Below are 72,089 nucleotides of genomic sequence, written 5' to 3' on the forward strand. Positions count from 1 at the left end.
GATGGAGTTAAAAACTCAGTAGTTCAAAGGAATCACACGTGAAATTTTTCATGTTATTTTCACATGAACTTAACAAAAATATGAAAGTATTTTTCATGATTTTAATGAAATTTAAGAATAAAGATATTATTTGAATAATCTTATTTTAAAAATTTACGTATACTTAACGTGTACCAAACTCCGGTGATTTATGCATGAACTATTATCGTATATAAGATTCACGTGGAACCAACCAGTTCAAGATCGCTTGGTGTAAAAATCAGACGAGATTTATAATGTTTATTCATGTGAGTGAAATTTCCAGGTGCAGGACGAAAAAAATTATATCAGCAAAATGCATATTGCATTACTAGGAAATTTACGAAACCAGACAGCGGAAATGAAAATAAAATAAACACCATTCAGATCCGGACACATGCTTTTTTTTCCTATATCTCTAAATAGTAATACCTTTTAACGTTACATTCTGCATTCAACAACGTCACACGTTTTCGGTCCATTTCTAAGGGTATCAATTAACTTTGAAGCCATTTATCTCAAAAACAAGGATGGTGACCTATGAGTTTCTATACGTGTATGGATTCAGTATGCAATTCTGGATATTATGTTAGTTTTTTTTTTTTCTCTGTATATTAGAACATAGCCATTCATTGGAAAATCTAAAAAGGAAAGCCGAAAAAATGGTATTTCCCCTATATACCTAGGTTAAATTGACGTTTTCTTATGAAAATAAAAATGGGGACCCCATTTTTTATTACATATTCCGATGTAACTCAATAAAAAGAACACGTGTGCCAAAAAGTTTGGAAATCGGGAGATATGCCATTCGGTATCGTGTTACCTTAACAAAGATGGATATTGAGCTTAATTTGAGCAAATGATTTTCAAAGCTTTACTACATATATGAGCAAAATAATGGCAGCATCAAAAGAGCAGGATTTCAAAGTCAGAAAATTGTATAATGGTTAAACCCTGTATTAAACAAGCTATGCTTGCTTTATAATAAGTAAATGTTCGGGGAAACATGAAATTAGGAGTCAACCTCATCATGCTAACCTGGAAAATTATTCAAAATACTGATGATTTACTCTCATTAATGTATATACCTCTCTTTCTTCATCAATTTTTTTTCTTCTAAAAAATCCCTTAATTCTAGTTAATTAATAAATCTTTAAATAAATAACTTGTAAATACTAAAAACACATAAAGGATTCTATATGCATATAAAAATATCAGACAATAACAAAAGACACAAAACACAACAAATGTAATTTGATATCTAATTCTAAGGAGAAAAAACAATCTTCAACAATAAAAGTGTTACTCTATAACTCTGTACATATCTAATTAATCCTTTAATATTAGTCTCTCATAATTCTTAATAGAATGGCAATTGTATATGTTTTAGTATCTTAGCTAATGATATTTTACTGTTAGTTTTAATATACAATATGTTTTATAAATGTTATCCAATATTTCATGTTATACATGTTATATAAAGTGGTGAGATTTTAATAAAATATTGAATCATATCTAGAACATTGGCTAAAGAAAACAAGGTATTGTTAGAGCCATTTGCTGGCCCCTGAACTTACAAAAGCAGTAAAACTTTTTACTCTTTTTACTCTTTTTATTTAATTTAATGATCTTATTTTGATAAACCACACATCAATTTTGCCTCTGATGTACTTTCTTATCATGAATTTTAAAACCAGTCAGTTCAGAACATTGCACACAGCAACATGGTTACTTAGATGAGGGGGATAGGAGGGGTCCTGATCCCAAAATCCCAGGCTTAAAAACACTAAATCCCCAGGTCCCAAAATTAAATAAAGTAAATCCTTGCATCCCTAAATCCGAAAAAAAAAATCCCCCTGTTAGATGACAAAAAATACAAACCAAATGCTGATACTGAGTATATGAATCATAAATTGTTCATTTAGATTTTATTTTAGATTTTGGATGCATATTTTTTTGTGATAAATCAAACTTGAGAATTTGAGTCATATCAGTAAACATGGTCTTGACTTGTGCAGAAAATTCAAATATTGTAGATCTTGATTAAAAAAATTTGTAAGGGTTCCGCGGAACCCAGTGTCTCGCCTACTTTTGCTGTAAATCGCAGGCTCAACAAAAATGAGGAAAAATATTCCTCGTGATTCTATCTTATGATTGTAAGAAGCTTCTGTCCAAGTTTGGTAAAAATCTAGGATAGTTAATTAATGAATCTAATAAATGTTTTAAAAACTTTAACTGCAGACTGTATGTAATGTTCACAGGAAGAAAATCTAAGTCCATTTTTAAGTCAAATACAGAAAAAATGGAGTTATCTTTTTACAAAATTTACTTCTGGATACTATCTTATGATCATAAACAAGATCCCTTCCAAGTTTGGTTGAAACCAAGGATAGTTTAAGAAAAATATTTAAAGTCTAAAAACTTTAACCACAAAGTGAATGTAATGTTTCCCCGCAGAAAAAACTAAGTCCATTTATAAGTAAAATACTGAAAAAGTGGAATTTTATTTTTACAAAATTTACTTCTGGATACTATTTTATGATCATAAATAATCTTCTGTCCAAGTTTGGTACAAACCCAGGATAGATTAAGAAAGTTATTGAAATTTTAAAAACTTTAACCACAGAGTGAATGTAATGTTTCCCTGCAGAAAAACTAAGTCTATTTAAAAGTATAATACGGAAAAAATGAATTTGTTTTTTTACAAAATTTACTTCTGGATACTTTTTTATGATCATAAATAAGCTTCTCTCCAAGTTTGGTACAAACCCAGGATAGATTAAGAAAGTTATTAAAATTTTAAAAACTTTAACCACAGAGTGAATGTAATGTTTCCCTGCAGAAAAACTAAGTCTATTTAAAAGTATAATACGGAAAAAATGAATTTGTTTTTTTACAAAATTTACTTCTGGATACTATTTTATGATCATAAATAATCTTCTGTCCAAGTTTGGTACAAACCCAGGATAGATTAAGAAAGTTATTAAAATTTTACAAAACTTTAACCACAGAGTGAATGTAATGTTTCCCTGCAGAAAAACTCAGTCTATTTAAAAGTATAATACGGAAAAAATGAATTTGTTTTTTTACAAAATTTACTTCTGGATACTATCTTATGATCATAAACAAGCTTCTGTCAAAGTTTGGTTGAAACCAAGGATAGTTTAAGAAAGATATTAAAAGTCTAAAAACTTTAACCACAGAGTGAATGTAATGTTTCCCAGCAGAAAAAAATAAGTCCATTTAAAAGTAAAATACGGAAAAAGTGAAATTTTATTTTTACAAAATTTACTTCTGGATACTATCTTATGATCAAAAACAAGCTTTTGTCCAAGTTTGGTAGACACCCAGTGTAGTTTAAGAAAGTTATTAAAATTTCAAAAACTTTAACCACAGAGTGAATATTTGTTGACGCCGCCGACGCCGCCAGAATGTAGTCTCGCTTAGTCTCGCTTTTTCGACTAAAGTCGAAGGCTCGACAATGATAGTAAAGTACATCCATTAATAAGGATCATTGAAACCATTTTTGTGAACATACATGCACATGATACAAATAAGGAAGGAAGAAAGTGGAATGGCTTATATAAAACAATTTAGCTACAGAAATACTTGTTTACGAGGAAGAAGACTTTTTTTTTTACAAAAAACTTGTTTTATAAACTATCTGATACTAATAAGCAATGTAGTTTCATGTAGATCTATACAATTATTTTAAACATATAACTGCTCGTTTCTAAACCATTTCCATACTTTCTGTAGTTTCTCCTCGGTTAATTCCTTTGTAGATTACTCCATCAAAATCTACAAAATAAAAAATAAACTCAAATCATTTTATGATCTAGTCTATTGGGTGTGAATATATTTCAATGAACATCAACAATATCAATTCCGAATATATGTCTTAAAAAATCAACTGTAAAACTATGCTTGCCAACTTGCCATGTAAATTCTTGTCTCTTAGACAACCAAAAGATGTAGTATAAACATCATTGTCCATAGACAGGTTTTTGTTCTCTCTAAGATATGAATGTCCAAACCTAATAACATTGATTTTAGTTTCAATTTGAGGTCAGTATTGCTTAAATGATACATAATCTAAAATGTGCAATTTTGTTCCAATCTTACACAAAAAAGTAATCCTCCAACAATGAGTCAAATTTGCCCCAAAGTGGGTCATCAGGTGCAAAAAAATACTGAATTTCACGATTTTTGCCAATTTTTGACTTCGAATGGACCCAAAACCGGAAGTAGTTGTTTCCTATGCGTATTTCAATAATAATGATCAGTAGTTATATGGCCGTGGGTTTGCACTATTTTTGCCAGTTATATGCCTCTGAACTTCCTGGGTAAGACACAGATGTGAAGCCCACTCCTCCAGAAAACTGAGATTTAGCCAATTTCAATTTTCCAAGTCAGTATTTGAGCTCAAAATGCTATTTATACATGAAAAACGTGAATATGGATAGCCTCAGGTTGACGAAACATGCATAACTTTTAAAACAAGCATCATAAAGTGGACTTTTAAAAGTATGGAACTCCAAATAACAGTTATTAGATTCCCCCCCCTCATATGACAGTCACCGCATGGAAAGGGTTAAAATAACAAAATAATAACTTTTTTAAAATTGATGATGTTGACCCTAGGCCTGATAGCACTTAAAACATTTTTTGTCTCTAGATGAAAGGAATGTCCCTATTTCAAGAGTACACAATACAAACATAGGCTATAAACTAGAAACAGACCAACAAGTAGTTATGCAAACTATGAGGGAGGTTAGAAAAATTTTGATTAATCATAGTACATTTTTATTGTACTATGATGGATCTATCTGTTAAGGACAGTAGGTCGTCCGAGACCACAATTGTGGTCTCTTGATTTTCATTGTTCATGAATATAGTCCCTAGTGTTGACAGTGGGTTACTTGCCATTAATTTTTATACCCCTTCCAAATTTATTTCTCCATGTTTAATGCCTCAAATTGCAATTAGGGGGTGAAATTAGACTGTAAAACAATTTGGGTCCCAAATTTTAAAGGAAAGTAGTGATTTGGTCCTGCTGAAAAAGGTTAAAAATTAGCACTTCAGAAGCTGTCAAAAGATTTCAAGACGCCCTAAACAAACATAAAATTGTCCATATTTTGAGTAAGAGCCGATGAAGTTTCTTTAATTTTGATATAATTTGTCCCAAAAGTAGTACAACACACTGAAAAAATTTCATTGAGAAAGCGCACGCAGGTGGAATCTTTTAAATTTTCATTTATTTTCTTAAAGAAATGCACTACAAAATAATTGTGGTCTCTGACCTAAAAAATAATAATTTGGACAGACAAACAAAAGCAACAATAAGTTTCCCTAACTTTGTTTTAGACAGTATCACAACGAGTTCACAATCAAATCTGTTTAAAAAATAACAACTTTTCTTGTATTGTGCAGCATCTATTGAAACAAGTCATGCAAGTCTTGCAAATACAATACCAGGTTGACTCTAAAAATTTAGCCTACATACCTGTTTCATCTTGTTTTCCTTTTTGTCCTTTAGACTTTTCTATAAGGTAAAAAGAAAGTTATAAATATTTCCTATTTGATACATAAACAAGCTAATACAAAATTACTTTAACCATTTTTCCCCTGAACTTGATGATGGTTGCTATTTACTTACTCTCAATACAGAAACTAAAGGCTCTAAGAAGCTACAGTTGGTAACCTTGGTTTATGTGCATATTAGACAAAGGAAACTCTACATCATTATATACAAGAACAGACATAATGACAAAATTTTCTGACTTGATGATTTTATATTGCTGGTCATTTATATTATTAGTCTCTTTATTTCTCTCTACATATATCTTCTTTTGTTTTTTTCTCAAAACAGATAAATGGATAAAACAACCATTCTGTGAGTATTGCATGGCAATATATAGTGCCCTCTGGTTACAAATTCATTTTATTGGAACAAAATTCTAACTTGATCTATAACTTGTTATGGTGTAAACTATATAACAAATATAAAGTCAATATCTTCAAGCATATGACCAAACAAAGTGGTGAAAACTGATTATCTAAATGAATTTTCTAATAACAAGGACCATAACTCGCACAAAATCATCAGACCAGAACAAAATTTGAACTTGATCTGTACCTTTTGATGATAAAACTATAAACCAAATATCAAATCAATATCTCCAAGCATGAAGTAAAAGTGTGGAAAACTGATTATATTTTTTGGCCTGAGGCCGCTATGGTAACAGTAAAAAAATTAAATAACCCAAAGGTGCAACTAGAAACAACCTCAGAGTTCGAACCCTGAGCAGTTGGAGCAAGTATGTACATAACATTCAAGCTTGATACAGTTCTTAATTTGAATATTTGACACTGGATAGATTTCTGACACATAATGAATATGTAAGTTTTCTCGTTTCACATTTGAATTGTGTTACATTGTCATATTGGGGCCTTTTATCATGTTTATAGCTGATTATGTGGTATGGGCTTTGCTCATTATTGAAGGCTGTATGGTGATCTATATCTATAGATGCTTATGTCTGTGTCATTTTGGTCTCTTGTGGACAGTTGTCTCATTGGCTATCATACACCCTCTTCTTTTTTATAAGAACTTAAAATGTTTTGGAATTTGACATTTACTTATGGTCCAATATCCAAAATTTAAATACATGGTTAGATTCAGTATACCAAAGAACCTATATCATGTATTAAAGTTCAAATTTTGATAAAAAAAAACATAACGTTTAATTATGTATCATTTTGGCATAAATAGGGAATAATTTGATAAAGGGACCCAAAATCCAAAATCTTAATACACAATTTGTTTCAGCAAATCAATGAATCCAAGATAAATGGGGAATGTGCCCATGGGACACAGATGATAGATATCCCTGCTAGCATATCAAATAATTTATAATGTTATAAAGGTATATATCTGAAGAATAGTAAAAGGGATGCTACCTATATTTGTACTTGATTTGAGTTAGTGGTAATAAGTACTCTGTATTATTGTTTTAACATTTGGTTCAGGCAATCTAAAGTTAGAGAAAAGAAACAAAAATTCAACAATTTTTCCATTTGTAAAATAGTAAAGTCATACCACCAAAATTCAAACTTGATCTGTATTTTGTGGTAATTTGCATTGTGTAACAGTTTCATAACATTTGGTTGAGTCAAAAACAGAAACAATTTGTATTGGGCAACACTCTAAAATGGTTAAAGTGATGCTACCAAAATTCAAAACTTGATCTGTGTTTTGTGGTAATAAGTATTGTGAATAAGTTTTATAATATTTAATTTTGATTGAGGCAAAATTAAGATAGAGAACAGAACCAACTTTGGGACTACATACAGATGGACAACTATAAAATACTTCTACACTAAGGCAGGGGCTTAAAAATGTAAATATGTGTACAAATTCAGCATATCAAAGAATCAAAACAATTCAGTTTTTGTTAACAAGAATGTACATGATGTAATGAGTAGCCTTTGTTACTAACCATCCATATCAATTGATGGTCCTAAATATAAAGCTTTCCTATGACTTTCTAATAAACTTAACATGATCCAAGAAAATTTGTGGTCAAGATCAGATAAATCAAACTGCAAATACTTGTAAACCTTACAATCATTCCATACACCAAATATGCATTACAAACAAGTTCACCTTGCAATCATTTCATGCTTATTATAAATATTGCATGATAGAAACATTTGTTGTATCAGGTGACTTTTAATGTGAAATTAAATAAAGTGATAATTTATACACATTTATACATTAATGTGACATTTTACAACCATAATACAATTTCAAATTATAATTGCAGACATGTCAATGCTCTCTTGTTAACTGTACACATTAGACTCCCTATTGGCAGACATACTTGGGGAGATCTTCCACAACTGATTACCAAAACACTGGCCTGTTGCACATCATAGTGTGGTTGAAGCTAGTCAGATTTACAACAAAATAAGTTTTTGTGGGGTCTGCAAACTACCAAGACCTTATCACAGTGGATTTAAGGGTCATTGACAAAGATTGACTTTATATGCTAATTTATACTAAATTACCTCTGCAGATACCACGCTTATACAGTATTGCAATTATAACTCCTACAATGACTACTGCTGCCGTTACACCTACTCCCAAACCAACAATAAGGCCTGTCTGTGAATCTGACTCTTTACCTAAGGCTATAAAATATAAATAATAGTCAAAATATATCTGAGAAGTTATAAACATGATTGCATTTAACAATTTAATAACATTAAGACTGTTAACATACTTTATGGCCACATATAATTGCAAAGAGGCAAAATAGTGACCTACTGGAATAGTTTTGTTTTTTTTAATTTGACGTCGGTATATATTTTCTCAATAAATCAAACTGTAGATGAATAAAATCACAATTATGCATAAAGTTTGTATTACACCTACATAAATTTGTGATAAACAATCATTGGCCATATTTGATCTGTATTATGTGGTAATAAGCATTGTATATAAGTCAGCTAATAAAAGCTCATAACATTTGGTTGAGGCATAACATTGCATGAATGTTTAACTAATAATTCTTGCTTATTTTCAAATTTTGCTGTAGTTATTATATCATCTAGAAAAGTTTAATAAAATTCTGAAAACAATTTCCCCCATTTTCATCCATTTTTTTATAATTAGCAAAACCCAAATAACTCAGAAACATAAAATGTGAATAAATAAAAATAGGGATTTCATCAACAGATATGAACAATTAATCCACCAGAGTTACATGAATATAATCAAAGAGCTGATAGCTCTGAAGTGGAAGAAGGTGAATAAAAGGTAACTTGAATTACCATAAAAGCAGCCCCACTTACCCAGGCTGCTTTGTTCCATTATCGTTAAAACGTATTTTTTTTCTTCAAACAAGAAAAGGTCATAAGTACATGGATTTCCCATCTGTACAATAATTTTCTATGTTCAGTGGACTATTAAAAAAATAAAATTTATAAATTATTTTAGCAATCTAGACCTCCTTTCAAGGATACCTTTTATTAATTTAGTTGCACATATTGTATGATGACTCATCAGTAGTAAACAAATTTATGATATAAACTTCAATTTAATCCTTGAAAGGAGGTCTAGATTGCTAAAATAATTTATAAATTTTAATTTTTTTATTTGTCCAAAATCATTTAAATTCATTTAATCAACATCCTTTTATGATTATTTGATTAAAATATTAATCATTTATAGTCTTTTTACAATTTACATTTTTAAAAGCAAAATAACTGAAAACAGGATAAAACAAAGGGAAGTAACAAAAAAGTATTTCAATATTCCCAATACACATCGTTTTGATAAAACAACAGCAGTAAGCCGGAGGTAAACATCGTTGATTACCAGTATGTTTGACACCCAAGCTGTCAAGTGAAGCCATATAATTATACAGCTTCTTTGATGTTCATGTAAAATTTAACACAGGTGTCAATTACACCCGTACAGTAGTAAGAAATGATCAAATATGGCGTCTGAAAATTTTCATTCATAAAATATTTCATACACGGGAGTTTTTTTCTCCTAAACTGGAGGACGGGAGGAGACCCCTGAAAACGGGAGTTTGTACTCCCGTCGGGAGGTTCACATGTATTTTACGAAGGGCATCTAATTCACATGACAAAGGAAAACCATGAATAAAGACAACACTTTATATATCCTTTTTATTTATATAAAAACAAAATCTTCTTGTCTGCAGGATTGCAAATTCGTAACTTCAAGGGCGAACTTGTAAACAGGGCGAGTTGTCCCGATACCAAATTCACGCATGCGTAATACAAATATCTACAGTTAAAACATCCTGTTACAAGTAAACAAATAACGTTCATGTGGATGGGATGAAATCTAATAATTTACATAAATAAAAGGGTCATATTTACGATAGTGATTGTTTTACAATCATAATTTACAAATTAAATGATTCAGATGCCTAATCATGTGTAAAAATCGGTGTCAGGAATCTTAAGTTGTTTTGAAATTGTAATACACGAAATGAATGCGGCATACGGAGACTCAATGCCAAGGGTCGGCCCCTTAAGTCTTCAGAAGACTTGACGTCTTCTTCCACTAAAAAAGAAGATATGGTATGATTGCCAATGAGCCAACTATCCACTAAAGACCAAAATGACATTTACATGAACACTCAAGGCATTTTTTGAGTTATTGTCTGAAAACTGAAAAAAAAAATCTTTTTAAATAAATTAAAAACTCAGAAAACATTAATTTAAACTTATTAAATTTAAATAAAAAGAGCTCATATCTATTGATATAAACAATTCATCAAAGTTTTTGCAAATTGATGAAAGTGTTTTTGAGTTATGGTATGCTATGGATATACAACCAATACATGGGCATATTAAAATGACTAGACAGCCTGTCACAGGGGTTCCAGAGTTGTGCTGACAAAATAATATATACAAAACTTTCAACTTTTATAGATTTAAAGGACAGCTAAACACATGATAGAAAGACTATAATGTTTATCTCTACAAATCCAAAAGCTGTCCTTTCAAATACTGTATTCCAAAAACTATTTTTATCAAATTCTACTTACGGAAGGTCTCAGCTTGCCTATCTTGTTCAAAAGTTATGTTTAGAACTTTGTTCCCTACATAGCAATGTATTGTGCCATTGCATCCATCACAATTCTTCACCACAAGACCTACTGTCACAGCATAGTAATACCCATACCACTGCTTATGTGAATATGTTACTTCTCCCTGATGGTTTTTATAAAATAAAGATCATTATTAATATAGCATGGTGTAAGTAACATGTATATATCAATACATACATTTCTGTATATTTTTCTTTGTATATAACTTCATGAAAACTACTCTGTGTGTTAAAACTCCAGATGATGAAAGCAAACAATGGTCTAGTCAACATAAATTAAACTAACTGTAATACAAATATTTTGTATGAAAATGATATACAACTATTTTCTAGTTTGTTTGAATATAGTCAAGCTTATTCAATGAGTTTTGGCTTAAAACAGTGTATAGGTATGTCAGGCATATGAAGCTGTAAGATGTCAGAAGTTATCCGAATATGTTGTTAAACAAAACATCTGGAGGTTCTGAAGAGACCATGTCACAAACTAATTCTATCAGCAGCTTCAACAGTGGACACACTCCAACATTGTAGGCTAGAATAGAATTTATGGCAAAAATCTCCTTAAGTTGATATTGCATTGCTGATCAGTCTAGCTTTAATTTCCTTTATAGTTTTCTAGACAATAGACATGGGATAGGACCTTTTTCAGGACTCCAGGATGGGGTGTTTTAGGGCTCAGGATTTAGGGATTGACCCTTTATGGATCCAGGAATTCTTTTTTTGAATTTCCTGACCTCTGGATTTCGTATTCTTACGCCCGGGATTTAGGAATTTTGTTTGTTAAGCCCGGGATTTCGGGATCAGGACCCAACCTATCCCCACTCATAATAGGCATGATAGAACAGCAGAGGTTGAACCCTGAAGAATATAAATTCAGAAAATATTGCATGCATTTATTAATGCATTTTTTGAAGAATAGACATAACTGTGATATTAATTATTGCAATTTCAGGAAAAGCTTTATACAGATAAATATGTCAGATATCAAAATGTGTGTTCTTAATTTTGCAATACTCACCTAATTGAACCTTGTAAAACAAAACTTTCAATTTAAAAAGTAGTTCATATAAAATACTTACATCTAAACTGGTGGTACAGTTAGGCAATGGGTTTACTTTCTTGAACTCAATAGTCTCATTTAAGCATTCAGATTTTTTGGATTGCATTACGGTTAATGACTCAAGCTTTGGTATAACTGAAAAAAAGGGAATGAAAAAAAGAATAAAGGATTCAGAAAATATCAGAAAATAAATGGGAATATGTCCTTAGAACACAGAAGGTCTCCTGCTTGAATATCATTAAAAAAAAGTTATGAAGGGATATAACTGAAGAATGGTAAAAGCTCTTTAAAGGACGCTATCAAAATTTTTACTTGATCTAAATTTTGGTATTAATAAGTATTATGAATGAGTTTCATAACGTTTGGTTGAGACAAACTTAAGTTAGAAACAAAAAAATTGAGCAATTTTCTATTAGTAAAGAGGCATAACTCTAGAACAATAAAAGTGATGTCGCCAAAATTCAACTTTAAGAAAATATTTACATGTTTATAACAATTTTATATATATTTATATATCTGAATTAGAAAAAATCCATTTTAAACAATGACTCAACTATAACATGTATAAACAATGCATTAAACCTCTAACAATAGAGCTTAATTAGATATTTAACTTCCTTAACCTCCTATTTGGCAAGGTGAGCTTCAAAAAGTATGTTGTGATAGTTTCTTTTATTTTAAGTTTTTTTTCATTTGAATTAGATTTACCTTCATATCCATATTCAGAGAGCCTCTTTGTTGATTCTTGTATAAAACCGACATGACATGTGTAGGTAGAGTTAATTAACTCCCATGTAGCATTTTTTATAACAAGATTGTAATTCTCATTTGTGTCTATGAGACTAAAATAGTTTTGTTCAATAGTCTTTCCGAACGTCAAAAGCTCATTTTTTGGTCCTCCAATCCACTTTGTTCCTCCATCATTTGCTTTTTTACATTGCAGTACAATCCTTTCCTCTAGGGCTACTTTAGTTATCGGTCTAACATCTAACCCTGAAATACAAATTGTTTTACTGATGGTTCAACTGTCAGAATTATATATTGAATGGTACATAACACTACAGGGAGATAACTCTGTTAAAATCAGCTGAACATTTTAATCCCGTTCTATTGTTAGAAAAATATTAAGCTTCTCAATTATGAAAGTTGGTGTTAGTCAAACTGCTTTAATATATATCCGAAGAAATTTTTCTGATGAAGTGTGAGGTTTTTTGAAATTTTTATATTTTTGTCAAATGGTCAAAGCAATTATTTTGTCAAAATCTTAAATGATCCTGAACAAGTCTGAATGTGTCAGATGTTCTTTTTACAAAACCATTTTCAGATAAAAGGCAAAACTTGAATTTGACCATGTGCAAAATGTTTGTTGGCCTCTTTGATACATTTTTGTTAACTTAAAATACCCAAATGATATTTTGGCTAAGTTTTATTAAATTTGGCCCACTAGTTTTTGGCGAAAATGTTTATTAGAGTAAATGGATGACAATTAAAGACAAGTCAAAAGCGGACAAAAGAGAACCAGAGTAATGCTCACTTGGAACTTTGAACTATATAGAAAATACTATTGTCTATTCTAATGCAACATGGTTTGTTATGTTCAATTTCATTGGATAACATCACCAATTTTCATCAATTCACAATTGATGCTATGAAAATGTTAACTCAAGCACAGATGACCTTAAGCTTATGACAGGTTTTAAATGTATGATTTTGAACATTGTTTTCTGTCAGTTTCAATAGAATGGAGATACCAATATTGTATTTTCACCTCTACTGTTTCAAGTGGGTCTCATTGGGGTCTAAGCAAGACGCAGTATTGCCGATTTTTTTGTAAGCTTTACACATGAAAGTCATATTATTGTGCCATGAAAACTGGAAATGAAGTCTAGTGGGACAGGGGAAATTAAAAAAAATGAGAATTTCTTATGTACAGAGTGTAAGCGGTATACAGAAATCTGACAAAACAGTAAGCCAGATCAGGGATCAGAACCCCCCAATTAGACACCCTTTCACCTGGTGATTTTATGGTCGCAAATATCCATTTACTGGCTCCGCTAACATGTCGCCAGTAAACTTGATTTGTGGCCATCAAATCACAAATTGATGCAGTCAGAAGCTAAAAAATACAATGCAGTTTTTTAATTGTAAGTAGTTCCACTCAAACTAAAGTATGTTAAACAGAAAACTTAACATTAAAAATTGACAATTCATTCAGTCACTGGACCATGACATAGGGCACAGGGCCTCAAAATAGTTGTCAAACTTATCTGAAATGATAGTTTTGCAACTTCATACAGCTATCTTAAGTAGTTCTTATCAAACTAAATAAACAAAAACTAAACAATCATTGACACCCAAAATGATGAGGGTGTTATTGCTGAAAAAAATACATACTTCTCGCCAGGTGAGACAAAAAATGCAGGATAAAAACAATATCAATCAGACAATTACCTTAAAAATAGAATTATTTGTACCTACTACCAAACAGGAGAAATAAGGCATAAAATAGACAGCTGCATTTTTTCTCTTTATTTTTAAAACAATTTATGAATATTGTATTAAGTATATACACCTGTTTGCAGCATTAATATGTGTTTCAATACATACCTGTAGCAGTTGCACTTAATGATCCAGCACAAAAAATCAGCAATATCAGTACTAGTATACCAGTACCTAATAAAAACAAAACAAAAACAAGGAATTTCTATTACCATTCTTATGATTTTTTTCAATATTTCTGTTATATTTAATTGCATGATAAACTTTTGTTGTTGCATACCACAGCCGGTTGTTGTTCTTGTTTGAGTTTCACATTTTGTCGTATCTGGATCCTTTTTGCTGACTATTTTAATCATGGTGGGTTTTGCTAATTTTAAAAGGCAGTGATAAGGGCCCACACTTATCAATCTTAATGGTGGAAGTGGGCTAATATTTCTTTTTTATATGAACAAATAAGTATTAAGGAGACAAATTAAAAATAATTAAAAAAAATCAATAACATACATGTAAAATGTTTGCAAAATCATTGAATAATTTGGGAAACTTTGTTTTCCCCCTTATTTTCATTGCATACAACTTTTAACTCTTCATTTTGAATATACTCTTTTCAAATAAAGGATAACAGAATATTTTAAATAGATGGAGAATGTGTCTATTGGACATGTACACAGATGATGCCCCTGCTTGCATATAACATTATAAATGGACATAACTCAAGAATTGTAAAAGAAATGCTACTCAAATTTGTACTTGATCAGAGTTTTGTTGTAATATAAGCATTTAGATGAGGCAAGCTTAATAAAAAAATAGAAATTTTACATTTATAAAGGGACACAACTCTAGAACTGTAAAAGTGACACCTCCCAATTTCAATCTTGATCTGCATTATGTGATAATAAGCATTGTGTATAAGTTTCATAATATTTGGTTGAGGCAAACTAAAGTCAGAGAATGGGAACAATTTTTTGGATGAACGGACATACAGAAGAATATACGAACAAGGGTAAAACTTATCTAACCTAATGCAATCTATCGTACAGTAAAACATTAATACTTACGCCATCCAGTTTTGTTAAATGATTGTGTAGGATTCTTCTTAGTTTCTTGGGTAGATGGTGTCTCAGCTCTTTTTTCATCCTGACACAAACTTTTATTAATGTGTCTACCTAGAAAAATCAATTAAATTTGTATACAAATGAAAATAGGAGAGCCTTTAGTGAGCTTGTATACCTGCAGCCTAGGTTTCATAATATCAAATGCATATCTTTGTTAAGCAAGTACGACCTTGAACTTACTTACACAGTTATCTTATTGTATTTCATCTTAATTTTGTTACCTTATCTTATATCATGAACCTGAGATAATAACCTATTCCAGTATGTAGCTTATCCCTACTACACATTACATATATTAATAAAATGCTCCATAGGGTGCAGCTTGATAAAGACCACAGAGGTCAAACACTGAACAGTATAAACATTTGAAAATTGAAATTTACCTGTTATTGTCCAATATCCAAAATCTAAATACACATGCAACATGGTAAAATTCAGCATACTAAAGAACCCCTAGATTTCAATTTTTGATGAAATCAAACAAAGTTTATTTTTTTATCCTTTAATTGTTGAATTAGTTTTTTGAGGAAGACCATGACAAATGCCAAGTGATGGCATATGCTCACATGGTCCTTTGAGCCAGGTGAGCTAAAACAATTGATAAGCACTGATTTTCAAACTCCTGTAAGGTTGCACTTTGTAAATACAGCTGTTTCTCAAGCCATGCCTCTTTTGGGGAGATTAAGAATATTTATAGATTATTTTTTTTTTTACATATATACTGGTTCCCAGTTATGATCTCTGTGTTCCATCTCATAGAGACATAACTTGGGAATGTTACCAGTAAATATACATGTGCATATTGTTTATATTGAAATCTGTGGTAACCTTTTATTCAAGGCAGGGGTAGTTAAGAATCAAAGAGCTGATAGCTCTGTGGTGGAAGAAGGTGAATAAAAGGTAACTTGAACTACCATAAAAGCAGCCCCACTAACCCAGCCTGCTTTGTTCCATTATCATTATGACATTTTTTTCTTCTTCAAACAAGAATGTGTCATAAGTACATGGATTTCCCATCCGATGAATCATTTTTTATGTTCAGTGGACTGTGAAAATTATGTAAAATGTTTAATTTGGCAGTAAAATTAGAAAGATCATATCATAAGGAACACATGCATTCTAAGTTTCAAGTTGATTGGATTTCTACTTCATCAAAAACTACCTCGACCATAAACACCTTAAGCAGGACGGACAGACAGACCAGAAAACATAATGCCCATAAATGGGGCATAAAAATAGTAACAGTTGTTACATACCCACCAACTTTTGAAAGTTTCCATGGGGATTTTTAGTGCGCAACAACAATTTTAAAGGTTACAATTTTTAGCGAAGTATTTTGCACGATCTGGATTGTCTAGAAAAAGTGTCATATTTGTATGATGAACTTACATGCCTTTTTCTTAAGTCTGTTTGCATAATTCTAGTTATTGAATCGGTAGAAAAGATGAACATGTAGCTAGCAGACCAGGGTTTATTTTCTTGTGTAAGAATATTAGATGCTTGTTAAAATTTCAAATTTTGAATTATGTACAAAGATGGACCTTTCACAGGTTAGAAACAACACTCCAAATGAGGGGTAACCCTCATTGGAAGAACATTACAACCCACTGTAAAAAATCAGCACCTTTATATTCATATTATTTGATGAAACTTTTCCTCCAAAACTATGCATCTATCAAGTATTAAATGGTCAAAACAGGTCAAAAGAATGTTCTTCTTTATTAATTTGACCCCTCATTTAGAAAAGTTGTTCCAAATATAATGAATTTTCCCTTTTTAAAGTTAAATTGTTTTAATTTTTTTTTCAACAGTAAAATAAATTGTTTTAGAGACAGTCCCTCATTTAAGGGACACCAGTCATCATTGAAGAGGGGGGGTTCCCAACCTGTTTCTTGGTCTTTGTGAAAAAAGAATAGTACATTGTCCTTTAATTGTCCTTTAAATGATTTAACTGAATACAAAAATGATGTGTTACAACAAGTATTATGTCAATAAATTAGTGAAAAACATACTATTTATTATCTTTCTGGTAGTCCTGCATCATTGAATTTTGTCAATCAGCCATGCTTTTATCCTAAAAGCTGTGTAAGACTGATTGCAGATGAAAATTCATTTTACAACTAGATGAAAACAACACAAGTTCAAAATCTAGCATGTTAAAATAATCTTCAGAGAAAACATTTTTGATTGGCTTATTAATTGATCATGATATTGGCTGAACACGATTGTCTTAACTTTGGAACAAAAAAAGGAACAGATGATTTTCACTAAATCATGTTTTAGAGTTTTTTAACGTTACCCTTAATATTAATATTTTTTAAATAAATGCAAGGACATATTATAAAACGTCCTTGATAAGAGTAAAGAGAATGAACACAGGGCGAACGTACTATACGGGCGAAAGAACTCAGGACGAACAGACCAAGAGCAAACATGTAAACAGGGAGAGTTGTCCCGATACCAATTTCAAGCATGTGTACTACAAATATAAAAACATCTGGTTACAAGTAAACAAATAACGTTCATGTAGATGAGATGAAATCTAAAAATTAAAATAAATAAAAAGGGTACATATTTACGATAGTGATTGTTTTTCAATCTTAATTTACAAATTAAACGATTCAGATGCTTAATTATGTGTGAAAATCAGTGTCAGAAGTTGTTATGAAATTGTAATACACAGAAACGAATGCGGCATACAGAGGCTCAATGATTTTAAGTCAGCTGCACCATAGGCCTTCAGAAGACTTAAAGTCTTCTTCCACCTAAAATAGTAATAGTTTAACTGTGAGAAGTTCAGGGCACATAAATGTTGAAAATATGCCACACCGCCCTATATTTTGACGCTTGAAAAAAATTGTAGCGCATATGAACTTTCAATTCTAGGATAATATTTTATTCAAAATAGTTAAAGTGGTACAGTTTTAGCCAAAAAAGGAGTTCCTACAGGAAATTGAATTGCTAATATAAACCTATGATATAAGTTCAATAAAATTATGGCCAGAATTCTACACATGAGAAGGCTAACATAATGCAGTTTTCCATATAACTGATGTTATAAAGGGACATAACTCTTTTAAAAGCAATTGATCACACTGATTTTAGAATTTGTATAAGACAAAGTTGGTATAAACCAATGATATAAGTTTCATAAAAGTCTGGCAAGAATTGTACACTTGAGAGCACTACTAAGACTGAATGGACAGATGGATGCACAGACACATTGAAGGATAGACAATTTCTATGATTTCTAATTCAATATAAGAGACTTAAATATTGAAAATCGGCTCCATATGTTAATATGTTTGGAAAAAGGCTGTATTAGATGCTTTTTTTGCAGAATGACAAGGTTAAAATTAGGAGGGACCTAAAAAATAAGACAGTGGATAGCAGTGGTCAAGTGATACAATAGCAAATAAGTAACTTAAACTTTTTTTAGTCTATTTTACCTTTCCGGAAAGTCAATCCTAATAGATCTGAGAAAGATTTCAAAAGGTTGGAACTCCATTCATGGAAACCATTAGATTTTTCCTTAAGCTGATCACAAAATCCTTTCAAATTGTAAAGAATTTGAGTAGGAATTGTTTGCCAAACTGTGGACCATTCTGTAAAAGAAATTTGTTGTTGTTGTCATCTTTACATAAATCTCCATTGTCTTTGAAAGAAAAAGTAGCAATGTTTCTGTATGGTTAAGCATTTAATAATTGTGAAAGTACTTCAATTTGTGTGTATCAATTTTCTTGGTTTGAGCAACATTTACATTCTCATTGGTTTTTAAATTCATGGATTTTGGTTTTCAAAAAAAAAATTGAAATCATTTAAGGCCACACTTAAAAATATTTTGGTTTGCCCAAACCCTACCCAAAGGTTGAGACAATGGGTAGGTAGGTAGGCATTTTCTTTTTTTTTATTCAAAAAAAGAAATTGATGTATCAGATGTTTATAAGTCTTCATGCCTATTTGATGAAAAAAAAACTTCTTTAAATCAAGACAATAAAAGAATTTGAGTAGGCAGCTTTTTTCTGGGAAGGAAGCGTTTGGGCAAACAAACCTATTATTAATTATGGCCTAAATCATTAGAAAGGAAGGTTACAAATTGTCTTAATTGAAGAAAATTGCAAAGTAAACATTGACCTGTGTAAATCATAGTGATCACACTAATTAACCTGAGATAGAGTGATCAAAAGACAATCAAAGGTTTAATAAGGCCATAAACATTTCACCTAAAGAAAACAGTAACATAAACAAATGCTATAAAATTACTTTGATTGTAAAATTAATTCTTATAAAAAGTAAGCCCAGCAAGAAAATAAGATTTTATTATTATTTCTCATATGTAAGAGATTCATGAGGACATTAAATGAACACTTTAACATAGCATATCTATACTGAAAATCTGACTATCATCGTTTACAAATATTTTTTTATGATAAAATCAAAATTTGTACAGTTAAGAATTTTAAAAAATAAATGGATATAATCTACTATAATTATTATAGTATTCTCAGACTTGGCGATATTCAATATATTCTCTAGATCACATCAGTAGTCAAACCTTCATGGGGATATTTCTATTTCTTCATTTGGACAACAGTTGTTTTATTTTGTTAGACACTTAAAATCATTTTTATTAAAATTGTGGATAAAGAAAACCACAAAAACCACGAAAATTGGTTCCCCACAAATGAAAGTACCTTCATTGTAAACATACTAGTGAAGACAAAAAAGGTTACCACTTGTGTTTTAATAAAATATGAAAAGGATAACACATCATTCTAGCACAGTTATTTAGCTCCAATTTCACAGATAATTACAGAGGATATTATATAATAGAAAGTAACAATAGGTGATGGAGAATAAAAAGCATATTTAGACTCACAATTGAAATGAAAATTTGCTATGTCATAATAACATCCCAATTGTCCAAAGTAAAAAATTATACAAATAATTTTTGCAAAGATAAAACTTAAATATCACAATTTACAACAATTTTTAAGGTTCTTGTTTCAATTAAAACATCTGTCTGCTTATTCAAACCAGGTGCTCCCCAGGACCTAGCTTTAAACGAACACAGAAGTCAAATCCTGAAATAACATTCAAGCTTGATACAGATCTAATTTTTGAAATAATATGAGTTTCTGACACAAAACAAATGTCAAGATCTTTCAAATCTATTCCGCAATATTGTGATCCCAACCTTCTACTTATGATATTAAACATTATGGTACAATTTCAGAACAATTAAAATACTAATACACAACTTTTTGTCCTAAAACTAGAGAAATGCTGTTTTGGACCCTTGGGTCCCTAATTCCTAAACCTTTGGGACCATAACCCTCAAAATCAATCCCAACCTTCCTTTTGTTGTTATAAATGTTGTGTTAAAATTTTATTGACCTCTTTTTACCTATTCAAAAGTTATTATCTAGAAAACAATCAGTCTTCGGATGACGCTGACGACGACAATGGATTAGTAAAACAATGTGATACCAATATAGGACCAAATTTTTTTAAATTTTTGCAGACGTATAAGAATTATTTACATTTTTGATTTTTTTGAAAAACTAAGGCTTTTCTACCTCAGGCATAGATTATCTTAGCTGTATTTGGCAAAACTAGGAATTTTGGTCCTCACTGCTCTTTAACTTCGTACTTTATTTGGCCTTTTAACTTTTTTGGATTCTAGCGTCACTGAGGAGCCTTTTGTAGACGAAACTGGCGTCTGGCGTATATACTAAATTTAGCCCTGGTATCTATGATGAGTTTATTTACATCTTTTACTACTCATATAGACCAAATTCAGTTTTTTTTAAGGAATGAGATATGCTGGGTGACAACACTAAAGAAATTTAGCATAGTGATATCAGAGACACAGGAAAATGCACCAATGTGAAAGTCATATCTATAGACTGGGTCGATCTAAGCATTTGGTCTGTCCCAATAGAAGCATAATTTCAGAAAGACCAAATGAATAGTACTCATATCAAGGTTCAACATATATTCACATGAACTGCTACTTTTAATATTCTCATCTCGTACAAACCTTTTGTAAACATGGATCCTTTGATATTGGTAGATTTATCTGGAGATTCTTTCCCATCTTTTTGTTTTTCAACATAATCTTTTGGGTTGTCCTCACAAATAATAGATGGATTGTACTTGTGAGGAAATAAAGTAGACCTCACAGGTAAATTGATTTCTGAAATTAAAATCAGATATAATAAATTTTGGAACAGGTGAGGTAAAAAGGTAAAACATGAAAAGCAATTAATTTGGATGCAATATAACAAATTCATAAAGTGATATCTTCATTCGGGTTACTGGGCGTATTGCATTTCCGCTAATTTTTCAAAGTCCTAATACTACGTTTCCGCAAATTTAAAGGTTACGTTTCCGCAATTTGTATTTATTACTTTTCCGCAAATTTACCTGGTAAATTATAAAGATTTGAATGTACATATATGATATTTTTTAATTTTTTTTTAATAAAGAAAATGTTCTGATCTCAGTATAGCTAAAATTTACTAGATATAACTAGTTGACTCGAGTAAGGGTGAGTTAAACTTCATTGAGAGATCTTTGGTTTGGCTTAGTTGCCAACTATCATGATTGAAGAATGCTTTGTTGAATTAGTTGCCGATGCTCCATCTGACGATAAATGCATGAGGTCTGCCGATTATATGCTGGAATTTTATATAGATGGCAATTGAGATTTCCACCCATAGGCACTTGTCTCAGAAAAAAAATTCCTATATACCTTATGTTATAATAAGGTATATAGGATTTTTTTTCTGAGACAAGTGCCTGTGTTTCCACCAACCATTTAGGCATCACCTCCTGACCCCGAGGAAAAGAGAACAACGAATGGTGTCGAGTCTTTTCGTGCCTATCTGAACGAGCAGTTTTACGCTAGCCATCCTACCATATTTGTCATTGTCGATGTTTTATTGAAACTGAAGACAACACCTTACATAAAGATGAGAACTCTAACTGTAAAAACACCCGTTAGGAAATATGAAAAGGAGAAGATGGACTTTCTTCCTGAACAAAATACAAATCTTGTAAACGGTGAATGTGCTACTATGGACTTAAGCTTTGTACGTGGTGTTGGCTACAAATATTCTGCCAGAACTGACTTACTTGTATGAACTCAAATAAAGATATTTTTTAAACATACGTTAATGATGTATTTTACATACAATATATGCTGACCTTTAACTTAATACATATTCACTTTTTTATTATAGCTTTGCTTTCGAACAATAGGTATTCCTGAATTATTTGCGGAAAAGTAATAATTTATTTTTTCCGGAATAGTGACTTTTTTTCCGGAAAAGTAAGATATTTATTTGCGGAAACGTAAACTTTTTTTTCCGGAAACGTCATCTTTTTTTCGCGGAAAAGTAATGCCAATTTGCGGAAACGTAAAACGCCGCTTCATTCAAAGGAGCATATTCTAATCCATACACAGATATGTTTTACTTTCAAATTTATACATTCTACTACTTCTGTTATGGTTAACAACATTGACTACTCTTGATGATCTTGCCCAGTCAGTTAATACACTCAAATAAGACTGTTATAATTACCTTGCTCGTAGCAGTCTTCCTCTGCATCATATTCACTTCTTTTCAGATTCTCCTGCAATTTACCATATACATTTATTGAAAAGGCAGTTTTATATTTTTTTACACTACCACATACATGTATCTAGAAAACAACTTGCAATCAAAAGCACAAAACAAATAAGTGCCTTATCGTCTACTTTTTAAATTTTATAAGTTAACAACTCAACTAAATTAAAGGGTAATGGATATGTGCTTGAAAGTCATAATCATAAAACTTGTTGCCTTGATTTTGAAATTATAATCTTGACAAAAGAATAATCAATAATTGTCACAGAGATATGTCTAACTGTCTGCATCAAATTCAGAAAAAAAAACAATCTGGCAGACAGCAATACTGCTTTTTAGTTCATAATCACTGATCCACCAATCTGGTGGACAGGGTTGAAAATTTTGGACAAACTGAGATTTACAGACAGTAATGTAATTTTATAGATAATATCACTGACTATTGTAAGTAGTTCCTACTAATATGACTTATGCAGCAAATTTAACATTGAAAATTGCATATTACTTGAAATAATGATAATTAATTTCAAAGTCACTGGACCATGACCTAGGGGCAGGGCTGAAAATCTTCATCAAATTAATATGTACTGATCATGTAATGCATTTTTAGACAAAATATCATTGATCTTTCACAATATAGGTTCTGACCAAACTGACTAAAGCAGATAATTAACATTTAACATTGCTAACTAATTGAAAGTGGCTAAAATAGTCATTAAACTGATCTAAACTGATACTGATAGAAACCAACTTCATACACAATATTATTAATCTATCACAAGCAATTTCTATAAAACTATGAACTTAAGCAGAAAAATTATCAATTGTTAATACCATGGTTTCTGTAATATGATAATAGGGCCTAAAACTCAATGGTTGGAATCTAAAATTAAACTTTTAGATTCAGCATATTATAGAATCTCAAGAATTCAATTATTGATAAGTTTAATTTTGACCTTCTGAACCTTAATGTGTACCAATTAAAATAAGAGCTGAGCACAAAATCAATCACCAATATAATCAAAGTTAGATCAAGCATTATGTAACATGTATCAAAGAACCTCAAAGAAATTGATTTTTTCATGAAATCAGTCAAAGTTTAACTTGGGACCCTTTGGACCTTAATTAATTTGAAAACATGGCCAAAATTAAAATCTAGAAACAGGGTTAGATTTGGCATATCAGATTAGTAACCTTAACACTAATTTTTTGAGAAATGCAGCAAAGTTTAATTTTGGACCCATTGAACTCACAATCTTAGTAGACCAATTAATACAGAGCTCAAAATTTTAAATATAAATACATGGTTAGATACAGCATATTAAAGAAACCAATATATTCAATTTTGACTAAGAACTTAGCCTCAGTGATGTTGTTAAAATATGCAATTTATCCAAAGTATTTGAAAAAAAATGTTTTTTTATCCTTTTTTGGCCCCTTATCCTAAACTGTGAGTTAAGGCCACAACCCCAAACAACAATCCTAACCTTATGTTTTGGTATGGAACTTTGTGGTACAATCTGAAGAAGCTTGAGTTTTTCCTTAATGTTAAGCATTGAATGGTTGACATGAGATCTTGAGTTTTGGAAAGGGAAATAGTTTACAATGTTTAATAACTTCAATAAGCAGTACAAACCTTTATCTTGTCCTTCTCCAATCTACTACGTATCAGTTCATCTATAGATTCATCATCAGCACTATCAAGACCTGAAAAAAATATTCTCTAAAATTCATGATAGAGAATAAAGACTTGATAAACAGCTGCTCCATGAGCCATGAAATGCTCATTATTTTTTCAAAGAATGAAGTTCAATAACTTCTCAATGACATTTCAGAGTTTTATGAAAAACTAAAGACAGGTTATTATAACAGATATAAACCCATTAACCAAAGTTTCATTAAAACTGCTCAGTTACTTCAAAGATATTGCCTGAAAACTGGAAAATCCCATATCTCGGAAATGTATAATCTAAATTTATAACAAAAGGCTGTCAAAGAGACAGCAAACAGGATTTATTAACATTTATTTGTATCCTGGCATTTTCAATATCTCAAGGACCACAACTGATGAACAATCAAAGTGAAAATCATCTATATCAAATATGACCTCCATTTTGTTATCAGTAACAACATTTTAAAATTTGAAAAGCTTTGGTTGAATGGTTCATGAGTAAATGCAACAACATGACTGGAAACACAATTTTCCATCTTTCAAGAACCACAACTCCTGAACAGAAAAATCACCAATATCTGATTATTGAACTTGATCTCAATTTTGTCTTCAGTAACAAGATATTTAAATTTTAAAAGCTTTTGTTGAACAGTTCATGATTAAATACACGAAAACAACTCGAATTACCATTTTTTAATCTTTCAAGAACCATAATTCCTGAACGGTAAAAGTCAAATTGTGATTATTGAACTTGACTTCCATTTTGTCACCAGTAAGAACATCTTCAAATTTTACAAGCTTTGGTTGAACAGTTCATGAGTAAATGCCCGGACATGACTGGAAACCCCATATGTAATCTTTCAAGAACCATTTATAAACTCCTGAACAGTAAAAGACAAAATTGTCATTATTGAATTTGACCTCAATTTTGTCATCAGTAACAACATAATAAAATTTTGAAAGCATTGGTTGTATAGTTCATGAGTAAATGCATGGACAGGACTGGAAATGCCTTTTTTTAATCTTTCAAGAACCATAACTCCTAAACGGTAAAAGTCAAAATCGTCATTAATGAACTTGACCTTCATTTTGTTGTCAGTAATTACAACAAATTAAAATTAGAAAAAAGCTTTGGTCGAACAGTCCATGAGTAAATGCACAGACAACATTTGGCTGCCTCCTGCCCGGCAGCCCACCTAGCCACCCGCCGTACATCCCCAAATGAATAATCAACATTTTTGTCACAAAAAATCCAGTTAAAATTGAGAGGCAGTTTATGTCAATAGATTTAAACAATTATCCATCAAACTGTCATGAAGATAGCTGAAAGAGTTTTTGAGTTATTGTCTGCAAACTTGAAAACCCACCTTTTATAGCAAATAAAACCCCATAATTGGAAACGTAAAAATTTGAAATTAAAAAAAGAATCAAAAGTGAGCTCATGTTAATAGATATAAACAATCGAACGAAGTTTCTTGCAAATTGGTGAAAGGGTTTTGAGTCATTGGACAAAAAACTGGAAAATCCCCAATAAAACCCAATAACCAGGAAACTAATAATATTCAAATATATCTCAAAATCTGAAGGTATTTAGACAAAAAGTCTGTATACAATGTAGCTGTAATTTGACCAATTTTTGAAGTCTTAAATCCAGCTAATTTTGGCAAAAATCAGCAGAGCGATACTAAACTTAAACTTGATCTGTAACTCATCATGATAAACTCGCATACCAAAATTTAGCCCAATATCTGAAGGTGTTTAGAAAAAAAGTGTGTATAAAGTATAACTTTATAAGTATTTCAACAATTTATCAAAGTTCAAAGCCTGTCATTTGGGCAAAAATTAGGGGAGGGGAAAGAAACTTAACTCACATACCATAAAATCAGCCCAATATCTGAAGGTATATCAACTATTTGTTTTCGAACCTTTTTCTGTCAACAATAAAAAGAAATTGGAATGTTTTCGTAAAATAAAATGCTTTAACTAAGTATACATTATTTTTTAGGTGAGATAGAAAACACACAACATTTATGTTGGCCATGTAGTAGTATTAACAGTTGTTAAATACAGTGACATCATTTTCTAAACTCTCAAAACACTGAGATGAATTTAAAGAAATTTAATGACTTACCTAATAAACAAGTGTTACCAAGCCAATTGGAATCTCCTTTGAAAGAAAGTTCCTGTTCAGTTTCATTATCTGCATAAACATAACATTGCATTTGACAATTTGTAATATATTGTAATTTGGTTATACCTAACTGTATTATTTGACAAGTACTAGATCTTTAAAATTTATGGTTGACTTCAGCATCCAATAAATTAATATTTGCAATTGATGAGATTATAGAAAATATAAGAGTTTTAAAATTCCAAGATACATGCATTGGTGGCCTTCGGCTGTTGTCTGCTCTATGGTGGGGTTGTTGTAGCTTTGACACATTCACCATTTCCTTTCTCAATTTTATTTTATTGCTCATTTTGTCAGTCTATGCATAATTTTGATTACTAAACTGAATTACAAATAAGTAGGACTGACAATCCATTTACCCCACATGAGTAATTTGCTCTCATTAAAATAACAAAGTTCAACTGTCATGACTGTGTTAATTAAAGATAAATTGAGTTACTTACACCATGGATTGGTTCTACCAACATGACCAATACAATGAAATAATTCCTTGCCTGACAATTTCTGTACCTTTTTGAAATATTGGTCATCTGTAAAAAAAATCATAATCTATTAAATAGGATAAAATTATAACAAACAAGAAGTTGAACACCATGCTGTGAAAAGCATACATCACTCTTTACCAAACAAATGCCAGACATTGATGAAAAGTTTCATTACTCATTTCTTTATATTAGTACAATTCTTACCAAATTAATACTTTTTCTGATTTAAAAAAAAAATCTTAGTTTGATGAATTTGATTAATGTTCTGCCTTGGTCAAAATGTAAGAATGACATCACATTTTCTTACTTTCCCCTGAATTTCAGTTAAGGATGCCTGATATCTTGTACTTAAAAATATCTTTTTGAAGATCATTAAGAATTAAACTCAATAGAGAAACAGATCCTACCAGTTCACCAAAATCTTATGCAATTGTCCTCTTTTGATGGCTATTAAAATTTCAAGTACCGTATAAATCGTTAAATAAGCCGCAGGTTTTTTTCTCTGTCTTTGTCCCTGCGTGTTATACTCGGGTGCGTGTTATGTAAGTATTATTTTCTGTTTTCAGGACGACGGTGAAAAAAAAATATCTGGATTTGTTTTCTGGAGACAGTCAGATTTTCAAGTGCTTGCAGTGACTTGATAAATTGTTAATGTTGCATATTTTGTTATGAATAAATAAATATATTAACTAAATCGTTTGTTTTTATTTCATTCAATCATTGTTGGTTTACAGGAAGTCGATAACCATGTGTTAGTGTTCATTTCGTAAACAAAGAAAGATAACTGTGTCCATACAGGATATTAATTGTGTATTTATCATAAATATGTAGTTGTTAGTTGATTTAATGTGTTTTAATATAAAATTTTCTAATGAAATAATAAAGAAAGAAATTGTGTGTCTTGCCAATATTACAAGTTTCTTTAAATGACGATGGTGATGCATGTGCTTAAATCGACACTTTAAAGTGCTTCATAAACAAAGAGAGATAATCGTGTTTGAGAAGAGGTACCAAACAGGATAAAATACTGAAGAGTAACTGTTTGTCGTTTTATTGTGTTTCAAAACGAAATATCTTTACGAAATATTATTGGATGTTTTTCTAAAAAAATAAAGAATACTAATTTTTATAATTCAATCTGTTAAAACATTTATTTATTGCCGTCTTATTTTAATCCCCCTTGTCATTGCTCATAACACTTTCATTTAAAAATAGACAATGACTTGCAAAAAGTAAATTGTTTTGTTTGTTGTATTCATCCAAATTAAAATTGAAAAATGTTTGTTACGTTCAGAACTTCAACTTTTATTTTATAGACAACAATAAAATTCTTAAGATTGGTTTAATTAAAAAAAAATCTGACTTTTGGGTGAACAGTTTTCACACGTGGGTACAGGTAAGTAGGTCATAATCAAGGTAAACAATGGCAGTTTTATGGCTTGGGTGACCTTTCATGCATACATTTTTTAGATTAATTTAAATCCTTAATGCCAATTCAAACAATAAACAAGCAATCAAAACCATACTAATTTTAATCAAAACAACAAGGTTCAATGGACACCCAAGCTGTCAACACATGGCCATTGTTGACAAAAAACATCAAACGAAACTGGCATAATTAAAACAATGAGAAAAGTATAATTATTTTATTACGATTTTTTATTTTAATATGACACAAATAAATATATTCAAAAATACTCTCAACTTTCTCACCAATCTGAAAATAGAAATGAAACAAATTACGGTGTGAGTTACAAAAGGAGAAAATATTCATGACACTATCAGGTCAGTAGAATAAATATACGTTTTCTTCAGTGTGCGCTTAATATTCAGGTGCGTTTTATGTAAGGACAAAAACAATCTTCCCCCCTAAAAACGGCCGTGCGGCTTATAAAACGATGCGCTTTAAATTCGAAAATATACGGTATAAAAAAACTTTGCAAGACTAATATTTTTTAAATACATGTATAGAAATCTAACTGTGCCAAGTTGTAAATATATGATCATTTGATACAGCAGTAGAATCTCTATATATATTACATATAACTGTAAATAGTTAACCAGATTAGCATTACTAGAAATATTTTAAGACAGGTGCATATGACATATAAGCACATCTTTTTAGCATGAAAGTGTTCTGTTTTATACATGTATTTATAAAGTTCTACATTGTGTTATAACGAGTTGTACTATGCAACAGATTTTTATAAATGCTAGATATGCAGTCATTTTTTCATGATGGTATATTCTTGTACATGCACTTTGAATTTTTTGTGTGTGCTTTGAGAATTGAATGATTTTGGAAGGATGGATATACATGATATATAGATGGGGTCTTTACAATATCTTTCATGGCGTGACACACAAGAGACAGTAGACAGGCTTTCATTACAAACTGTACTGTGTAATTCCAAATTCATTCTAAACTTACTCTTTTAAAACAATTTAAAACTGTTTAAAATTGAATATGGCTTGCATTCTTAAAAGTTAAATATTTTTAGACTGATTGATTTCTTTTAAAGACTGAGCCACTTACAATGACTTACACATGTTACAAAATGTACATGTTTATAATTTTTTAGTTATTGCAATGTATTGTGTCTAACAAGATGGTAGAGACTCATAGGTAAACAAGCAACTAAATATTGTATGTTGTACCTACATGTATTCACGCATAAATATCAAATTAAGTTCTTCAATATCATACACATATATGCATGTAGTCATGCAGAGTAGTATTTATACACAATCGTAAAAAATCTGCCACTGTATTATTTTTTTTAAATAAACATTGTCCAATAATACCTTTTCTTGTTGTAAAACCCGTCTTGTTATTGATCCCATCTGCAGAAATACATGTATGTACATCTATAATGCCATCTTGGAAAAGACTATTGACATGATTGAGTGGTTTGACCATACTGAAATACATTTTAAAATACATGTAATTTTAAAACAATTATCATCATGATCATGAAAGAGTACAAACACTAAAACATGGGCAAAAGTTTAAATCACATGGATAAAACAAGAGGATTCTCAATATCAAACAAAAGTCAAAACCAAGAGTAGTAAACATCCTTAACATTGCAAATTATTCATATACATGTATGGTTGATTTACTCCAATTCCCGGGTAGCCACCTAACAACTGGTTGCCTGATTGGTCTAAAATTTCAGGGTGGATAGATCTTCACCTAGTGAAAAAATTTAACCCAGTCAGATTTGCTCTTTATGCTTTGATTTCAGAGACATAAGCCAACCAGATGATAAGCAGGGCACACACAGTTTTATCCTACCTCAGAGGTCAAATCCTGAACAGTTAATGAGCAAGTATATATATTGACACAACATTCAAGCTTGATACAGCTCTGAATTTGGAATCCAAATTTTGGATTGCGAATTAATAGTCGACACAAACTAGCTATAGGTTTCTGACACAGAATGAATATGGTCTAAAATTAAATTGACATTTACCTATTATTGTCAAATATCCAAAATCTAAATACTTGGTAGATTCAGCATATCAAATAACCCCAAGAATTCAAATTTTTATGAAATCAAATAAAGTTCAATTTCGGACCCTTTAAAATTTATTGTGAACCAATTTGATAAAAGGGCCCAAACATCAAACATAAATACATGGTTACATTCAGCATAATAAGGAACCCTATACATTCAATTTTTGTTGAAATCAAACAAAAAAGTTTAATTTTGGACCCTTTTGGTCCCTTATTCAGTCAGGGATATATATAACTCTATAGGGTTATTACAGGAAAATAACATACATTTGTTATTGTGGACTAAAAAATCAAAGAATTTTGATAACATATGTATGTTACATGTTTCAAAGGGACAATATACATCATTAGTTTAGTTAAAATGTATAAAAGTTCTATTGATATTACTTTTTTCTATATGTATACTTAACTATTTAAAGATATTACAGTTCATAGTTTGCCAATTTTGCATAGTACACCTATATGTTATTACAGAAAAAATATGCCTGTAATACATGTAATAACTAAAGGGTGTTATCACAGCTTCTCTATATTACTTCAAAGCATTTGCTCAGACATACATCATGCTTAATTACAATGTAGTTTAATTTATTGGAAGAAATAATGACCAGAGCATGTAATGAGGTTCTGCGCAAGTTTCTCAGTAATTCGCAAGTGTCTTATATAATAATTTACATTACTTCAATTACTGAGCCTTGTAATCACAGCTAAGTTTATCCCTTAAGAGCCTTGACTCATTGATTTATCATGGTCCATCAAAAATGTATTAATTTAATTTAAAAATTAGTTTTAAAGACTATGCATTTAGTTTCTGCGCAAAGTCTCGAGAGTTCCCTAGAGCCCACTTTAAATGAAATAATTTTACAAATAACAAGCATATGTTATTACAGATTTAGAAAATTTAAGGTGAAAGTATCTGTAATAACACACCCAAGTTATTTCCTGGAATAACCCTGTAGAGTTACATGTATATCTCCGACTGTTATTCCTAAATTGTTGGGACAAAAACTCCCAAAATTAATCCCAACCTTCCTTTTTTGATTTCAATTTACTTATATTATTATACTAAAGTTAATGTGCTAAAACCAAGAAAAATGCTTATTTGTGGCCCTTTTTGGCCCAGTGATTCCTAACATTGTCTATTGTCTATGTTTACACTTTAAAAGTATCTACATGTAACTTGCTTTTCCAACATATATAACTGATAAAGAAAATTTATACTATCACCAGGACCATAAATATTGTTAGTTATATACTGTTTCCAGCTGTCACAAAGACTCACATTATATTGGATTTTGACATTAAAATTTGTCAAAAAGTAATTTTGAATTTCAGTACAAAATATTTTCTGTTTTTTCATTCTTTTACATATATCTTTGGTTTTCAATTCTAGTGTTTATATTTATTTACTGTGCAAAGATGTATTTTGTCATCTATTTGATTTTTTTGAAAGTTGATCGCCAAAACCCGGAATTACCCATATCTGCTTCCAGAACCGGATCCAATATTGTAATTTTCTTCTCATGTCAGCCATTTTGTTTTCAATGTTGTTTTTGTCAGATACGATTTTACTCGAATTTACACATTATTTGTAGGCGATTTTCTGTATAAAGCTAGCGGTTGAACAAAATGAACATCGCTGTAATGAATAATGATGCTAAAAACAAGTTTTGAGATCCTTTATTAGGAGACTTTGGTAGAAAGGTTTCCAAAGTTGTTTTTTTTCTTCTCAAGTTGGGCATGTCAAGTGTAGCTAGTAACCAAATCGAAAGTCCGACTGCAAAAGTGGAAGGTCGAAGATCTCAGACAACCGCTAATTTGAAACCCTACCTCCAAATTGAAAAGATACAAAAAATTTCGTCTTATATTCTTAAATTGCCGCCAACAGCATGAACAGTTGAACTTATTTTAAGACTGCTGACGTAGTTGAATACGTATTGACGACAAACAATATTCCTACGACTGTTGCCATTTGGGAAATCTTAACTACTTGTCTTTAGACATTTTCGGCGATTTAACATTTCATACATTTGTTCTTTGACAGCTTAGCCAAAATCTCGGGTGATGATGAACTACATTTAAAGATTCCTAATGTAATCTGCCCTACTTCCTATGTACAACTTCAAAACTTTTGGATAAATCGACGATCATTTAAGGTTTTTTGGGTTATATTTTTTGTAATCAAGAATTAAAAGTATGAATAAAATGTCCAATAAGTTATAAATATAAACATAACATCCAGCTAGATTATAACAATGGTACATATCGTCTCGTATTGTGTTTTCGACCGTCTGACGTTTTCGACCTAATTCTACTTTCACTTCCCTAGGCTGTGCATGCCCGCATGACGTCATATTAGGCTGCTATACTAAGTAACAATAGCAAATGATACCACGTGTGGTGAAGATTTTTCAAATAAAGTTATTATATTAAGTATTTACGTTTTTTTATTTGATCTCACATTTTTGTACCCTTTTCACTTATACTAGTTTTACCTTCCAAAAGAATCGGTCTAAAATAAACGAATTTTCTAAACTTATGGCAGAGGTCTTTTTGCATGCAAAGTTAACTTCAAGGTCATTAAATCACATGACTGTCAGGTGGTTAGTCATGTTAGTTGTAATACTTAACGTTAATTTGAATACGGAAATACCCATGCTCCTTACAGCTTTTTAACAGAAAAAATAAAATTTCAGTTAAATTTTATTCACATAAAAAAAACAGTGTCAGTGGAAATAACAGACAATACTCACCAACCTCACTTCACAATGGATTAACCAAAGTAATTAAAAAAAAACATGAATGTATACAAGACCATACAAGGCTTCAAACGTGCCTCATTCTGAAATGTGTACAACTTGTCCAAAAAAGACATCAAAATAATATTTTATATCTTAGAGTTGTATATCTAACCATTTAATTCTTTAGGTCATAAGTGTGATGGCCTCTAACACTTTGATATAAACTTTGGTCTCATATTTATAACCAATTTTGGATTTGTACGACATGTCGTTTCCGACTTTGACCCGTTTTTTTAGATAGGTCGAAAACACCAGACGCTTGTTTTTTGTCAACAAAGGTGCCATCATCTAATAAACTCAAATAAAAAAATAATTTAAGATTGAAATATATTTCCGATACAATTACTTTATGCACAAGTATACTAGCGACTCTCAAAATATTTGGTATGTCTATGTTCAAACATATAACAGGGAAATTCGGAAAAATATGTTAGTAGGTCGAAAATACAATACACGAGGATATTTCAGCATTTATTGGGTAGAACACAAATCTATGGTGCTCGCGTACCGTTACGTTAGTCTTCTGACTCTGTGCACAATTTTATATTTTTTAAAGCAAAATTATTGTCTAATCGTAATGCTAACAGGCTAAGTTTGTTTAAATGAACATATTTGCCTATAGTTAATGACTTTATTATCATGATTATGGGTTGACTTTAGTGAAACCATAATCATCATGATCATGATCATAATAACAACACTCAACAAGTTCAACAAGTTTTCACAAAAAAAAATGTGTCTGGCTGTCTGCATAATTTGTACCTTGTGTAATGTACATTATTCGGTACTTACATTTTGCTTTTTCAAACAGCACTAGAACATGTAGAAATAGGGTATCGGAATTTATTATACTGCGTAGAACCTTGACCAGCTAACTTCCTTATATTCCCTCAGCTGACTAATGTCTTTTAATAGATTTCGTGTACATTCGGAACTTCTTCTTCTTCTTCCGAAGTCCACCCTATTTCCAAAAAAAAAGTCAATACGTGAACCTTAGAACTTTTTTTATGTTACTAGTAATTCTTATTTCTACTGTAAATTATATCTCAGTGTTTTCATTATCATGTGTGTTGAGTATAATGTTGTTTTTTTTATTGTAAATCAGGACAATTTGGGTGTGCTGAGTGGTGCTAAACTGATAAAGTGATAAATATCGGTCTCACTAATTAGCGACAACAAGAATTTCAGCGACAACAACGTCAAGCGTCAACAAGCGACAAGAAGCGACAACAATTTTGATAATTTAATTTGCCCAATAATTCGTACAGTATAAAATTTTAGTTTTCGAACCACTCGCTCAACATTGGAACGGAAGTCACGACGCCCCTAAACGCACAAATGACGTTCACTAAAACCAGAGTTTTTGACGGAAATGCATCGAACTCGAAAGTTGTCTATCATTTAAGCGACAACAAGCGACAAGAAACTATTTAGCGACAAGAAAACATTTTTTTTTTTTAATTAAATCTAATTATTGCAATAAATATTAAAAGAATATGCAAAAGAAAATAATTTTAGCGACAAGAAAATTAAAATTGATAGAAAAAAATGAAACATTATTTACATATTTATTTTATCATCTATTATGTATAACAGCCAGTATTACGTTTAATTCCGCGCTTCATACAAAATGTACTTCGGTCAACGCTTTTACACCCCAATAAATTTACAAAAAGAGGCATTCAATTCTTAAATAAAAAAAAATGTTTTCTTGTCGCTAAATAGTACGGCTTCTTGTCGCTTGTTGTCGCTAAAATATTCTTGTTGTCGCTTGTTGACGCTTGTTGTCGCTTCTTTACGGTTGATGTCGCTAATTAGTGAGACCCATAAATATTGTTTTTATTCGTATCCAGTATGACGGTTAATGTCTCCATCTTCATAAACATTTATCGAAATTCACGAATTTAGCTTTAACTTGTGCTTTACATGCAATTGGACAAGAAATTTGATTTCTTGTTTTGGCAGTCTTATTTATTAATCACTTTTAATATTGGTTTCCTGTCATGAGAACATCAATTCAGTGTTATGTCACTGTGTAATGAGTGTCTCGTGTTTTATTGGGTGTTTGACATTTGCGCCGATTTTTAAAAGTTTCGATCTTTCATTTGCCGGCCGATTGTGCAAAGGTAAATTGCAGGTGAATGTCACTTTCTATTCATCAATAAATATTTATTAGGAATGTTTATTATGTAAATTATTGCAAAATAGTTGAAGACATTTCTATGGAGAATAACAATTCCAATGAACCCACTATGAAAGCAAAGATATGTGCACGCAGTTTAAATAGGATACATATATATCAAATGTATTTTTTTTTAACTTGGTGAATAAAATTTAAAGAAATCAAAATTGCTTAATTGCTTTTCATATTTGTTTCAACCTTTTAAAGTATGACTATTAAATATGATATTTTACATTTATTGCATATATACGTTGTCTGTTCTATTGTCGGGTTGTTGTCTGTTCGACACATTCCCCATTTCCATTCTCAATTTTATATTTCATTGATGTAATGTGATGTAATAGTGGAGCGGCGGAGAGGACAATTTTAGAAATTTAAATTACCTAAATACCTCATGGGATTTTAATAGCTGATTGGAAAGCTGAAATCCTGTACTTTTTGAAAATATGTGTCGTCAAATCTGGTACAATAATATCGAAAATCATTATGTGTTCTCAATCTTGTAGATAGATATTACTGGATCTCATATGCATGTAAGTACCAAAGACAACTGTCTATTCAAGTCCCAATTTATAAAAGTAAACTATTAAAGGTTGTAGTTTGGTCTTCAACGCAAAGCTTGGTTCACACCAAACAGCCATTTTATATAGTCCATATCAATCATGACAATGGCGTTTGGGGTTAAACATGTTTTTGTAGGTAAATAATATTGCCATGGCACTTTTTTCATGAGAGTGTTATAGTCTTTAGAGTATTACTTCCTGTTTGGTGGAATAGTGAAATAAAAGTCAATACGTTCTAGCTCAATATCCTATGTGGCTTTGAAGGTATCATAATTGTCATCCTCAGCTTAAGCAATGTGTTACTGTAATTTGAATTTGAAAATGACTGAGCAACATTTTTCGAAGCACTGGTCAACTCCACCATAGCGAATCACATGACTTTGACAATCAGTAAATTTTAGCGAAAAATATCTTTATAAGTAAAGAATTGTCGCATAAAAATTAAATAATAGAGTACACAGGAAATGACAAAGTTAACATAGTCTAGTATGACAAATCATTTAAAGAAGAAGAAAAAACTAGCAAAAAAGGGGTATGGGGCCCACGCCCTCTATGTCCCCCTCTGGATCCGCCACTGCCTTCTGTTGTTGTCCATTTTGTCAAGTAGTAATATAATCCTCAAAAGTACGTGTAGGTTATATGCTATTTTTATCAAGTTGATTGTTGACACAAAATACATTTTATTATAATATCATTCCCCATTTCCATCCTCAATTTTATAAAGTCTCCTTCCATTATAACACGGGCCCACCAATAATACAACAAAAATGACAAATTAGTACAAAAAAGCGCTATGTTTTCATATTGCTTGAAGTGCAATATTCCAATAAAAATAAACTACTCACAAACCACTGACCTCAATATAATCAGCTAAAATACGGCAACTTTTTTAGAAAAGCTATTACTTGTGTTTTAACAGAATGAACTGAAATAATTGAGTTATGTAGTTATATGGTTTTACAGAACCGAAATGTTTTATAAACTATATGTTTCATATCTGTTGATAGTTATCAAAATTATATATTAATAAATGAATTTATGATAATAGTCGTTTATTGTGCACTTTTGAATTACACCGAAGTTTTGATTAAAATTATCATAAAGTAAAAAAAAACTTATTAAAAAATACACACAAAAATAAGAAAGAAATACAAAGTTTTGTTTCCTACAAAAACTAAATACACACAATAACACGACAAACAAAAAGGTGTAATTATATCATGTATATATGTTACAGTGAATTTGTATAATCAGTGATTATGTAGAATCCCTGAAATTTTCAGGGATTATGTAGAATCACTGGCTAGTTTAGTGATTATGTAGAATCCCTGAAATTTTCAGAGATTATGTATAATCACTGGAAAAAAACATCAGGGATCCTACATAATAACTGAAATGAATAAATTGTTGTATTTATAAAGAAAGTTAATAAATATAATATAATTTATTGTATAAATCACATAAAAACATCATAATAAAGTAAAAAAAATTGTAACACTATATCAAAATGATAAACCCATTTTTTAGCCAAGTTAGGCACACTATATTAAAATTTTAAACACAATGTATTAAATTAATATCCACATTTTAAAAATCCTTTTCCTGCACATATCGAATCAGATTTTAACAACATCCCTAAGAGAAATAAAAAGTTCAGTAAAAACATACGAATGTACCCCACCACACAAAAAAAAATATAAAAATAAATCAATGGGAATTTGCAACCTTGAACTGGTTCGAGCAAGAACGATAAATAGATACCATTGCTTTGTGTTCAGGCAATATCCTTTTTTGAACCTTTTTTTTTAAGAATTGCCATTATGTTTTTTGGGTTTCCCTTTTCTTTTTTATCCTGTCGAATTGCTATGAGAATATGCAAGCTTCCTCTTATTAAAGTTTGTTCTATTTGTCAATCCCAAGTTCTGCCTGTTTTTCTTTACACGCATGTAGATGCCTAAGTTCTCACAGTTTGAATTTCTTTCAAATTGTTCTTTGAACAACAAAAAACCCCACACAAAACAGTTGTTCCATAATCTACTTCACCATTCGCTTTACATGTATCACAAATAACATGCTTGTGGATTTACAAATAGAGCATGAATATCCATTTGATGCTGGCTTTTAATAAACATACAATACATGTAAAGCTATATAGTTATAAAGGGAAGGTTAATATTTTTAATTTTGAAGTCTTCAACTATATCTCGAAACCTTGTGTTGGTTATATCTTTTAGACCATCCTCTGTGTTTAAAAGCTAAATTATTTCATCTGGCAAGGAAAATGAAAGAAACTTAAAATTATAATTTGTCTATATTAATTCTGTTTCTTAAACAAAGGAACATTAAATTATTCATAATCCCTGAAATCATACATGTATTAGGCAATTTGTAGAATAATTATTAAAATGTTCAGTGATTATGTAAAATCACTGGTCATTTTCAGGGATTAAATATAATTACTAATGATTTTAGTGATTCTTCATATTCCCTGAAAAATTATGTGAAGTATGGGGATTTGAAAAAATGACATTATTGAACAAGTTCATCTCAAATTTTTAAAGCATTTACTACACCTCAAGAGATCTACCCCAAGCATGATTGTGTACGGTGAAACTGGGCGATACCCATTGGAAATAAGCATTAAATTTCGAATGATAACATATTGGTGCAGACTGCTTATAGATGAACATAAGTTATCATCAATCTTATATAAATTTGTATACTCCCGATATCACACACACAATGATGATATTTTATGGATAAAGACCATTCAAAATATATTGGACAATGCCGGATTTTCAAATTTATTTTATGTGCAAAATACAGACCTCACCAAATGGTTACCAAAAAGTATCAAACTTAGATTAATTGACCAGTTTAAACAAAGTTGGAATTCAGCTATCCAGAGCACATCAAAATGCATTACGTATAGGCTCTTTTTAAAAGGAACATTTTGAATTTGAGAATTATTTCAACCATCATAAATGACCGAGATATATATACACTTTGTAAATTCCGAATATCGAATCATTCACTGCCAATAGAAAAGGAGAGATGGTATAACATTGACAAAAGCGATAGAAAATGTTCAATATGTACGAAAAGTGATATCGGAGACGAATACCACTATATTTTTGTTTGCCCGCCTTTGACAAGATGAAAGAAGAAGATTTATCCCAAATGAACTAATACCAAGACATAACACTATTGCATTCAACAAACTGTTTAATTAAAAAAAACCAAAGACACTTGGAAATCTCTGCAATTTTATAAGATGTATTAATAGTAAGCTCACTTCTCCTTAACAACCATAATTTATATACCATACTTATACTTATAGGAAGTATTTCTTTATACAATTTTAACTATTACACTTGACTATCAAAATATATATATATATATATTCTTTAATATGTTATCTCATCCGAAATTTTAGAATTTTATGCATTTTAAATGCATAATTTGTTTTATATGTATATTATTTTTCAACTTCCCTGTAACCTTTGTACTTGCATGGTTTTATGAGAATAAACTATCTATCTATCTATCTACAAAATCCCTGATTATATAAATTCACTGGAACATATATATATATCATCACTGACATCGAACACTCGCGAGAAACTCAGGAAAACATTGACGTGATTTATGAAAATTTATGCACCGAGATTATCGCAGAAATGACCGATAAAATCCCACAATATTGTAACTATAACTCTAAGAAGCGTTTTCGAACAAAAAAGCCGTACTGGAACGAAACTCTGACTGAACTTTGGAATAAGATGCGTACATGTGAAAAAGATATTCTGGGAGGAGAAATATTAAAACAACTTTGCGCAATAACTACATGCAAGCTAGAAAATGTTTCGACAAAAATCTAAGACGGGCAGAACGTACCTATAGAAGAACAGTAGCGGTAGAAATAGAGACAATGACGAGCAAAAATCCAACTGACTTTTGGGAAAAAATACGTAAATTAGGACCTAGAAGTAACAAATGTATACCACAGGAAGTCGTTGATAATGATGGTACTATAACTAGATCTGAACAAAAAGTTTTGGAAAGATGGCGTTGTGATTTTGAAAATTTATACAATGGTTTGTCGAGTGATGAATTTGATTCAGAACACTATACTCAAGCTAAAGTACACAAAAACCTATAAGAGGAAAATATGGAGGACCCTTTGTATATGCCGAATAATCTTTTAAATGAGAACATATCAAGAAATGAAATAAATTCTATAGTAATGCAAGCGAAACTACGATCTGCAAGTGGATATGACGAAATACCATACGATGTTTTAAAATTTCCTGTAGTTATTGAAATAATACACAATCTTTTTCAACTGATTTTTGACTAGAGTTTAATTCCGTCCGCCTGGAGAAAATCCATAATTTGTCCTATATTAAAGGATCCGTCGTCAGATGCACGTATTCCGATGAATTACAGAGGAGTCAGTCTATTATCATGTGTAAGCAAACTCTATAGCGCATTTGTTAACAAGAGATTATCAAGTTTTCTAGAGACTGAAAATATTCTTGCAGATGAACAGAATGGGTTCAGGAAAAATAGGTCTTGTGAAGATCATATTTTTACCTTAAACAGTATTGTGAGAAACAATCACAACGTCTTTGTGGCATTCATTGACTTAAAAAAGTGCTTTGATTTCGTTGATAGAGACATGATGTTGTATAAGTTGCGCTTAAATAATATAGACGGCAAAATTTACAATTCAATTAAAAGCATTTATCAGCATACAAGCTCCTGTGTGCGTATCAACAATAAGCTGACGAATTGGTTTGACTGTAAAACGTAAAACAAGGGGATAACGTTTCTCCGACACTTTTCTCTATCTTCATCAACGATTTGGTTAAAGAAGTAAATGATTTGAATTTAGGATTTGATATTAATGGAGGACAAATTTCACTTCTACTTTACGCTGATGATATTGTTATGTTCGCAAAAAGTGAGGATGAACTTCAACAAATGTTAAATGTGATTCATAGCTGGTGTAAACGTTGGAGAGTTCTGATCAACACGGACAAATCTAAGTGCGTGCACTTTCGTAAAGGAGGTAAAAAGCAGAGTGAATTTAACTTTTCAATCGGCAATAATGCGTTAAAAACAGTGGACGATTATAAATACTTAGGTGTAACTTTTAACTGTAAAGGTAACTTTAATTTACATGCAGACACTTTGGCTAAAGGTGCAGGAAGAGCCTTAGGTAAAATTATCTCGAAAATCCATAGTTTAAAGGATTTTGGTTTTCAGTCTTATGAAAAACTTTTTGTGTTACTCCAATCCTCGACTACGCATCTGGAATATGGGGAAATAGGAAGTTCCAATCAATAGACAACGTACAGAACAGAGCAATTCGATATTACTTAGGCGTTCACAGATTTGCACCAATTCTAGCACTGTACGGGGATACTGGATGGATACCAAGTCAGTTTCGGCATTGGGTAAACATTATTCGCTACTGGAATAGGCTATTATCGTTTGAAGACGACCGATTAGCGAAAGTGGTGTTCAATATGGATTATGATCGTTGCACAAACAATTGGTGTAGTGACACTAAAGATATTTTCACGGAACTTAATATGTTACATTATTATGAAAGAAGAACAATGGTGGATTTAAAATCTTTTGAACAAATTGTACGAACTCATTACAGTGATATATATGGAGAGAGTCCTTGATAAATAAGCCAAAGCTACGATCTTACTTAAACTTTAAAACAAACTTCGAACTAGAGCACTATGTAAAACTAAATCTTACGAAACACGAGCGATCTGTGCTAGCCCAGTTTAGATGCGAGATATTACCGATCAGAATTGAGACTGGTAGATATATTGGGGAACCAGTAGAAAACAGACTATGTCGTTTTTGTAACTCTCAAAATGTTGAAAGTGAGCTACATTTTCTTATAAACTGCACATTTTATAATGATATCAGACAAACTGTTTTTAGCGAGATATTAATGGTGCCTGACTATACGCAACTAGATGACCAAGGAAAATTAACATTTCTAATGGTGAACCATCCAAGGAAAATAGCTAAATACTTAGCAGCGTCACTTTTCCGTAGAAAACAAACAGTTTACTCTAGTTAACATTCTTAAACTTTTTTACAAACTTTAGATGAATTTATCATTATATGAACTTTTACAATCGTTAATTCTTAATCTATAATTATCTGTATTTAAATTTAAATTGGCAATTGACACGTGATATTAGAACATTTATACTGAGACTACTATAACACATTATAGTAGTCTCAGATTTATATTAAAAGTAAAAGGTGACTTATTGGTCCATTGGGCCGGGTGTATTATATATGTAACTATATTTTGTACAAATTTATATATTTATGCTGACTTACACATGTCACTATAATAAACAATTTACTTACTTTACTTACTATATAACCCGTATATTGTTATGTTTCTTGATTTGTTCATGGATCAGTGATTTTAATACCTCAGTGGTTAATTACTGGCACGTGCCGTCGGACAAAACCTTTGAAGACAGAAAACATAAAATTACGACTCAACTACAATTTTTAATGACTAAAAAGTTCAGATACATTATCTACATGTAAAAATACGTCCGATGGTATGTTTTTTTCATTCACAGCACCATCACATCATGGGCTTAGTTCAGTTTCATGAGCTTAGTGCACCAAGGCGGCCTAGGGGGTGTTTGCTCCCCATTCGGAAAAGGTACCGGATTTCCCCGAGGTCATGCTACAGTCATGGGACAAAAGTGAGTTCTCACTCAAAAGATGTCCTATCATTTCAACTAAAATCGATATTTTAAAAAAAATAATTAACAAGTAACTGTATGAGCGATTTTTATAAAAATAGATACCAAAAGATGTAGAATTGTCTGAAGTTTTATTGTTTACTTGGTTATAATTTTCTCGAGTTTCGTTTTCATCATTTGATGAGTTAAACACAAATGCAAACTTTACGATTTTAAATTGGTTAGAATAATAGCAAACTTTTCAAGAAATATATTTCTTTGTGTTCATCTCGTCAGAAAATTAAAATGAGCATGAATAATATCAAAACCAAATAAACAATCAAACTCTAGACATGTATTCCAAACTCGGACCCATCTTTTACCAACTCGTATCTATTTTTATTAGAATGCATCATTGTGTTTATTCGGATAATATTATATGTCCCTGGTTTATTTAAAAAAAAATGATTATTGTTATTTTCTAATTGATCTAGTAACTGTGCTATAATTTTTTTTAAAGTATTTTTTTTTTTAATGAACTTAAAAATTCTCTGTTTACTCTGAGACTACTATAACAGTCTCAGGTTTACTCTATACTCAGTGTCAGCCAGATACGTCATATACTTATATGTCTCTAAAAGACATAGAACCTACATTTCATGCACATTTAGGCTGCACTAATTTAAATGCTATATATTATACACATGCATAAGCACTAAGCTAAAAGCAACATAAAAACTATATATAAAGCACAGAAATCAGAAATAATAAAAATGCTAAGCAAACAATCACAAAAGAGCAGCAGTATTATGTTTAAAAGCTGTAACATAAAACATAAAATAAAACTAAACACATGCATTGCAATGGCATGAGTTGCCATTCCATTAGTTTATTAGACTCTTGAATTGGGCAAACTAAGATGTCAAGTTCAACCCATTTCATAGTTTGGCAGCTGATAACTATCTGAAAGATTTCAAACTATTCCTTGTTGTTCTTACGGCAGGTATTTCAGCTTAATTTTGGTATCTGAAAGATTTAAAAAAAAAATATTAATAAGATCATGGAGGCCGGCCGGTATTCTGGATTTCCATGATTGACCGTTCTAAAGACCTCTATTGCCATGGTTCTTAAACGCCTTACTTTAAGTGGTGGCATTTTTTATTTTAAAAGTAAGTATTCATATCATGCTATTGTGATCCTGGTAAATGATGCGAAGTGCTCTTTCTTTTTTTTGTAGTGTTGGCCTCGTTGCAGAAAATTGCTGTAAAGCATTAGTCTACCTTAAAACACTTAGTCTATTGGGATCTTCCTCGTCATTGGTGGCCCTTTACATTACTTCTCTGTTATAATGTTGTGGTGTTTCCCGATTCCCAAGGCTACACATTTCGTCGGTGTTTTGCACTGTGCGTTGTTTGTAGTAGTTTAGGGTGGTATATCCTGTTCTCAACTGTATGAAAAGTACTGATATTTTGGCTGGAGTGGATTTTGAAAAAGGTCTCTTCCAGTGTTACTTATTTCCTATCGTCTTTCCCACTTCAGCATGACACTTTTGTGTGCACCTTTTTAAGCATCTTGAAGCGTAATAATGTTATTATATCGGGCGAAAGTTTTGTTGCTTCTTCAGCTGCTTGCTTTGCAAATAAACCCGCTTCATCATTTCCGTGTATATTTGCATGTCCCGGAATCCATAGAATGCTTCCAGCCCTTTAGATCTTAGGTCCTGGATGTGTTCTTTGATGTCTCGATTCACATCAATGTATGATTTTGGTGCCCAATTTAGTGTCAGAAGTCCTACTGCACTTTGACTGTCAAAAATGAACTTAAGTGTTGCAATGCTTTTTTACTGATATTCCAGTAAACTGATTTCCAAAACCACTAACATTGCTACGAGCTCTGCCAGCCAGATGGATCCTTTTTGTACGACGGCTCTGTGTAGTCTACTTAAAGCTGGTCTAGCGTCCTCTGTTTATTTAATTGCACCAGCTTCAGATGCTCCCGGGTGCCCCATGCATGACCAATCAGTGAATGCATTAGCTTAGTCACTTGCCGTATTTCCATTAGCTCTGCCATGATATCTTTACATAGTTGTCGTTGTTCTGGTTTTCGGGATTTTGAGCTTCCAAGTCTGTTCCAATGTGAAGGTGTTATCTTTGTCATTGAGGTTTCACTAAATCTGTAAGTAAATTCTCGTTCAATTTATTTAATGTTTAGTAATGCCAGTTTCTGTTTCCATATCGACTGATTGACTGAATGCTTTGTCAATTCGTGTTAATATATGGATGTCATGACATGATTATGGCACGCCTGAACCACTTTTATAGATAATCCTAAATTATCTCAGATAAACAAGGATTTTCTCAGATAAACCAGGATTTTCTCAGATAAACTAGGATTATCTCAATTTTTTACATTAAGCTCAAATAAACCGGGATTATCTCGATTTTTTCCAGATAATGCCGGTTTATCTTAGAATTTTCAGATAAACCGGGATTTTCTCCAGATAATGAATTTTCTTTATTTTCTCAGATAAACTAGAATTTTTTCGAATTTGAATTAAGCTGAGATAATCTTAGTTTATCTGAGATAAACCGGGATTATCTGAGAAAATCCGGGATTATCTGAAAATTCTGAGAAAATTGATTATCTGAAAATTCTGAGAAAATTGATTATCTGAAAATTCTGAGAAAATTGATTATCTGAAAAAAGGAGCCAATAGAAAGTCACGACACATTGGAAGAAAATTTCATGGTCATAAGGGATAAGATATAGAGACCATGGAGCATCTATACAGACAGAGTAATGAAAGATAAGGCTCTTACGGGAAAAGTTTTAGAACGTTTATTTTTTTCTAAATTTTTAAAAATTAACAATTGATTTATTCAGGATTTTAAAACATGTATTACAAGTATTTCGATATTAATGAGGATCAGAGGGAAGTTGTCTTGAACGTTTCTTTTAAGATAATTTGAATGTAATATCCGTTTTTTATTTTTCCTTATGAAGAGAGTGAAATGTGTTACATGAATCTGACATTCGCACAATTAACTAGGACAAATAACCTTAATGTTGAAACAAGTTTAGCACAGTTGAAATACACCATTTAGAAGTCATAAAGAGTTTCCTTTTAGAAAGTTATAATCTTAATTAAAAAAGATACCACGCTCCATTTTCTTTCCGTAATTTTCTCTATTAAAACAGTGAAATATGGTATCATACATTTTATTGCTTAAATACACATTTTAGTACTTTAGTACATTTACATGTAAAAATTTCCCTATTTGGATCCAGATTTAAAAACAGAATGAAGAGGGTTTCTCCTGTTTCTTAGCGAGTAAGCAAACATTTAGTATTTCCGACAATGTACATGTATTGTTCATATCCTACAATTTAAATCTGGCTTTAAGGTTTAAACTCTGACTTATTTATTTAATTATTTTGAAAGCAAAATGAAAAGTATGTCTTATCAATAACCATGATGAAATAATTGTTTTTCCATTATTGAATCGTGCATTATTTGTGTATTGGATTACTTGATTTTCATCTCTATTTGTTGACTGACACATGACGAAATAGTTAAATTTAAATATTTTACAAAACCGTTGTCATTATCAAAAGAATAAAATCGACTGATTAAATGAATATGAGAGATCAATTATTATCGGCGATGTCGAAATTAGCCGTCAGTAATAAACCATCAGTAAGCGTCAAAACAGCTAACAAATTTATGTGTTTATTAAGTATGTTTAAAGTATATGATGTATATTGTATCCAATCAGCCCTTCTGTATTTCACTGTTGTTTTTTTTTAATTTATTCAACAAATTTCGCTTGTCCAGGTGTCAATAACGATGATGTCCACACCATAAGAAGTTTGTTAATTGCGTGCCGTGTGCAGAACGTCGCCCCTCTTCTAAAAAAGGACGGTATAAACACTATTTTTCATATAAAATCTTGCAAACGATTGTAGTCCAATTATAACACTCGTTACATTGTTCTTTGGTATATTTAGAACCCGTAATAAACCTTAATTATCTGAAAATCGTTCAGATAAACCTAGCTTAAGCCTTTTCTTAATATTTTCAAATAAACCGGGATTTTCTCCAGATAATGAATTTTCTGTATTATCTGAGATAAACTAGGATTTTTTCGAATTTGAATTAAGCTGAGATAATCTAAGTTTATCTGAGATAAACCGGGATTATCTCAGATAAACCTAATTTATCTGAGATAATCTAAGATTAATTAATAAAAGTGGTTCAGGCGTGCCATAATATGGCCATGATACTTCTTGATAATTTATCAGTTGTTGTTGAATTGGTGCCTTTATTGACTTTGATTGGATTTTTTTACATTTCCTTTATAGCAATCTTTTCAATTGATTATTCCCAGGTCTATTGGTAGGATTCCACCCTCTATTTCTAAAGCTTCTCTGCCTGATGTTGACTGCATTTCAAAACACAGAGTGAGCGCTTTCCTTTGTTCTCTGTCTTGTCTTTGGAGTTCTTTTAGTTGAGCAACCTGCCATGCTGGGCAGCTTTATTCCATAACAGATTTATTAGACAGAAGTATAGTTGTAACAGGTTATGTGTCTTCAGCCGACTGATTTGTCTTACTTTTCGTAGTATAGTTAACGGGTAGATTTTTACTTTCTCTTTTTTCTAGTGTTTCCAGGTGTTTTTTAAAGTCAATTTCTCGTTGGTCATTTGTCCCAAGACTGGTAATTTTGCAAATACTCCTCAAAAAGATGTGTTATGAGTGCTTATGCGACAAATCACCCCCATCAAAGTTAGTAAAAAACAACAACATTATAGGCCAAGGTACGGTCTTCAGCACGGAGCCTTGGCTCACATCGAATAGCAAGCTATAAAGGTCCCCAAAATTACTAGTGAAAATCATTCAAACTGGAAAACAAGGTATACTTTATGTTCAAAACGAGAAATACTTATGAACCACATCAACAAACGACAACTACTGAACATCAGGTTCCTGAACTAGGACTAGTGCAAACAAATGCAGCGGGTTTAAACGTTTCAATTGGCACTAACCTCTCACCCTTACCCGAAACAATAGTGTAATGTCAAGAAATAGAAAGACACACTATAAAGTATAAATTGAAATGGCTTTACTCAATCAAAAGACATATTAACACAAGTGAAAATACTATGAACGAATAAATTTGATATCTATGACACAATGTAAATAGAAAATAAATAGAAAAGGGGTGGATAAATAATGGCAACAGAAGTATACCACTGAAATGTTAAAAAAAATTGCAGAAAGTCAATCATAACCTTGAACAAATAAAATTGCCGACATATAGAATAATGTACACAGAAAAAAGAAAATAATTTTGATGTAAGGTATACAGTATGAAAAGAGAACGGAAATATGTTTTGTTTAAAGTACGAGAAACAGATATGAAATTTATAGTTATAATTAGCTGGTATATATTAAAAGATATAACCCTAAATAAGTAATTTTGAAATTCATTCGATAGTATGGCTCAAATTGTTGCCACCATGATTGGTAAATAAAATATATCGTATCTTATATCTTGTATCTTGTACGGAACTTCTGGGTCAGGGAATGAGGTACTGCAATGCCATTAGATTGCAATTGTCAAAGGTATAGGAAATTTGTCAAGTCCAACCTGTAGTGATGTTGATATATATTCAATACTTGTTTAATAATAACATGAACGGTACCAGTTTCCCTGCACCAGATGCGCATTTCGACAATATATGTCTCTTCAGTGATGCCCGTGGCTAAAATATTCGAAATCCAAAGCTTATATAAAAACGAAGAGCTATAATCCAAAAGTCACAAAAAGTATGGCCAAATTCGTGAAAGGAATCAGAGCTTTTCACGAGGGAGATACATTCCTTAATTTAGAATAATTTCTTACATTTTATAACAGCAAATTTTAATAACACAAAAAGCATCCGTATTTTCATGACAGTACCTAAGTACTGGCTACTGGGCTGGTGATAACCTCGGGGACTAACAGTCCACCAGCAGAAGCATCGACCTAATGGTAGTAATAACATTAAGGGTACCAGTTTTCTTGCACAGGATGCGCATTTCGACAATATATGTCTCTTCAGTGATGCTTGTGGCTAAAATATTTGAAATTCAAAGCTTATATAAAAGACGAAGAGCTATAATCCAAAAGGTCCAAAAAGTATCCGTGAAAGGAATCAGAGCTTTACATGAGGGAGCTACATTCCTTAATGACCTAAATATTTTATTGGATAATCCATCACAACACAAGTTCTCTCCATATATAGATATATGAAGATGTGGTAGGAGTGCCAATGAGACAAAAATCCATCCAAGTCACAATTTATAGAAGTAACCATTATAGGTCCATACCTATGTTGAATGAGTTCGACGAACACCGAGAATGTTTAATACCTAAAACATGTAGAGATCATATTTTGAGTATTGTAGAAAATTGGTATTTAGTCAAACTAGCTAACCATCAAAAGACAAAATAGCGGTCCACCTACTACAAGTCTATCTGGCAAATAGCAAAGCATTTGTCTAATTGCTCAGGAAGAATGTGTATAGTTGTATATTATTTTGAACTGTTTTACCTTCAGACAATCTGTGATCAACTGATAACGTGCCTTGCTATAATTTGCGTGTAAATTTGAACTATATTTATTTATTCAACTTTCAATAATGATACACAATGTACAGTGCATCATAAGCTTATTTGGCTGGCTGTATTACTTGTATATATGAATGTAATTGTTTGTTATAATTCAGGTTGCACTTTAATATTGAGACTCTATTCTATAGTTAACCCTCTACCAAACTGATCGGTCTTAGATAAACCAAATGAGTTTCTACATATTTCTTGTAAATTTTGACATCAGTCTTGTTTAAAGCATGATTTGTAGACCATGTATTGCTCATATTTTGAACTGTCAACTCCCCAACCATACATAAACAGACCACGACAAGCCCAGTAAAAAACAGCCTGGAATATCATAGCTTTCGTATGCAGAACTTCATATACCTGATAATATTGACAAATAACGATGCAATATCTCTCTTAAAAAGTCAACCTACTGTCCACTGAAGCAACCCTGAACGCTCCAAACCAACGCTTACTGTAAATTTTTAGTAAAGTCTTCATAAACATTTAGCTTATTGTAAATGCTTAAGCCAGATCAAGCTGATCGATTTGTACGTATTGTTCAATTAGCAAATCCTAATTTAAAATATATGCAGTAAAAGCACAACGTCCTGCAAGGACATAAGCCATACATTGGCAAGACCAAAATCTTTCCCGAAACTGTTTAACAAATGTAAAGCCCGTGTAAACTTTTCGTACTATCTACTACCGAATTGTGTATTTGAAAGTCTATTCCAGTTTCGAAATGACCATATGAAAGTTATGTGTGGTATGATAAATGCTTCCGGTCCCAATGTACGGGATCGGATCACCCGAAAACGAGACAGACAATCTGCAGCTGCATTACTTGAGCCTTGAATATACAACGCTCAAATCTGAAATTAATTACCATTAATAACAATACTAGAGCACGAATCAACATCCTTACTAACTTTGATATTTGCTTGTTAATCATCAAATATAGTGCTTGGTTTTAATATAATCTTAATAAATAATGATAAAAAAAAAATGTTGCTAAATTGAGAGGTTAAAATTATCTTTTAACAAAATTTTTAATAAGATTAAAAGTATCTGATCCCAGTATAGCTCTTGATTGATTTTACATGATAGTAATACGAATTTACGTTTAATTCAGTTGTGTTTATTTGAGTCCACCCTTTATCCAATAGATGATACATCAGTTTGGATTCGAAATCAATGCAATCCAACTTCTATACAAAATTAAACATAAGATTAACATAACAAAAATTCTCAATTTGATATCTCTTTAAGATCAATTGTAATAGCATTTGCTAAAAATTCACTTCATATTTTGTCCAGTATACGAGTTCGTATTGACGAGATACTGCAACGAGTTGTTTACACGTGCCTTAACTCTCAGTCTAAACAGAGGCCTAGTTTGCTTAAATCTTACATTTTTGCTTGCCTTCAGGAAAACAGTCTTGTATGGGACACTGAATCATAAGTGGGTGTTCCTCAAAGCAACTTAAACAAGAATGAGTATAAGCACATGAATGAACCCCGCATAAACCTTGGTAATTGAATGCGAAACATTTTAAGGACCCCATTCTTATTGCCATTACCAATACTAGACGGAGAATACATATTGAGTAGCCATAAGTCAGGGTCAACAACAGCCCAAGAACCAGCTGGATCCTGTGACATTCTGAGACGAAATTTTTCATCGTACGACTTCCATCCTAGTGCGCACCACTTAGCGCCTAGCCATATACTATGTATGTACTTGAGTAAATCTTGAAAACAGTCGAGTGATCAGTAGTACAAAATATACTAATATAGACTAAAAAACGCATCTGTCCAGTTACCCAATGTACCTATTGTGTAAATTTCTGTTTTGTTGCTGTCTTGGTTGTATTCCGGGGGAGGGGGGTTACTGACTATCTTTTCAGGTATAACTGTGCCGACAGCACTTTCTAAATCATACCCGTTCTAACCAGAAAACGTTGCAAAACATACCGTTCTAAACAGAAATATTGTAGAAAAAAAATCACCTTCTAGACATGCTTAGAATGCGAAAATGTATACCCTGTTCTAGACACGCTTGTAAAATGTATACCTTAGTCTGGCCAGAGACCTTTATTTTCTAGACTAGTTCAGAAATATAAATCCTGTCATCAATCAGTTTATCAATGTAAGCAAAAAACATACGGGTTTCAATATCCAGTATCCAATCTGTTCTTTTTAATTCAATTGTTTAAAAATTAAACCTGTTCCCGACAGCAGTGCAAGAAAAAGCAACCTTGTTCTAATCAGCAAGACATGAAAATAAGGAGCCTGTTTCTGTGTCACATTCTTACATATAAAAATAAAGGAAGACCCCCCTTTTTTGGGGGGTATCACAAGTCCTGTGAAATAACGACTTTCTAATTATCCACAGAAGAGGCCTCTGAATAAGCTAATGGTAAGGCCAGATCAACATATTCGCCTGAAATGATTTAACTTATCGACATTTCTTGCAAGCTCATCATTGTCCTTAATACTACATGGAGATGAATTTTGAAAAACTGGAAAATTACCTGATTATCATCAGCAGAACTAGAAGTAGCGGTCGTGAATACCGGAGCCATAGTAAGTCATAGACATAACCTCTGAACTGTGTAAAGTTGTTGCTTCTGGACCCTCTAATATATGTTAACACTCGAATCTCCATCAATGTTTGAACGCAAAAAGTTTTCTTAGCCTATGTAGAACACATTGTCGCCTCTTCCTACCAGATACCTTGAGCCTTTTAAACTGAAAAAGACATGCTATGATAAATTATGTAAATATGTATATGAACATATAAGAATTAAAACAATGCAAAAGAAACAACAACAAAAAAACAACGCATTTGCTGATTCTGCTGTGGCCGATCGTGTCTCAAAGCACGAGAACAAAAAAAAATGAATATAAGATTTGCCAATGCCAATGGCCCATCCATCGTAAAGCAAACAATATTTTATTTTGTATTCAATAATCCAGCCATCTCAACTTTTAACGTGCGTCTCTAATCAACCAAAATAATGCTAAATTTAGATTTAGAAGTTTGCTCTAAATTTGAACTAAATTCAAATTGTCAAAATTGCATATCGGAAATAAAATTTAGAAATAATTCGATGTAGAAGTAATCTATTTTCTTCTCGGAATGACGACAAAACCTGACCATGCCGTCTTCAAAAAATCACAATTTGCCATGACCCTTCCACAATTGTATCCATCGAGTCAAAATAAACGACAATTAAATCATTGATAAATATTATTTGAAACAGTTTTAAAACAAATAAGGTTTTTAACAACTTATGTGTCAGATTGGTTCCGATTTTTTAGAAGATAAATCTATGGCTAAAAAATACGTTAGAAGATAAATCTATGGCTAAAAAATGCGTCTGCTTTTCCTAAATGTCGACGTCAAAAAGGAGGATTATGGGTAAATCAATCACTAGCAAAGATCGATACTCCAACTAGAAACCAAATACTATTACTTGACGATGTAGTATAACGACGGACAGGGGTATGAGCACTACCGATAACTGATTTAAATTTTAGATTTTAAATCCTATTATAATTTCTAACATTTTGTAACAGCAAATTTTAATAACACAAAACAATCCGTTTTCATGCCAATACCAAAATCATTATCAGCGTCCAAATGTAAAAAAAATCTTCCAAATCTAGATTCACTGAGATTTTGTTGTACTTTCACATTTCAATGAGCTAGATGTGCGACATTACATTCGTAGCATTCGTTAAAAACAGCCTGTAAACTTTCTAAAACTTTTCAGTGGTTATGCACTTGACAAAGAATGTGTAGACATGTGTTTTCCAATAAACAAACTAGTAAGTATAATTTTTATATATTATATTCAGTCGGCAATTAAAACCTGTTCGATCAGAGCTGTTATATGATTATAAAAGGAAATGACTTCCAATTTTACTCAAACTAGGAATCGATGCTATCAACATCAGCAATGTTTCTATCGCAAAGAAGTGACACCTAAAATTCCACTTTATTTTGAACACAAGTTTGTTCCTTTTCTCTCCTATAGTAATATCAAAGCCCATAAAAAAAACGTGTGTTAGCTTTATTTTGCTTAATAACTTATTTTTGAGCTACTAGTTTTAGAATATACATTCAGTTGTATAAACGAGTCTAAATTGAAAACTACGTTCAAACCTAGTTGTATATATATATATATATATATATATATATATACCGTGTGGTCTAGCGGGACGGCTAGAGTGCAGGCGATTTGGTGTCACGATATCGCAGTAGTATGGGTTCGAATCCCGGCGAGGGAAGAACAAAAAATTTGCTTTCTACAGGTCTAACATTGTTGGATTGATGTTTAGACGAGTTGTATATGTTACAGTGAATTTGTATAATCAGTGATTTTGTAGAATCCCTGAAATTTTCAGGGATTATGTATAATCACTAAAATTTTCAGGGATTATGTATAATCACTAGAAAAACGTCAGTGATTATACATAATAACTGAAATGAAGAAATAGTTTTATTTATAAAGAAAATGAACAAAATTGAAATCATTTATTCTATAAAATCACATTAAAAAAATCATTATAAAGTAACATAAATTGTTAAGCACAACATATAACAAGTGGCTCTCACAACGACAGCAAACCTGATTTTTTAACATTTATTTGTGTCCTGGCAATATCACAAGAACCATTACTGATGAATGGTGAAAGTGAAAATCGTCAATATCAATTTAACCTCCATTTTTTCATCAGTATCAACATATTAAAATTTGAAAAGCTTAGATTGAATAGTTCATGAGTAAATGCAACAACTTGAATGTAAACGCCATTTTACGATCTTTCAAGAACTATAACTCCTGAACGGTAAAAGTCAAAATTGTCCTTATTGAACTTGACCTCCATTTTGTCATCAGTAACAACATATTAAAATTTGGGAAGCTTTGGTAGAACGGTTCATGCGTAAATGCACGGACACAACTGGAAACTCCATTTTTTCAATCTTTCAAGAACAATAACTCTTGAACGGTAAAAGTCAAAATCGCCATTATTGAACTTGACCTTCATTTAGTTGTCAGTAACAACATATTAAAATTTTTTAAAGCTTTAATTGAATGGTTCATGAGAAATTGCACGGACACAACTGGAAACACCATTTTTCAATCTTTCAAGAACCATAACTCCTGAACGGTAAAAGTCAAAATCGTCATTATTGAACTTTACCTCTATTTTGTCATCAGTAACAACATATCAAAATTTGGGAATCTTTGGTAGAACGGTTCATGCGTAAATGCATGGACACGACTGGAAACACCATTTTTCAATCTTTCAAGAACCGTAACTCCTGAACGGTAAAAGTCAAAATCGCCATTATTGAATTTGACCTTCATTTAGTTGTCAGTAACAGCATATTAAAATTTCAAAAGCTTTGGTGGAACTATGAGTTAATGCACGGACAACATTAAATTTGATTGCCGCCCGCCAACCTGCCGTACATCCAAATCAATAATCGACATTTTTGTCCCAAAAATCCGGTAAAAAATGATTACCCTTTTTTTTTTAAATGCTAGGCACACTACATGAAAATGTGAAACACAATATATCAACATAATATGCTTCACATCTGTTTTTACCACAATATCCACATTTTAGAAAACCTTTTCCTCCACATATTGAATCAGATTTTAATGACACGCCTACACAGTAAAAAATCTGAAGGTACCCTCCAACAAAAGATGGGAATTTGCAACCTTGAACCGGTTCAAGCAAGAAAGATACAATGTTTTGTAGTCAGGCGATGTCCTTTTTCAGACTTTTTTAAAACAATTGTCATTATGTTTTTCGGGTTTCCCTTTCCTTTTTTACCATGTGGAATTGCTATGAGAAATTACACCAAATGCAAGCTTCCTCTAAAATTTGTTTCTATATGTATCAATCCTAAGTTCTGCCTGTTTTTCCTACATTTAGATACCTAAGTTCTCACATTTTGAATGTATTGTTCATTTTAACAACAACAAAAAAACCACACAAAACAGATGTTCCATAATCTTCTTCACCATTTGCTTTACATGTATTAAAAATAGCATGCTTTGTGGATTTAAAAATAGAGCATAAATAAGGCCGTTAGTTTTCACGTTAGAATTGTTTTACACTGTCATTTCGGGGCCTTTTATAGCTGACTATTCGGTGTGGGCTTTGCTCATTGTTGAAGACCGTACGGTGACCTATAGATGTTAATTTCTGTGTCATTTTGGTCTCTTGTTGACAGTTGTCTCATTGGCAATAACACCACATCTTCTTTTTTACCTGAATATTCATCTGACACTGGCTTTTAATAAAAAAAAAACCCAACAATACATGTAAAGCTATTGCTATAAAGGGAATGTTGATATTATTAATTTTAAAGTCTTCAACTTTATCTCCAAACCCTGTGTTGGTTATATCTTTTAGATCATCCTCTAGCTGGGTTTAAAAGCAAAATTCTTTCATCTGGCAAGGAATTAAATGAAAGACAAAATATAATTTGTCTATATTAATTCTTTTTATCAACCAAAGGATCATTAAATTTTTCATAATTCCTGAAATCATATTAGGGAATTTGTAGAATAATTATTAAAATGTTCAGTCATTATGTAAAATCACTGGTCATTTTCAGGGATTATATATAATTACTAATGATTTTAGTGATTCTACATATTCCCTGAAAAATCAGGGATTCTACATAATCCCTGATTATACAAATTCACTGTAACATATATACATAATGTACACAGCCATGTATCACCATCACTGCTGGTGATCCGATGGATAAATCGGTTGTAGAGTTGTCACTGGCTCAGACGTACTTATATATATATTTAACATGAACATGTTTTATCTCTGATGCCATGAAAAAGGCAAGAATAGTACAGTATATAAACTCGTCATAGATACCAGAATCAAATATTGTATTTACGTCAGACGTTCGTTTCGTCTACAAAAGACTCATCAGTGTCGATCGAATCCCAAAATGCTAAAAAAAAGCCAAATAAAATTCGAATACCGCTGTTCATGAATCGAATGAGAGAAAACAATTCCGGGTTACAAAATTAAACCGAGGGAAAACAACCAACTATTTGACAGTTGTATAGTTGTTATATATAAAATAAAGATTTGACAGACAACTCTCATGTACAAGGATTTGTCAAAGTAGTATCACATCTTATGTACAATGTAAGTATTAGGTAACCCGAATAATTCAGTCGTTATATTCCGCTGATCATCCTCGTGTGGGAGAAAATCGGACACGGAAAGGGCTTGAATTATTCGAGTTAAGTATTAGGGAGATAAAAGCATTCTATTTTAATTTGAACCAAACATATTATGTTTGTTCAATTATGTTAAAAGAATGATAAGCTCTATCTAGGCTTATTGATTTCTTAAACTATATTTCATTGTTCATGCTTGAAATTTTTATACAACCACAGAAATTTTTGCGGTCCTAAATAGGTATCCTGTCGTCGTCGTCCGAAGACAGATGGTTTCCATATAATAACTTAACTATAAGCAAAAAGAAATAAATAAAATTATAACACAATGTTTTTAACCACAAAAGGAAGCTTGGGATTGATTTTGGGGGTTATAGTCCATAAGGTTTAGGTTCCAAAGGTGCCCAAAACAAGCATTAATTTAGTGTCAGTACAAAAAGTTGTGTACAACATGTACAAGTATTTCAATTGCTCTGAAATTGTACCATAATGTTTAATACCATAAGTAGAAGGTTGGGATATATTTTAAGGGTTATTGGGGCAAACAGTCGAGGAATTGAGGGCCAAAAACAAGCATGTTTGTAGAGTCGAGACCACAAATTGTCCAGAATGGTTGTTGAATTACCTAAAAACCAATGCTTTATGAAATCTATTTTGAAAATTAGAGTTGTCTTTCTCTGTCCAGAATAGTAGTTTAATCAACTTAAATTAATGCTTTATACAATATACAATGCAAAATTCACTTTACTACCAACTGATAAATTAAAGCAGTCTTTAATAACCATTCAGTGATTACAAGCACTTTGATTATCATTCTAGGGTTATGCCCTTTTACAAATGGAAACATTGAAGAATTATTTAGTCTTAACTTAAGTTTGTTTTAACTAAATCTAGTGAACCATACCAATAGTAAGCAAATACATATGAAAAAGATGTGGTATGCTTTCCAATGAGACAGTTCTCCACAAGAGACCAAATGACACAGAAGTTAACAACTATAGGACATAAACAATAAGCAAAGCCAATACCGCATAATCAGCTATAAAAGGCACCGAAATGACAATATAAAACAATTCAAACGAGAAAACTAATGGCCTTATTTATGTTAAAAAAAAAAATAAACAAAAAACTTATATGTAACAAATAAATAAACGACAATCACCGAGGTTACAGGCTCCTTATATCATGTTCTCAAATCTAGATATCATCTCCCATATAGAAAAAAAAAATGTGTGAAAAAAATAATCTATTATGTGTTGCTCTCCTAGATACAAAATGTATCCAAAATCAAAGATGTAGAACATATTCTATCATAATCATTCGGTAACTAGTGTTATTACTGTCTCCTCTATGCCTGTCTTGAACATAAAAAAAAAAAATTAAATAAATAACAGTTCTTAGACTAATGCTCAGGTTGGTTGTCACCGTGCAACACAGTTAATAATATAAAAAAGATGGTGTGGTATGATTGCAAATGAGACAACTATCCACAAAAGACCAAAATGACACAAACATTAACAATTATAGGTCACCGTACGGCCTTCAACAATGAGCAAAGCCCATACCGCATATATAGTCAACTATAAAAGGCCCCGATAAGACAATGTAAAACAATTCAAGCGAGAAAACTCATGGCCTCATTTATGTAAAAAAATGAACGAAAAACAAATATGTAACACATAAACAAACGACAACCACTGAATTACAGGCTCCTGACTTGGGACAGGCACATACAAAAATAATGTGGCAGGGTTAAACATGCTAGTGGGATCCCAATCCTCCCCCTAACCTGGGGCAGTGGTATAACAGTACAACATAAGAACAAACTATAAAAATCAGTTAAAAAAGGCTTAACTCATCAGATAGACAAAAAAATAACACCATAAAGGAAAAACATAGTAGAACTCCTTTTGTCATAAGACACTGTCAAACATCCAAACATACTATCCACACTCATCTGTGTCCACACTTGTTATATATATAATATATGTATTACTACAACTCATGACTGATGTTCTCATATTGATTTTTTAAACCCATTTTCAGACAAGGTATCTACTTTCACCTGTGCCAATATTGACGCATAACACTTCCATTCTATTTACTGAGGCTCCCTTAATTCTGGTAAATGTGAGTAAAATAGTGTAACATTCCTCAAATAACATGTAATAAAGTGACCAGTAGGACATTATTCCGAAAGGAAACTATTTAAAGGATTTTAAGGTACTCATAAGGTAATCATTTTTATATTAATAAAATGATATTGCTTGCAATGAAGTAGTTGGCTAATTCACGTATTCTTTGCTGATCTAAATCGTTCTTATACAACTGTGTCCATTCATTTGAAGATAAAGAAGATCGATCAAAGATAGACTACAATAAATGTTCCGTATACTACGAACATATGCAAAATCTTACAAAAGTCTATATTCCAAGGAACATTAGATGGTTGTAGACTTCAAGTTATAATCAAACATATGTAGGGTGTTAAAATTTCTACTGAAGGGCACCTAGCGTGAGAAATAAGAAATTATTGAAAATAAATAAATAGTAAAATATCCTGTATAAAAACGGAAATTAGTTATTATACATTATATCAATTTCCTTGTAATTATAAGGAAATTTTAATGAAAAAATGAAATTTGTACACGACCTTCGTCACTCTTACAGAAAAAAAATGGATTTGTGAATATGCGATAATGAAAATGTTTTCTGATTTATTTATTTTATCCATTGTTACTATAACAGGTATTTATTAATTTTATGATTATCAAAATAACGAATTTCCAATATGCTGTTAATAAATATATGTGTGTGGTTTTATTTTAATACATTAACTGTTTAAAATGCAAATCATTAGAACGGATTCTGAATTAGAATTTTAGGGAGGTAGTTTTAGTTTCAATATTTTGCAGGGCGCCTCGACATAGCGTTTACACATTTTAGGTCTTAAAGTATCAAACATATTTGACATTTTTATGTATAGAAAGTATGTCAACACCTGTACAGTTATTTATCAGCCATCCGCTTTCTTTTAATTCAATTGAGCTTGCAAGTTGATGATCAAACGCAACTAGAATATATAGACATAAAAACTAGAATTTTACAAAACATTTCGATTTTTCAAGCCATAAAATCCTCATCGCTAAATTATCGTTTTTTGTTTGTTATTGCAATATTTATCGAGATATGTAATTTGTAAAAAGCGGTTACACATTTTCAAGAACCTATTTTCTTGTTGAGCTATTCTTATAAAATTTAAAAAGAATTTTGCAAATAAAGCGTTGACCAAAAGTATACCTTTGCATTTTCACGTACTTCAAACTTATGCAACGAGCTTCTAACCATTGATTAGCGTTCCTCCTGGTACACCTAACGTATTCGGACTCAACGTCTGGTGAACGTCGGTCTACCAACGTCAATGTGTGACGCCGGCATTTATTTGGCCTTGTTGTTGAGGCTTTTAAAGACGAAACGTACGTCTGGCGTGCACAAGTGTAATCCTGGAATCTGTGATTGTTTTTTTTTATGATTACAATTATTGTTTCAATTGTTTTCGGTTTTATAATAACCAACAAAGAACCATGGTACATACTCTTTTCTGAAAACTGACTATATATAAAGTGACAACTATTATTGTGTTTTTAAATCTATCTAATATTTTGGTTGACTTTTCTGAGGGTAAAGATATATTTTTAATTTATCATTGTTAAAAGTGGGATATAAGTCTGCGATCTCGAGTAATCCTGCCGAAATGCAATTATAGCTAAAATTGGCATTATGTTTATGAAGTCGTGTCGGACGGCTCGTTCTTTTATTTTAATTTTACTCTTCTAGTCAACCTTTTATAGTCTAGATATATGTCTGCTAGCAAGTGTATATTTTGTTAAATATACGTAAGTGTGTATTTATTGAAGGTTTTTGATTTTTACAGGATCGCCTGTGCCGGTTTTTATGCCCAACGACAGTAGAGGGCATTGTATTTGTTGGTCTGTGGGATCGTTCGGTCGTTCGGTCGTCCGTTCGTTCGTTCGTTCGTCCGTCCGTGCGTTCGTCCGTCTCTACCGCTTCAGGTTAAAGTTTTTGGTCAAGATAGTTTTTATGAAGTTACAGTCCAATCGACTTGAAATTACTACACATATTCCCTATGATATGATCTTTCTAATTTAAATGCCAAATTCGAGTTTTTACCCCAATTTCACCTCCACTTAACAAAGAAAATGATAGTGCGAGTAGGACAAACGTGTACTTTGGGCACATTCTTGTTTTTATATTATTCTTGATTTCTTATATTTCACATTATTCTCTAATGGATTTCATCATTAGATGCTTGTTATTTACTAGACGTAACACTTTTTGGTGCTGAGTAAATGAAGGGCAGAAAAATATGTACAAGATATATCGAGAAAAGCACACGATTTACTCTTAGTTCTGTACGTCTATGTCAAAACCTAATTGCAGTCGATACGGAAATTTGATTTAGGCATTCTCGGATATCATGTTTCGAATACTAAGGATGTTCTCATCTGAGGAATAGATTACCTTAGCACAATCTTTTGGAATTTTGGGTTCTTTATGCTCTTCAACTTTGTACTTGTTTGGCATTATAACTATTTTAAATACATACGAAACGCGCGTCTGGCGTATTGAACTATAATCCTTGTACCTTTCACAACTAATTATATCTTGTCCAAAACTTCACAACATACTATGCTGATAACATCATCATTTGTACCCTATTCTAATTTTTAGCTGTAGATTCTGAACAAACGACGCTGATCAATAGTGTTGTTGGTGAAACAGTTCTCCTCCGATGTCAAAACGTTCAAGGCAAACGGGTTAGACAATGGCTTCAACCAACAGTAACAGACAAAGGCTATTACTCAGAAACATTAACGGACGGTTGGAGTGTTAACACAAACCTTCATAACTTCAATAGGTTACGGATAGTTGGTGGTGAAAACGGGAACCAATACAACTTAGAAATATCTAATGTAACAAAAAACGATTCTGGGAAATATAGGTGTACGATAGAAGGTGTAAATACTACGTCTTATATTTTAAAAGTCAATGGTTAGTTTTATTAATTTCAACAGGTAATCGTGTTATCCTGATTAATATGAGCTCAACTATGCATTCTAATATTTTTTATTCTAATGACAATGTCTGATATCAGCTACAACTGGCCCTGTCTTGCATCTGCAGAATTCTCCGCGTTGTCCCATATCGGTTGCACGCCATCCTTCTTAAATTCTTATGTTATACCAATTCTCAATGCTTGGACAAATTCGTTTTCATTCGTATCCCCAGCCGTGAGCCTGTACTTCAGATGCCGTCTTGTCATGCATGTTTTTGTTGATCATTTTAAGTAGAATTCTCACCATTTTCCTTTTTCTTTTGACTATAGATTTTCATTTTTCCTCTAGCAGATTTTTAAACTTCAAAAAAAAATTAAGCAGAGAACTCACCATTTCTCTCCTTTTTTAATATAGCTTTATATTTTTTCCTCTAGGGCATTTTAAAAGAAACACTTTCTAAATAAAGGCAACAGTAGTATACCGCTGTTCAAAACTCATAAATCCATGGACATAAAACAAAATCGGGGTAACAAACTAAAACCGAGGGAAACGCATTAAATACAAGAGGAAAACAACGACACAACACTGAAATGTAACACACACAGAAACGGACCAAGCATCAGAAAAAATCTCACGAGAATAACAAATATAACATCAAAACCAAATACATGAATTTGGGTTAGACAAGTACCGTGACACGTCTTATCGCAATGTGAATTTACACTCAAAAATAAGAGAAAACAAACGACACAACGTTAAAATGTAACACACACAGAAACGAACACTACTATAACAATGGCCATCTTCCTGACTTGGTACAGGACATTTTTAAAGGGGAAAATGGTGATTTAAACCTGGTTTTGTGAATTTATCTCTTTCTTGAAGGCTTTATGATGTCATTTTGTTTGTAAATTGATGGGTTTTCATTGACGACCATACATATCTTCTCATCGTATAGGAGCTTTCTCAAAAGAAAGGTGTGAAAAGATGGCACGACCGCTCCTGATCGGTTTAAAAGAATTTGTACAGCTTTGACACAACCTTATATAATGTACTTTATTTCAACTCAAATTTCATTTCCTCGCCTTCATGATGTTTTGTGGTCTACTTTATCATAATATGCACTTTTTCATATCCGCTCTACACGGTACACTTTTTTAACGATTAGTCCAAATAAAACCCTTATCAGTATATAACGAAATTTGAACAGAATCCGGAATGTTCACACTTTGTAACCACAGCTTTCACTTTTAACCCGTAATAGAGTGTTATTAAATCTTTTTCAGATTCCTGTCTATATAATGTTATTGTTCACTTCCTGTGTTGAAGGTTTATCGGACGGAAAAGGGTTGTTCCCTGGGCAACTAAAATATAATATACTTTGTCATTCCTGTATGTCGGGAAAGAGGAGTCAGGTTTTGATATCTGCTTACAGCACTTCTAGTTCTTAGACTTAAGACTTTCTTTTTTAAATGTTGAATTTACAACTCCAATAGCTCAAAACTGTAATACTTTTGAAATTCTAAACTGCAAAATATATGATTTGAATGACAAGCTCAATGTAGTTTACGCAATATTTCACAATTATTTGAACTTCTTAATCAATTTAATGCTGGATGTAATACCTTTTGATGTTTCAAATCTTCGACATGTCGAAAATAGATGTCATGAACGATTATACGCTCGCACAAGAGGACCTACTGTAGATTCATTATTATTCGTTTGATACTAATTTTCGTGGATTCCGTGGGAACAAACGAACCACGAAATTAAATGTTCAACGAATACCAAATCTTCTATAGGCTTGTATGCAGATTTATCAAAAACCACGAAATTAAATATCCACGAACATATAAGTTTTCCTCAATCCACGAAAATTGGTATCCACGAAAATAAATGAATCCACAGTATACCAAAGACTAGGATACATAACAATGCAACTCGTTCCTATTGTCTGATACACATCATCGATCAAATATGAAAAATCGTAGACTTATACTGTTGGATTTGTATAAAGAGAAGTAGGAAGATGTGGTCTGAGTGTCAATGAGACAACTCTACATCCAAATAACAATTTAAATAAAAGGTAAACCATTATAGGTCAATGTACGCACTTCAACACGAAGCCTTGGCACACACAGAACAACAAGCTATAAAGGGCCCAAAAAATTAAGAATGAATGGATGAATTAAAATGTTACGTACTGCATACAAAACGTTTTGTTAGCAGTCATATAGTAAAAGCATCAAATTATACTTATATGTAATGTTGTTGAAAAATTAAGCTGACATCTAATATTCCGTAAACGTGCATGTACCCGGATAAGTTACGGGATAACACGACAAGTTGTGTATTGATTTCACTAAGATTTATCAAAATACTTATACCTTTTGAACTATAATTCATAATAAAAAAACGTTATTAGAGAATTAAAATTAAACTGTTCATGTTCATGTTTTTGTTCTGGTGTATATAATGTTTATTTCAGCATTAAGGCTAAAAGATAAAATCTTTAACGTTATTTTCATATTCATGCTTTAGAGCCACAAAGTACTACTTTAGAATATGTTTCAATCACTGAACTTGGTGACAAATCATCAGTTGATAACATTTCAGAGTTAAAAGGACGATCAACTGTCGAAAATGTAACTCAAGTGGTATCTTCAGGTAACTATTATTGTTAATAGAAATGTAATGAAATTGAATAAATTCATGAATTGCTTTAAAATCCAAAGACTAGATCGCGGGAAAATAATATAATGCAATATTGACAAAAATTATAAAAAAGCAACATTCATGAGCAATAAAATTTAATTCGTATAAATAATAAAAAATGGAAAAGATGCATCTTTTAGCTATTACTCATACTCTTTATCTTGTTTTTGTCTTGTCTCTTTGCAAATACTACTTATAAATATATAGAAGATGTGGTATGAGTACCAATGCGACAACTTTCATCCAAGTCACTTGTAAAATTAAACCATTAACGGTCTTAAAACCATTTGATTATACTGTTAGTTATGTCACACTCGAAATTGTGTTTATACACTTCCAAAAAGTATGATTAAACTTTCATATATACTCTCTCCTTGGTAAACATTCTCGATGTTTTTCAAAAATCTATCAAATATTTGCAAAATGGAGGTTACCTTCCGCTTTTTTGTTTTGCCTTGACGGAGTCAAAAAGCGAGACAAAGGTATGCTGTTTCCATCGTCGGCGACAACGTCAACAATGTATTAGTTTGTGATTAGGTCATACTCTATTGACTTAGAAACTTTTGCTTATTTTATATGTATTAGTTTGTGATTAGGTCAGCTTATGGGGAACCACAAGTGGTAGGTCAATGATATATGGTATGCAGTTGTATAAGCATTGGCATATCTCATTTCAATGGAGATAATTCGGCTCCGCCCCCTTAGTTATGGTCTACTGACTTTTAATTTTTTTCTTAGTTAACATGTATTAGTTTGAGATTAGGTCAGTTCAAGGAGGAGCATTTTTAATTTAGTGGTAGGACAATGTTGATTGGAGATCGTTTAGCCATGTTTCATTGACTTGGAATATTTGCATATCTTGTGTTAGATGTTAAAGTATTGCTATTTTGATTTCAGCATTTGCATTATCAAAATTACAAAAGGCGAGACATATCTATGTGATAATAATTTATTTTTTAAAAGGGATCATAATCTTTTCTTTAAGGTTAATTTAGTCGGCAGAAATTGTATATTGAGATTAAATCAATGCCATGCAAGTTGAGATTCGTTACACATTTTCAATACGACATGAAGATATAAAATAAGTCATCAAGTCATTATACATGTCCATGAAAGTAGTTAGCAATGGTATCAGGCTAATAATTAAATAAGCCTGACGCGCGTTTCATATACATAAAACTCACCAGTAACGATCAGATCAGAAAAGTTATAAAGCCAATCAAATACCAAATTACGGAGCATTGTGGACCTTAAATTTCAAAAAAAGTTGTGCCAAATACGGCTGAGTATCTATGCCTGGGATAAGAAATTCCTTAGTTTTTCAGGAAATTTATAAACTGACCATATAAATTATATTCATGTCAACTCCAAAGTGCTGACTACTGGGCTGGTGATGCCCTTGGGGACGAAACTTCTACCAGCAGTGTCATCGACCTAGAGGTGCAAATAGTTATCAAAGGTACCAGGCTTATAATTTAATACGCCAGACGCCAAACAAAGAATGTTTTATATGCGTCCAAATCTCTTTTCTAAAATATAAAATTATCATACACTATTTTCAATTCACTTATATATTTTTATGTATTCTTTTTAAACTTGCAGAAGATTTTACTACCAGGATGTATCTGATTCCGTTAGTTACAAGTTGTGTCATCATTCTAATAGGTATTGTAGCTTTCCTGCTTTTCCAAGCTCAGCGACGGTATATAGCTGTTTTAAAGACCCAACGCTCTGTGTCCGTATTACGAGAAGTTGACAATTCAATAGATAGGGCCAATACACATAGAAACACAAATGAAAGCTCACATGACAACGTCCATCAACCAAATAGTTTTTCATCTTCCCAAACAATTAATCGAGAACAGTTGCAAGTAGACAGAACTACAGAAAATTTTCAGCAAGAACCTCCTGGTGGAGTCGCTTCTGACACAGCAAATCAGTACGAACGATTTAATGACAGACGACAAAACGTTCAACACATTTACGATGAATACGAAATAAAAATAGATGCTTCCGCTACAGAGTTCAGGAGAACAGAAGAGGATCCACCCATTTATGACGAATGTGGCAATGTTTACGAAGCATTAATAATAGAACATTCTGAGAACAATGAAGTGAATGATCATATTTACCTTTGATATTTTTAGCCTTACTGATATATAATTAAGCTTACTTTTCATGTATTGGTCGATGCATTTAGTTTTGACAAAGGCTGCCCCAGGAATCAATAATCAATGACAGTTGCGTCATTTTCCACAACAGTTATAAACGCCGATTGAGGATAAACAAAACATTTTGAGACACACAATATGCAAATAAACTGATTATAGATACCAAAAAGACAAGCTTATCAGTGACGCTACATTCATATTTCCAAAGTTTTCGTTCGGATTCGTGTTGCTTAGTCTTAGTTTTCCAAGTTTCTATCTTGTGTCTTGTGTACTATTATTTGTTTCTTTTTTATTTTCTATCTATTAGTTGGAATGTACCTCTGGCATCTTTCGTCCCTCTCTCATAACATATAAAAGGCCCACTTGAAATTTAGAGAGGTTTTGTCAAACACAACTAATGTACTCTTTGGGTAGAACAAGTTTTGGTATTAGTTGAATTATAATTATAATCATAAAAGATAATTCATGTCAACACAAAAATGCTGATAACTGGGCTAGGAAACGTCTCCTAGCAGTGGTAACACCCAGTGGTAGTCAATGCCATCCACATAGATATCAGGTTTGAAAGTTAAAAATAAGATAGTGATACATCGTAAAAGAGCGTTCCTGTAACCAACAACATTGTGACAAACGTGAAACAATATGTCAGTGAAAAATATTCTAAAACTCAAATACTGTTAAATTAAATTTCGTTGTCTGAAGCTGTTTTTACAACTTCGGCAAATACATTTTTAGCTCGAGATTTAAAAATAATTACACTACAGAATTCGAGATAAGATGTGAGAAGATAGCTCTTATAATATGCTTTCAGATGAGAAAAAGAAAAAAATGGGGGTCACCGGACATGTTTTCTTGCTACATGTTAAAATAAGTAAATTAACAACACGTTCTATTATAAAATTACTTGATCTGAGTTTTAATCCCCCCCCCCCCCCCTACTATCTGTGTTATCTTGTTTTACATAAAATTGATAAGCCACTAATGTTTTGTTGTTTTATTATAGAAAATACAGTTGTACATATGATAAAGCACTTACTTTTCTACATTTACATAAAAAAACTTACACATGAATAACATAGTACTCCCATTTTTTTTCATTTCATTTAAGATCTAGACCAATTGTTATGGTACTTCAAAATCCAAGATAGAGGATGACACACGAGCAACCTTAAGCTATTTATTTTTATTGTAGTAAACAATTTCGTCATTTGACTCACTTATAAATTTGATTTATGTTCCTTGATATTAAACTTTGAGAGTATTATTAAATCTTATTTAATATCTTTTTCACAAAAGCGCAATATCAAAAAAGTAGTTGCCAACACCCCTACATTACTGCACTCGCTGTTAACAACTACTCAACTGAAACATCTATCTCAGTAAAGGTCGCCGTTTCAATAGTAGTAAAATTTAACCGTTTACGGATTCTTTATGAAGATAAACTGCATATTGTTAATAGATTTCATTTTATAACATCAATGCATAAATAATGTTATTATTTGAATGTAAAGAGTAAAAGGTTATAAGAATTTCATAGCTCATAATTGGGAAGTTTATTTGTTAACATTTTCTTAACGGTCGTTTGTGTCAATTTAAAATTTGAAATTTCAGCCAAAAACTAATAGCCACAGACATACTTTGGAATTTCAACAATGCATAATTACAAATATTCCTTTTTTTATTTTTGTCCATGATTGTTGTCTCCAACTTCTGAAGATTTCCAACAAAGAATATATACTGAGAGCCAATGAAAACGCAACACTAGTAAATTTCAAATATTTAAAAATATATAATTTTTTTTTTTTAAATGATTACCTATATCGGTTGGAGAATGAATCGTCAGACTTCTTTCGAAACCTTTACGCTTGAATAATTTTAGAAAAAAAGTTACGTGCTTGGTTACAAAAAAGGGGGATGAGTCGAGTGCACTGCTATTTAACGCACGAGTGATTTTCTCATTTTGTGTTTTGGAAAGCCTCGCTTAAGAATTGAACTTTCCCATCCTTTTCTGTAAGCCACTGCAATAAACTAAACCGTAGATGCCAAGACATTTAGACAACCAGAGACATGAAGTTGGGGCATTGTGCAAGGAGGCATTTCAAGTCGTGAAATTGCACGCAGAATGCATTGTTAAGCCTCAACAATTACCAGACTTATCCAAAGATTCAATCAAACTAGGTCTTTGAATGATAGACCACGTCCCGGAAGACAGAGAGCAACTACTGCCCAACAGGACCGATACATTCGTCTTTAGCATCTGCGAGATCGGTTCCGTACGGCTGTCCAAACAGCACGGGAGACTGTCGGCGTCCATAGGAGACAAATTGGAGCAAACATGGTAAGACGCCGTTTGCGCAGCAGTGGATTGAGGGCACGGAGGCCTTTCCGTGGTAACATGCTGACAGCAGTACGACGCCAAATTCGCTTAAGATGGACACTACAGCGTCAGAAATGGTCACACAGGCAATGGACAACTGTCTTATGGACGGACGAATCAAGATTCCATCTTCGCCGTAGTGATGGACGAACTCGTGTGTGGAGACGAAGAGGAAAACGGTATGCAGATTCGTTTATCCAAGAGACAGATCGTTGGGGTGGTGGTAGATTCATGGTATGGGGAGGAATATCATTCCACCATAAAACTCCTCTCATCACTATCAATGACAATTTAAACGCTCAACGCTACATTGATGAAGTTTTACGACCAACCGTTATACCGTTTATGGCTGGACATCAAAATGTTAATCTTTTTCAGCAAGATAACGCTCGTGCACACTCCGCACGACTCACAACTGCATTTATCAACAACAACCATGTTCAGACATTACTATGGCCAGCCTTTTCGCCGGATTTGAGTCCAATAGAACACTTGTGGGATCAAATTGGACAAGCCGTAAGACGACGACAGCCACCACCAGTTACGCTGCGCCAACTCGAAATTGCATTGTGAGAAGAATGGACAAACATTCCACAACACCGTATCCGACGTCTGGTCAGGTCAATGCCACGTCGTTGTAGAGCTTGCTTTGCAGCACGCGGTGGACAAATTCGTTATTGAGACTGTGAGTTAGTGAATTGTAGCGTTGTGTTGCATTGATGTCTTGCATTCGAATCGTGGTAATTGAACATTTTTGGTTGAATTTTATCTTTAGATAAACCCTTTAACTGCCTTTAACAATTGTAAACAAAATATTATTTTTTATAAAAATGTTATTTCTAAAAAACTTAGTGTTACGTTTTCATTGGCCCTACCGACCAAGCACACACTAAAATGAAGTAGTATAAATGCGTGATATTTTATCAACTCAGGCTGACAATAGATAACAAGAAAACAAAATTACTTTCAAAATAGACCTTTCAAAAAGAATCGTGATTATAACACTTACAAATATTCACGATCGTCATCTATGCAATACGTATAATAGGGAGATAATTCTTGGGAAGTATATATTTCGTTTTCTCTAATTCTATGGAAATTTATCCCTTTCCGAACCCATTGTATAAAAAAATTTAATTAACGTGTGGTTGCTGAGATCTCAAAAGATCATTGGAAGATTTTAAGGGTCATGACCTTTTCAGCTAACTGAATGAATCAACATATGATAACAGGTGTTAATGAAATTGACAACTTCGTGCAATGTGAAAGGCACTCGAAGGGGATTTTCGGTTAACAAAACAGGAAAATTTCTTTATTTATTTGAGTCAATTTCTTAGAAATAAACCAACAAAATGTGTCAATAATAAAATGGGATCTAGGTCAAATACTTCTTTCTATATAAAACCTTCAATTATTTCCTTGATGATGTCAATAAACATTTATCATACTGATTTTCGTATGTATAAATAATGTAATCAAATGATGATGTGTTTTGATGTGCTTGAGCTTTTGATGCAGACAGGCCGATAAGTTGTTTGTTTTTATGAATATTAAGATTGTACAAAATTTGGAATTTTGTACCACAATTTTCATATTGCAATGCTAGTAGAAGTAAAAATCTAAATTAAGTTCAAAAGCTCAACATCATAAATATTTGACTGAGAAATCAACAGTTTTCTCGTTTGAATTCTTTTACATTGTCTTATCGGTGCCTTTTTAGCTGACTATGCGGTATGGGCTTTGCTCATTGTTGAAGGCCGTACGGTGACCTATAGTTGTTAATGTTTGAGTCATTTTGGTCTTTTGTGGATAGTTGTCTCATTGGCAATCATACCACATCTTCTTTTTTATAGTTATATAATATAGGAATCGAATACACGAAAATTCACTCTTTGTTCGATTGCTTTTCTTATAGACAAGCAAATTCGATAAACAAGGTATCCCTTTTTTGGCAACATTTCACTACAATCATTGTAGTTTTCGAAACTAATCCATATATTTTCATATACTATATACTATAGATTTTTAAATTTCTATTATATACCGAATTCTGTACCGCTGGATTTGCTAAGAATTACTTAGGCAAAATCAAATCAGGCAAACTATTTAATCATAATACTACTATAGTATTGCCATAAAAATTATTTTACAACAAAAATGCATAAGAAATAGTGCAGATGCAACACGATAAAAATAATTTTCTTTGAACTAATCTAATGGATAGAACAGTGTAGTTCTGTCAAAAACTCGTTGAGTGTGAAGATTTCGAAGTTGTATATGATTCCTTTTCAATCAAAAGTTGATATGTATAACAATAAGATTTACGCGACAACCTGTCGCTAGTGATTTTAGATACCGACTCATCGTCGCAGCATTTCTTTCTATAAACCAAAATTTTGTAAACGTTGTGTCGCGTTTGTTGTTGTTTTCTACACGCTACATAAGTAGAAACAAATGCATCGTTTAATTAGTCTTTTACTTCTGTTTGAACTTTCAATAATGCATGCGCATGTTTTTGGTAAACAAACGTAGAAAAAATATATCGTTTAATCAAATTCAAGTTAGAAACAAATATGGTGTTTGTACTTACAAACGACGAACGACAAACTGTAGACGCATCTTTAGTAATTGCATAGTTTGTCAAAGATTATGTAAACTCTACAAACGTACTTCAGTATATTAGAAACAAATGATCAAAACATGTGCGCGCTTAGTCGTTTGCATCGTT

The 72,089-nt window shown here is 31.8% G+C and overlaps 1 protein-coding gene and 1 long non-coding RNA gene across 2 annotated transcripts; both read right to left on the reverse strand.

Moving 5' to 3' along the window:
- Positions 1–3,526: 3,526 nt before the first annotated feature.
- LOC134723002 (uncharacterized) lies at positions 3,527–26,874 on the reverse strand. The gene is made up of 13 exons (XM_063586632.1): positions 26,784–26,874; positions 24,617–24,687; positions 22,936–22,987; positions 21,390–21,545; positions 18,796–18,951; positions 15,290–15,397; positions 14,340–14,405; positions 12,441–12,725; positions 11,752–11,867; positions 10,611–10,776; positions 8,092–8,214; positions 5,525–5,563; positions 3,527–3,819 (listed from the first exon to the last, which is right to left on the reverse strand). The coding sequence occupies exons 1-13, from the start codon at positions 26,872–26,874 to the stop codon at positions 3,752–3,754; spliced, it is 1,497 nt and encodes a 498-aa protein (XP_063442702.1). The 3' UTR covers positions 3,527–3,751.
- A 412-nt stretch (positions 26,875–27,286) lies between these two features.
- On the reverse strand, positions 27,287–34,536 carry LOC134723737 (uncharacterized). Its single transcript, XR_010108173.1, has 3 exons — positions 34,442–34,536; positions 30,134–30,249; positions 27,287–27,373 (listed from the first exon to the last, which is right to left on the reverse strand). It is a non-coding gene; the product is annotated as an uncharacterized LOC134723737 (long non-coding RNA).
- Between the last annotated feature and the right edge of the window lie 37,553 nt (positions 34,537–72,089).

Source organism: Mytilus trossulus, chromosome 6 (assembly GCF_036588685.1).
Source record: "Mytilus trossulus isolate FHL-02 chromosome 6, PNRI_Mtr1.1.1.hap1, whole genome shotgun sequence".
NCBI classification, from domain to species: Eukaryota; Metazoa; Mollusca; class Bivalvia; order Mytilida; family Mytilidae; genus Mytilus; species Mytilus trossulus.

Excerpts from the sequence above, each read along its gene's own strand:
- LOC134723002 (XM_063586632.1), bottom strand. The coding sequence starts at position 26,874 with ATGCAATGTTATGTTTATGCAGATAATGAAACTGAACAGGAACTTTCT. Across the intron at positions 24,688-26,783 it reads TGGTAACACTTGTTTATTAG|GTCTTGATAGTGCTGATGAT; the intron begins GTAAGTCATTAA and ends TATTTTTTTCAG. Across the intron at positions 8,215-10,610 it reads TAGGCAAGCTGAGACCTTCC|CCTTAGGTAAAGAGTCAGAT; the intron begins GTAAGTAGAATT and ends TATATTTTATAG.